Here is a 72,089-nt window from a genome sequence, read left to right on the forward strand (position 1 = left end):
AATGTGTGAGAGGGTGGATTTGCTAACCCTTTCTATGGTTGCCTTGGGCCTCCTTTTATAGACAACAGGGTCACCACAGTGGCAATTCAGTCAGTATGCACTGATAAGATAGCAAACAGTGCTATCATACCTAACTCTGTAGGCTGACAGAGCACATTAAATGCACCGCTCAACGTCACATCGTTCCTTGCCCGGCAGGCCCTGCCAGGCTGTTTTGCCAGCTTTGCGCCTGCTCACTCGACACGTCGCAGGACGGGCGTCGCCTGTAGGTATTTCCTGTAGAAAGTGGCTGCCATGTGGCTAATAGTAGCCACTTAGTCACTTTAGAGCTTGACACTGCACCGATCGACGACGTGTGTTGTGGTGAGGTGGTGTGGTGAGGTGGTACTGCCTCCGTGAGTCCCGGTAGGCCCTGCCGGGGCATCCTGGAGGTTTGCTACTGGGGGTGACCCTGTCCTTGCTAGTCTCACCTGACCGGCAAGGGAGGCTTTTCCCTTAATAATATCTTGCTCCTCTCGCTTGGTCTCGGCCTTCTTGTGCTGCACGCCGCTCTCTTGAAGAACTGATCTCTTGTGCTTTAGTCTGAGCTTGGTGTTGTAATCTTGTTCTGGTGCCTGTGCGCAGTCTGGGCAACGGACCCAGGGTTTGTTGCACCAACAAAGGGAGAAGAAGAGAACCGCATAGGGCTTCTCTATTATGAGGATTAGAGAGAACTAGAACTAGATCTAGTCTAGATCAAGCTAGACGAGAACTAGATCAAGAGAGAACTTGAGGAGGCTTCAAAACTTATGTTCTAGGGGCTAGCCCTGCCCCTCTATTTATATGTTCAGTTCTAAGGTTGTAACTTTGGGAGGGAGCTCCCCAAAGTCGGTTTGGAACAAAAGGAAGAGTCCTTCTCGGATTCCAGTATGAAACGCCGCGGACCTTGGCGTCTAGCCCAGACGCCAAGGACCCTGGTGTCTGGCCCAAGACCAGACGCTAAGGACCATGGCATTTGCCCCGTGCCCTTTGCAAAACTTCTTTTGCACTGACCTTATAACTCATGGGCCTTATCCTTTGGCCCAGCCAAACTGTCCTCGCACTAGAACATTTCTAGAAACATCCAAAACTCTTTCGCAATTCTCTAGAAACTATATCTCTCTCTTATATTCCGGGAACTATTCTGAGAATATTTTCTCATAACTCTTTCTTCACTAATTCTTAGCAGATCGTGATTCCCTTAAGCTTGTGACCCTGTAGGTTCGGTAAAACATAGACATGAATGAAACCCCTTCGTTCAATGACCAATAGCGGAACCGTGGACATCCATATCAGTCCTTGTGATTACACGAATGATATTCGAGTGAACCGTTGGTTATCATGTGTTGTTCCCTTTGCTTCATGATACTTTACAAAACCCGATGTGCATCGGTATCCTCCAAAGTCATCACCATGCTCACTATATCGTTGCTCTCGTTACCAGTTTTGTTCTTCTTTCTCATTGACGTGTTCCGGCATCCCCATGACATAATCACCTATGTCTGTCCAGACGATGATGGATGTCGTCACACCGAGAGGGCCCTAAGAATATCTCTTCATCGCCGGAGGAGCAAACCCCACTCTCGGGTTGTCCGGTCACTTGTCAAACTTTTCGGTGAGCCTGAAAGGTGTCGTTATGATCACCTTGTTACAGATCACGTTTGAGCAACCCCAAAGCCCACCGTCCAGTAGGAAGTGACCGATACACTCTCATGGTCTGAGGAACTAAAACACATGCTAACACTTTGTGTTATAACAGATGATTTTAGACGATGTAATCACATAGAATAACAGACAAGTATTGGGTCGATTCAATATGATCGTTCTTCTAACGTCATACCCTCAATGTTGTTTTACAACTATCGTTACACCTAACGATATTCTAAGATCCAGAAAACATGATCACCAACAACACTTGAGCCGGTCTTAGAGGCGAGACCGGGAACCTATTGTTTACCGTTTATCATTCCACACGTGCATATGAGTTTTCCACTGAATCGCATATTCCAGGATCATAATAGTTATAGCATGGAATATAAACTCCTAACTATGAATGATGGAAATATAATAATATAATATTACTGCCTCTAGGGCATATCTCCAACAATTTTCTAGTTCTTAGTTCCCCTCAAGATGACTTTTGTCCCATTATATTTTGGTAGACCTTTCTTGGACACTATTAATGCTAAGATAGATTGCGAGAAAGAAACTGTCAGTGTTAACTTTGGTGATGTGTCTCACGATTTTAATTTCTCAAAGTTTCATATGCAACCCCATGATAAAGAATTGCCTAGTAAGGATGAAATAATTGGTTTTACTTCTATTGTCGTACCTCCTACTGATCCACTAGAACAATATTTGCTCGACCATGAAAATGATATGCATTTGCATGAAAGAAATGAAATAGATAGGATGTTCTTTGAACAACAACCTATTCTCAAACATAATTTTCCTATTGAAACTCTAGGAGGTCCTTCTACACCTAAGGGTGATCCTGTGTTTGAATGGAAACAATTGCCTAAGACTTTGAAATATGCTTATCTTGACGAGAAAAATATATATTATGTTATTATTAGCGCTAACCTTGCAAAGCATGAAGAAAAGAGATTATTAAAAATTCCTAGGAAGCATCGTGCTGCTATTGGATATACTATTGATGACGTTAAGGGCATTAGTCCCACTCTCTGTCAGCACAAGATTAATATCGAACCTGATGTTAAACCCATCATTGATCATCAACGATGATTGAATCCTAAGGTGAAAGAAGTGGTAACAACTAAAATACTAAAGCTTCTGGAAGCAGGTATAATTTATCCCATAGTTGATAGTAGATGGGTAAGTCATGTTCATTGTGTTCCTAAGAAAGGAGGTATTACCATTGTTCCTAATGATAAAAATTAACTTATTCCACAAAGAATTGTTACCGGCTATAGAATGGTAATTGATTTCAGAAAATTAAACACAGCCACTAGAAAGGATCATTACCCTCTAGCTTTTATTGATCAAATGTTAGAAAGATTATCTAAGCACACACACTTTTGCTTTTTGGATGGATATTCTGGTTTCTCTCACATACCTGTATCACAACCTGATCAAGAGAAAACCACTTCTACTTGCCCTTTTGGAACTCATGCTTATAGACGTATGCCTTTTGGTTTTTGCAATGCACCTGCTACCTTTCAAAGATGTATGACTGTTATATTCTCTAACTTTTGTGAAAAGGTTGTTGAGGTTTTCATGGATGATTTTTCTGTTTATGGAACTTATTTTGATGATTGCTTAAGCAACCTTGATCGAGTTTTGCAGAGATGTGAACAAACTAATCTTGTCTTGAATTGGGAGAAGTGCCACTTTATGGTGAATGAAGGTATTGTCTTAGGGCACAAAATTGTTGAACAAGATGTTGAGGGGGATAAAGCTAAAGTTGATGCAATTGAGAAGATGTCGTGTCCTAAAGATATTAAAGGTATTCGAAGTTTCCTTGCATGCTGGTTTTTATAGGAGGTTTATTAAAGACTTCTCTAAAATTTCTAGGCCACTTACCAATCTCTTGCAAAAGGATATTCCATTTGTTTTTTATGATGATTGTGTAGAAGCCTTTGAAACACTTAAGAAAGCCTTAACTTCTACACCTATTGTTCAACCACCTGATTGGAACTTGCCTTTTGAAATTATGTGTGATGATAGTGATTATGCTGTTGGTGCTGTTCTAGGACAAAGAGTTGATAAAAATTAAATGTTATCCATTATGCTAGTAAGACTCTAGATAGTGCCCAAAGAAAGTATGCTACTGTTGAGAAAGAATTTATGGCAGTTGTGTTTGCTTGTGATAAATTCAGATCTTACATAGTTGATTCTAAAGTAATTGTTCACACCGATCATGCTGCTATTAAATATCTCATGGAAAAGAAAGATGATAAACCTAGACTCATTAGACGGGTTCTTTTGTTACAAGAGTTTGACTTACACATCACTCATAGGAAAGGAGCTGAGAACCTTGTAGCTAATAACTTGTCTAGGTTAGAAAACATTCTTGATGACCCACTACCTATTGATGATAGCTTCCTCGATGAACAATTAGCTGTCATAAATGCTTCTCATAACACTGCTTGGTATGTAGACTATGCTAACTATATTGTTGCTAAATTTATACCACCTAGCTTCACATACCAACAAAAGAAAAAATTCTTCTATGATTTAAGACATTACTTTTGGGATAACCCACATCTATATAAAGAAGGAGTAGATGGTATTATTAGACGTTGTATACCTGAGCATGAACATTAACAAATCCTATGGAAATGTAACTCCGAAGCCTACGGAGGGCATCATGCGGGAGATAGAACTGCACATAAGGTATTACAATCTTGTTTTTATTGGCCTACTCTTTTTAAGGATGCTTGTAAGTTTGTCTTATCTTGTGATGAATGTCAAACAATTGGTAATATTGGTAGACGTCAGGAAATGCCTATGAATTATTCACTTGTTATTGAACCATTTGATGTTTGGGGCTTTGATTATATGGGACATTTTCCTTCCTCTAATGGGTATACACATATTTTGGTTGTTGTTGATTATGTCACTAAGTGGGTAGAAGCTATTCCAACTAGCAGTGTTGATCATAACACCTCCATTAAAATCCTGAAAGAAGTTATTTCCGAGGTTTGGAGTCCCTACATATTTAATGACTCATGGTGGTTCACATTTTATCCATGGTGCTTTCCGTAAATTGCTTTATAAATATGATGTTAACCATATAATTAAATCGCCTTATCACCCACAATCTAGTGGTCAAGTTGAACTTAGCAATAGAGAAATAAAGTTAATATTACAAAATACTATTAACAGATCTAGGAAAAATTGGTCTAAGAAACTCGATGATGCACTATGGGCTTGTAGAACTGCTTATAAAAATCCTATGGGTATGTCTCCATGCAAAATGGTTTATGGAAAAGCTTCTCACTTGCCTCTTGAGTTAGAACATAAAGCATATTGGGCAATTAAGGAACTCAACTATGACTTCAAACTTGCCGGTGAGAAGAGGTTATTTGATATTAGCTCACTACATGAATGGAGAACCCAAGCCTATGAAAATGCCAAACTATTCAAAGAAAAAGTCAAAAGATGGCATGACAAAAGAATCCAAAAGCGAGAATTCAAAGTTGGTGAATATGTTCTATTGTACAATTCTCGTTTTAGTTTTTTTGTAGGAAAACTTCTCTCAAAGTGGGAAGGACCATATATCGTCGAAGAAGTTTATCGCTCTAGAGTTATAAAGATCAATAATGTCGAAGGCACTAATCTGAAGGTGGTCAATGGACAAAGAATGAAGCACTATATTTCAGGTATGCCTGTTAATGTTGAAACTAATATTATTCAAACCATGACACCAGAGGAATACATAAAAGAGACCTTCCAGAACATTGTACGTGATACGGTAAGTAAACCGACTCCAAAAATTCCGCAAAAATATTTTCTATCAATTTTGGAATATTAGAAAGAAATATTAAAAAAGAAACATGCGGGAAGGCAACCTAGGTGCCCACTAGGCACCAGGGCGTGCCTGCCCCACCTGGCGCGCCCTGGTGGGTAGTAGGCCCTCGGGCACCTTCTCGACTCCATTTTCCTGTGGTATACTTGTTTCCCAACATAAAAATTATTTATATATACCCCCGGACGATTTGAACATTGTATCGCAGAGAAATCCTCTGTTCTTGTTTCGTGTTGTTTTTCTAACAAATCTAGATCACCATGGCTGCACCAAGCTCTTCCAAGGATAAGTTCTTCGAGAAGGTCATCAACTCCTACCTACCAGAGGTGTTGAACCACCCTCAAGCCATTGAGATGCGTGAGGGGGTGCTCTACATCCGGGATGTTTAAGGGCCCAAGAAGATGGGAAGTGTGGAGGCCAGGCTCGAGGCAGTGGAGCAAGAGATCTTCAAGTGCCAAGGGATGGTGGAGCGTGGACTCGGTGCCAATCACTCCATGATTACGAAATTCACCCATGATCATAAGGTGGATGGCCGGTCTATCAAGGACATCGTCTTCACCTTCAACAAGCAAATAAATTTTCTGCAAAGCCAAATCTATGATCTTCAAAATCAAGTTTTTGAGTATGAAGCAAGATTTAAAGGTATGAGTTTAGCTGCCAGTTTCAAGACTTAGGAGACTCGTGCATCCTCTTATGATGGTGAACCCCTGCCATGAAAGCCGGAGGACAAGCTTACCACACCATCACCAAAGAAGGAGACCTAAGCACACGGGTATATGGGCACTCCCCTTGGCTTGTGCCAAGCTTGGGGGAGATGCCCCCGTATTGTATCACCAGCACTTTTATTATCTTTACTTATTTTAGTTCGATCCTTAGTTATTTCGTGACTTAGTTGAATAAAAGTTTAGTATGATCTATTTTCGAGTGCCAGTTTCATGTTCTATCTATCTATGTAATCGAGTGAGAGTTATATAATAAAGATTAGTTTGAGTTTTTGCTTCTTATTCTTTTTGTTTCAATCAAAATAAAGAAAAAATGAATATATCATATGCTAATCTTATGGAAAGTAATGACATTACATAAGGAAAAGTATAAGTGGTAAAATTTATTGAAAGTTGACAAACATAGCATTGGTCGATGATGCAATTCATGAAAGAATTAATAAGGGAAGAGAAGATTCGCATGCAAATACACTATCTTGGACACCTTTTATGATTGTGAGCCCCCATTAAATACTTTATGCCAAATTGTTGACATTGGACAAGGAAGACAATGTAATGATTTATGTTTATTCATATTCACATAGAAGTTATATTGTCATAGATGCTCCAACATGTGGTGCTTGCTCAATATCTTTGCTAGCCAAAAATCCACACTAAGTAGAGATACTATTTGTGCATCCAAAATCCTTAAACCCAATCTCAAGAGAGTCCACCATACCTACCTATGGATTGAATAAGATCCTTCAACTAAGTTGTCATCGGTGCATAAGACAATAAATTGCTTCTAAATGTGTATGACCTTTTAGTGTAAGGGAAAATAAGCGTTGTATGAACTTGTGATGGCAAAGTAATGAAAGAGACGGACTGCATAATAAAGGTTGCTATTATAAGGGGCAATATAATGTGATGTTCTTTTGCATTAAGAGCTTCTGCATTCAAAAACAAAACGTGCATGACAACCTCTGCTTCCCTCCGCGAAGGGCCTATCTTTTACTTTTATGTATTTACTTTTTATGCAAGAGTAAAAGTGTTCTCCTCTATTCCTTTTTATTTTTCTCTTTTGCAAGCATCATGTGGTGGGGAAAGATCTAGGCACATATATCCCATTGGATATGAGTAATCATGAGTTATTATTGTTGACATCAGCCTTGAGGTGAATAAGTTGGGAGGCGAAACTATAAGCCCATGTCTTTCTGTGTGTCTGGCTGAAACTTTTTGCACCATATAAATGTTATGAGTGTTAGCAATCATAGAAGATTAAATGATGGTTGAGTATGTGGACTTGTCGAAACGCTCCGATAAGAGACCCTTCCCGAAAATATGGTGAACTGCAATTGCAAAGTTGACTGAGAACATAGTTTATTGGTCTTCAATAAAGTTTATGCTTTATACTTCAGTGTTGTGATGAATTGTTACTTGCTCATGAGAAGTTTTGTGATAAAGTTTATTGATGTTATAATAATAAGCATGATGCTACTATGTCTGTATTTTGTTTTGTCGACACCTGAGGGAGTCCTGGATTAGGGGGTCTCCGGACAGCCGGACTATATCCTTTAGCCGGACTATTGGACTATGAAGATACAAGATTGAAGACTTCGTCCCGTGTCCGGATGGGACTCTCCTTGGCGTGGAAGGCAAGTTAGGCAATATGGATATGTAGATCTCCTCCCTTGTAACCGACTCTGTGTAACCCTAGCCCCCTCCGGTGTCTATATAAACCGGAGGGTTTAGTCCGTAGGACAACATACAATCAGACCATAGGATAGCTTCTAGGGTTTAGCCTCTACGATCTCATGGTAGATCAACTCTTGTAATACTCATATCATCAAGAACAATCAAGCAGGACATAGGGTATTACCTCCATCAAGAGGGCCCGAAACTGGGTAAACATCGTGTCCCCTGCCTCCTGTTACCATCCGCCTTAGACGCACAGTTCGGGACCCCCTACCCGAGATCCGCCGGTTTTGACACCGACATTGGTGCTTTCATTGAGCACTATGCTGTCACCATAAGGCTTGATGGCTCCTTTGATCATCGGTAGCGATGCGGTCCAGGGTGAGGTTTTCCTCCCTGGACAGATCTTTGTATTCAGCGGCTTCGCACTGCGGGCCAATTTGCTTGGCCATCTGGAGAAGATCGAGAGCTACGCCCCTGGCCATCAGGTCAGATTCGGAAACTTAAACTACACTGCCGACATCCGCGGAGACTTGATCTTTGACGAATTCAAGCCCATGTCAGGTGCGCCGCACAGTCATGACGAGCATGACGTAACTCTGCCGTCGGACAATATTCGGGAAATCGCATCTGCAACTACTTCGGCCGTCAATCTGGAACAAATTGCGCCATCCGAGAGCGGAGGGATAGACCCCGCCATGGAGGCCGTACTCTCAGTGGCGATAGAGCCGGATACTGACTTCACCCCTTACGAGAGCCGTGTCGCCGAACCACTGGATTCACCTCCTACCACGGACTCCGAGCCGCTTACATCTATGCCCGTCGAATCCGACTGGGCGCCGATCATGGAGTTCACCTCCGCGGATATCTTTCAGCACTCGCCCTTCGGCGATGTGCTAAATTCATTAAGGTCTCTCTCCCTGTCAGGAGAACCTTGGCCGAACTATGTCCGGCTAGAATGGGATGCAAACGACGAAGAAATTCGCTGCCCGCCCACCACCCACTTAGTAGCCACTGTCGATGATTTAACCGACATACTCGACTTTGACTCCGAAGACATCGACGGTATGGACGACGATGCAGGAGACGAGCAGGAACCACCGCCCACAGGGCGCTGGACCGCTACCTCATCATACAACATATACATGGTGGACACCCCTAAACAAGGCAATGGCGACGAGACAGCAGAGGATGACCCCTCCAAGAAGCAACCCAAGCGCCGACGTCAGCGGCGCCGCTCTAAGTCCCGGCACAGCAAAAGTAGTGATACCGGCACAGGAGATAATAACACTCCGGATAGTGCCGAAGACAACCACAATCCCCTCCAGCACGATGTAGAGCCGGAGGATGAACAAGCCAGCCCTCCAGAGCAGGCAGCAGATGGAGAACTGGAGGAGGACAATTACATGCCTCTCTCCGAAGACGAGGTGAGCCTCGGCGACGAAGAATTTGTCGTGCCTGAGGACCCCGTCGAGCAGGAGCGCTTCAAGCGCCGGCTTATGGCCACAGCAAATAGCCTGAAGAAAAAGCAACAACAGCTTCAAGCTGATCAAGACTTGCTAGCAGACAGATGGACCGAAGTCCTTGCGGCCGAGGAATACGAACTCGAGCGCCCCTCCAAGAGTTACCCAAAACGCAGGTTGCTACCTCACCTCGAGGAGGAAGCATTGAAACCTCATTCACCAGTGTACGATGCGGCTGACCAGCCACTGCGTGGCCAAGCCAGATAGGCGTTTCAGCCTGAAGTTCAGCCTGCACCCCGCTGCCACTCAATCAAAAATACCAAGGCCTGGGGCAATGCACGGGACCTGCGAGGCGTATTGGACAGTAAGGCAAAACTTGCAAGGTCAATATACGGGTCACGGGCACGCGCGCCAACACGGGACGATGATCGTCGCACCGGATACACCAAAAGCAAAAATCCGGCCGGGGCGAATACAGCAGACAAGACTCATATGAACTGCGTCGTGATATAGCCTGGCACAGAGGCGCCGCACACCCCCTATGCTTCACTGATGAAGTTATGGATCACGAATTCCCGAAGGGTTTCAAACCCGTAAATATCGAATCATATGATGGTACAACAGATCCTGCTGTATGTATTGAGGATTTCCTCCTTCACATCCACATGGCTCGCGGTGATGATCTACATGCCATCAAGTACCTCCCCCTAAAACTCAAAGGACCATCTCGGCATTGGCTGAATAGCTTGCCAGCAGACTCTGTCGGCAGCTGGGAGGATCTGGAAGACGCATTCCTTGACAACTTCCAGGGCACTTATGTGCGACCACCGGATGCTGATGACTTGAGCCATATAACTCAGCAGCCAGGGGAATCGGCCAGACAATTCTGGACTCGGTTCCTGACTAAGAAAAACCAAATTGTCGACTGTCCGGACGCAAAGGCCCTAGCGGCATTCAAGCACAACATCCGTGATGAGTGGCTTGCCCGCCACCTTGGCCAGGAGAAGCTGAACTCTATGGCAGCCCTCACGACACTCATGACTCGCTTTTGCGTGGGCGAGGATAGCTGGCTGGCTCGCAGCAATAACACATCGAGGAATCCGGGCACTTCGGATACCAAAGATGCCAATGGCAGACAACGTCGTAACATACCAAAGCGCCGCAATAACGGCAATAATACCGAGGATACGACAGTCAATGCCGGATTCAGAGGCTCTAGATCCGGTCAGCGGAAAAAGCCATTTAAAAGAAGTACTCCGACTCCGTCCAGTTTGGATCGCATACTGGATCGCTCGTGTCAAATCCACGGCACCCCCGACAAGCCAGCCAATCACACCAACAGAGAATGCTGGGTGTTCAAGCAGGCCGGCAAGTTAAATGCCGAAAACAAGGACAAGGGGCTGCATAGTGATGACGAGGAGGAGCCCCGGCCGCCGAACACGGGAGGACAGAAGGGGTTCCCCCCACAAGTGAAGATGGTGAACATGATATACGCAACCCACATTCCCAAGAGGGAGCAGAAGCGTGCACTAAGGGACGTCTATGCGATGGAGCCCGTCGCCCCAAAGTTCAACCCATGGTCTGCTTGCCCAATCACCTTTGATCGCAGGGACCATCCCACTAGTATCCGTCATGGCGGATCCGCCACACTGGTCCTAGACCCCATCATCGATGGATTTCACCTCACTCGAGTCCTTATGGACGGCAGCAGCAGCCTGAACCTGCTCTATCAGGATACAGTGCAAAAAATGGGCATCGATCCCTTGAGGATCAAATCCACCAAAACCACCTTCAAGGGCATCATCCCAGGTGTAGAGGCCCATTGCACGGGCTCAATCACACTGGAAGTGGTCTTCGGATCACCGGACAACTTCCGAAGCGAGGAGTTAATCTTCGACATCATCCTGTTTCGCAGTGGCTATCATGCACTGCTCGGACGAACTGCATTTGCAAAATTCAATGCAGTACCGCATTACGCATACCTCAAGCTAAAGATGCCAGGACCTCGGGGGGGCATAACAGTGAATGGAAACACAGAACGCTCGCTCCGCATGGAAGAGCACACTGCGGCCCTCGCAGCAGAACCACAAAGCAGTCTTTCAAGGCAAACCACTAATTTGGCGATACAACCCCCGAACACCTTCAAGCGTGTCCGGAGTAAACTGCACCAGGATCGCCTGGCACGTTCAGAGCTCGCCTAGCAATTCAGCCCCCGTCCCAGTCCCAGTCAAGCGATGAAATCCGTGCCGCGAGTACATAATTACGCACTGAAAATACCATGGACATAGGCGGGGGCACGATCAGGGCACGTCCTACAATGCGGCTTAACCGCCCTAGGGGCTATATATCTTTATCATTTCTTTTCTCTTTCAAGGCCTCACTCTCTGGAAGCCCTTTCTGGCAGTATGATTGCCGGACAAATTACGGGAAGGAACAACCAAGGCGGCAAGAAGCTAAGATGTACACGGGAACCCCCAAGTGGTCTCTAATAATAAGACCCGCTTTCTACTATCCATACGCAGCTTGCCCTTGGATAGGACATTTCGAATAGTCCTACTTTCTGCTTATTGCACTACCTGTACCAGTACACTTCGACGTATTATTTAAATAACAATGCATAGCATTAGTCTATTATTGCATTATTCATTCTTTTTTTCCTTTATGTCCATTTACGACAATCCGCACCCGTAAATTCGATACGGTCAGTATGCTAGGGGCTTTCGTTTACCCCATAATACGGCGCGAGAAGTCCGAACACTTTCGACAGTGCGGCACCCCGAACTTATAGCATTATATGCATCAGCTCCGAATCATGTCTTGGGTCAATAGTTGGGTTTGCCCGGCTCCCATGCTTTGGTACCTTACGTTCCGCTATATCGGCTAATGTAGCGGTGGGAGAACTACTGCGATTGTGCCCCGGTTCTTCCAGACGAGCACCTCAGTAGAGAAAGCCGAAAACTGACTGTCATGATAAGGCGAGAGACGGGTCGCTGTTCGAGAGGTCTCAAGTCCTTAAAGACTTTTTCTGCTTCGGGCGAGGAGTTGGCCTTGTCCGACTTAGGCGTGTATAGCGCCCCAAATTCGGCCTTCCGAATACCAGGGGCTTCGCCAAAATTTAAAATTGTAGACTTCTATGGCTAAGTGAGAGTGATAATGCATTATAGTCCGATTGCCTGGTTCGTTGCGCTGAACACCTCCCTTGAAGGACCCAAAATTGGGGTAAAGAGTGCTCAAGTTTATCCCAAACACCCCAGTACTAGTTACATGGGGGCAGAAGCCGACGACTGGCCAACTCTCAGATTTTGTAAACGGCCGCACAGAAGGTAATGTTTTAAATTAAAAAGGCGTTGCATAGCGCAGATGAACTTGTTTCATATTATAGGATCACACGAGCATGTTCATTCAAAAATTACATCCCTGGCACATTCATCTGCCACAAGGCGGGAACCCTTCAGGACACTCTCATAATACATCTCGGGGTAGCGATGCTCATTGCCCTCCGGCGGCCCCTCCTTCACCAGCTTCACGGCGTCCAGCTTCGCCCAGTGCACCTTCGCCCGGGCAAAAGCCCTACGCGCACCCTCGATGCAGACGGGCCACTTTATGACTTCAAGCCGTGGGCAGGCGTCGACGAGCCGCCTCACCAGACCGAAGTATCTGCCGTACAGGGGCTCGCTAGGCCACATCCGTACTATAAGGCCCCTCATGGCTTGTTCGGCCGCCTTGTGAAGCTTGACCAACTGCTTCAGCTGGTCGCTCAAGGGCACGGGGTGTTCCGTCCCAGTATACTGAGACCAGATCAACTTCTCTGTTGAGCTCCCCTCCTCAGCTCGGTAAAACTCCGCGGCATCCAGTACACTGCGGGGAAGATCTGCAAACGCTCCTGGAGAGCTCCGAACTCGGGTAAGAAAAAGAAAAGTTTCCTTCACATGCTTGCTTTGCATAATGAATGCCTTGCCCGCCTCTATCTTCTTCACTGCATCAATCTCCTGGAGGGCCTTGTGGGCTTCAGCCTTGGCGCTCCGGGCGCTTTCGAGCGCCTTCTCAAGCTCGGACTCTCGCGTCTTAGAGTCAAGCTCCAAGGACTCGTGTTTCTTGGTGAGAGCCTCGAGCACTTGCTGCACCTCGCCCACTCGGGCTTCTTGTTTCTCCCGCTCAATGCGCTCCTTGGTCGCTTTGTCTTCCACCTCGGACACCGCCTTCTTCAGGGTCGCCACTTCGGTCGTGGCCCCTGGAAAATGCATGATGATCCTGTTACTTTACACCCAAACTTCTTTTATTTTATATAGACAAGGTATTGCTTACCTTTGCTCTCCTCGAGCTGCCTCTTGGTAAGGCCAAGCTCGTTCTTGGACCGCTCCAGGTCCTGCTTCAGCGCAGAGACCTCCGCAGTACGTGCGGCAGCGGCCAGCAGCGAAGCCTGCACATACACATAGATATATTCTGATTAGACTCCTGAGTCATCATTTGATCCTCTATTCAGCCTTTCTACTCGGAGGCTGGCTCAAGCTTCAGTCAGTCCGTTTTTGGCGGAGTGAACTTTCTCGATCACCGCACTCATGATAGTACGGTGCTCTTCGTCGATGGAAGCGCCGCGAAGCGCTTCCAACAAGTTGTTTGGTGCCTCTGGATAGATAGAGGACACCGGCACGGGCGGCTTGCCCCCCTTAACGGAGGGTCGCCCGCCGGAGTCCGGAACCACCGAAGATTCCGGTGCAGTGTTTGGCTGGGGGGCGAACCTGGAGCCCACGGGAGTCCGGCTCCCTTTGCACCTAGGGTCTGGAAGGTCGCCTCGAGGCACCCCTAGGACTGCCTCCCCTTGGCCCAGTGCCTGTCGAGACAACACCTCGATGTTGTCCGTAGGGCAAGGGGTGGAGGCGGTCGGAAGAGAACCGTTGTTCATATCCGACAAGTCCAACGAACCGCTCGACGAAGATACGTCGAGATGAGCTCGAGACGGACTGCATAATCATGTTCGGCATGAGGAGAAGCAGTGTAGTAAAACATACCATGAATTACTATGGTGTCCGGATACTTACGACTTCGCCAGGGGCTTGACCCTGGGTAGCCACTCATTGCCGCTGTAGGCGGCCGTCGTGGAGCAGTCCGGAGGGAGGGTCCTGCCCTTCTTGGACCCTTCAGCCTCCCCGCTTGGGTCAGCCTTCCTTTTCTTGTCTCCCCCGACTGGGGGAGAACTTTCTTCTTCCTCCTCCTCGTTTTCGTGGGAGGAGGGCGCGTCGGAGTTATCGAACGATGAGTCCGATACAACCTTGCATCGGAGACCCTTTCGGGTCCCCGCGGCCTTCTTCTTGGCCTTCTTCACCGGCACCTCGTAAGGTGCCGGAACCAGCATCTCCGTCAGGAGAGCATCTGCAGGATCTTCCGACAGGGGGGCGGGGCAATCGATCTGCTCCGTTGTCTTCACCCAGTCCTGTTAAAGGCATGGAAGGCTTAGATCCCGCACATGATTAAACTGGGGCAAATGGATACCCTGTGAAATATAAAAACTTACCGGATTGGCGCGGCGCTTTGCGCTGAGTCCGCGGTCCTCGGTGAGGGAAGGAGGTACCTCGGCGCCCTTGAACAGCACCCTCCAGACGTCCTCGTGCGTCGTGTCATAGAGCTCTCGTAGCGTCTGGTGCTTGGTCGGGTCGAACTCCCACAAGTTGAATACCCGTTGTTCACACGGGAGAATCCGGTGGAAGAGCATGACCTGGACCACGTTGACGAGCTTGATTTTCTTGCTCATCATGTTCTTGATGCAGGTCTGGAGTCCGGTCAGCTCTACCGAGGAACCCCAGGACAGGCCCTTCTCTTTCCAGGAGGTGAGCCGTGTGGGGATTCCGGATCAGAATTTGGGGGCCGCCACCCAGTTGGTATCGCGCGGCTCGGTGATGTAGAACCACCCCGATTGCCACCCCTTTATGGTCTCCACATAGGAGCCTTCAAGCCAGGTGACATTAGGCATCTTGCCCACCATGGCGCCTTCGCACTCCGCTTGCTGGCCGACCACCACCTTCGGTTTGACATTGAAGGTCTCTAGCCACAGGCCAAAATGGGGCTTGATGCGGAGGAAGGCATCGCACATGACGATAAACGCCGAGATGTTGAGGATGAAATTGGGGGCCAGATCATGAAAATCCAGCCCGTAGTAGAACATGAGCCCGCGGACAAACGGGTGGAGAGGAAATCCCAGTCCGCGGACAAAGTGGGTAAGAAAAACTACCCTCTCATGGGATTCGAGCGTTGGGATGATCTGCCCCGCATCTGGCAGCCGGTGCGCGATATCCACGGCCAGATATCTGGCTTCCCATAACTTTTTGATGTTCTCCTCCATGATGGAGACCATCCACTTGCCTCCTGCTACGGACATGCTTGGAGTGGTTTGAGAAGAAGAACGCGAGCTTGGGCGCTAGAGCTCGAGTGTGCGGGAATGGGTAAGCAAGGAGGAAGAAGGCGTGGGTGAAAAGAGTGAATCTTTGTCCCTTTATAAGGGCGGAGGAGGCGATGCGCCTCCCCACTTGCCTGGTAAAATCGCTTATTCCCCAAGCATCGTAATTGATGGTGCGGTTGGGTTACCCACGTCCGTATTGATGAGAATCCCGTAATAACGGGAACACGATCTCTGCTTTGACAAGACGTGCCAAGAAAACCGCCTCGCGATATGTGCGGTGCTGGTTGAGAAAAATGGTTCAAATAATGACCAGGCCATGGTGTGATGTCATGCTGTCAAAACGTGTCAGCAGATTAGATTTGTGGAAATATAATTCTCTCTACGGTGGTATGTGGAACTTGTTTTGCAGAGACGGACACTATCCTTGTGTTCAAAATCTTCCATGGAGTATTTGGAGGAGGAAGCCGCCTTGCAATGCCGAAGACAATACTGCGCGCCGGACTCATCGTCATTGAAGCCTGGTTCAGGGGCTACTGAGGGAGTCCTGGATTAGAGGGTCTCTGGATAGCCGGACTATATCCTTTGGTCGGATTGTTGGACTATGAAGATACAAGATTGAAGACTTCGTCCCGTGTCCGGATGGGACTCTCCTTGGCGTGGAAGGCAAGCTAGGCAATACGGATATGTAGATCTCCTCCCTTGTAACCGACTATGTGTAACCCTAGCCCCCTCCGGTGTCTATATAAACCGAAGGGTTTAGTCCGTAGGAGAACATACAATCAGACCATAGTCTAGGTTCTAGGGTTTAGCCTCTACGATCTCGTGGTAGATCAACTCTTGTAATACTCATACCATCAAGAGCAATCAAGCAGGACGTAGGGTATTACCTCCATCAAGAGGGCCCGAACCTGGGTAAACATCGTGTCCCCTGCCTCCTGTTACCATTTGCCTTAGACGCATAGTTCGGGACCCCCTACCCGAGATCCGCCGGTTTTGACACCGACAACACCTCTCTTTCTCTCTCACTCACTCACTCACTCACTCTCTCTCTCTCTCTCTAAACATGTGGACATGATTTTCGATATCGGCTTTCACTTGAGGACAAGCGAGGTCTAAGCTTCGGGGAGTTGATACGTCCATTTTAGATCATGTTTTCCTACTGTTATTTATAGTGTTTTTATTCAATATGACACGTTATGGAGTAATTATAATGACTTTTCTCACATAATATGCAAGGTTTACACAAAGAGGGAGAATACCAGTAGCTGGAATTATGGACCTGAAAAAGCTACGTCAGAGATACCTATTCTGCACATCTCCAAATGAGCTGAAACTTTACGGAGAATTGTTTTGGAGTATATAAAAATACTGGAGAAAAGAAATACCGGAGGAAGCCACCCAGGTGCCTGCTAGGGACCAGGGCGCGCCTACCCCCCAAGTGCGCCCTGGTGGGTAGTGGGCTCTCTGGCCCACCTCTGGTGCCCATCTTCTAGTACATAAGGTCTTTTGTCCTAGAAAAAATAAGGAGAGGACTTTCGGGATGGAGCGCCACCGTCTCGAGGCGGAACTTGAGCAGGACGACTTTTGCTCTCTGGCGGAGCGATTCCGCCGGGGATACTTCCCTCCCGGAGGGGGAAATCGAAGTTATCGTCATCACCAACAACCCTCTCATCGTGGGAGGCCTAATCTCCATCAACATCTTCAACAACACCATCTCATCCCTAAACCCTAGTTGATCTCTTGTGTTCAATCTTTGTATCAAAACCTAATATTGGTACCTCTGGGTGACAAATAGTGTTGATTACATATTGTAGTTGATGCTAGCTGGTTTATTTGGTGGAAGATATATGTTCAGATCCATTATGATATTTATTACTCCTCTGATCTTGAGCATGAATATGTTGTGTGAGCAATTACTTTTGTTCTTGAGGACACATGAGAAGTCATGTTGCAAGTAATCATGTGAATTTGATATTTGTTCGATATTTTGATTATGTGTATGTTGTGATTCCCTTAGTGGTGTTATGTCAACGTCGACTATATGACACTTCACCATATTTGGCCTAAGGGAATGCATTGTGAAGTAGTTATTAGATGATGGGTTGCTAGAGTGACAGAAACTTAAACCCTAGTTTATGCGCTATTTTGTAAGGGGCCGATTTGGATCCATATGTTTAATGCTATGGCTAGATTCTATCTTAATTCTTCTTTTATAGTTGCGGATGCTTGCGAGAGGGGTTAATCATAAGCGGGAGGCTTGTTCAAGTAAGAACAGCACCCAAGCACCGGTCCACCCACATATCAAATTATCAAAGTAGCGAACGTGAATCAAACCAACATGATGAAAGTGACTAGATGAAATTTCCGTGTGTCCTCAAGAACGCTTTGCTTACTATAAGAGATTGTATTGGCCTATCCTTTGCTACAAAAAGGATTGGGCTACCTTTCCACACCTATTGTTACTATTGCTACTTGTCAGTTGTTACAAATTATCTTGCTATCAAATTACTTGTTACGATAATTTCAGTGCTTGCATAAATTACCTTACTGAAAACCGCTTGTCATTCCTTCTGCTCCTTTTTGGGTTCGGCACTCTTACTTATCGAAAAGACTATGATTGATCCCCTATACTTGTGGGTCATCAGTGAACCCTGGTCCTTGGTGACATAAGGGGTCTTGCTCTGTTCGTTTAGAGCATCTATAGCCGGACTCTGCAAATTCGGCCCCTCAAACGCCCGCGGACGCGTCCGCGAGCACTAACTGGTCACGCCTCAAATAATAAAATCCACATCCGGACACCTCAATTTGTTGGGGAACGTTGCAGAAAACAAAAAATTTCCTACGGTTTCACCAAGATCCATCTAGGAGTTCATCTAGCAACGAGTGATTAGATGCATCTATGTACCTTGTAGATCGCGAGCGGAAGCGTTCAAAGAACGGGGATGAGGGAGTCGTACTCGACGTGATTCGAATCACCGAAGATCCTAGCACCGAACGGACGGCACCTCCGCGTTCAACACACGTACGGAACAGCCACGTCTCCTCCTTCTTGATCCAGCAAGGGGGGAGGAGAGGTTGAGAGAGATGGCTCCAGCAGCAGCATGACGGCGTGGTGGTGATGGAGCTGCAGTACTCCGGCAGGGCTTCGCCAAGCACTATGGAGGAGGAGGGGGTATTGGAGAGGGAGAGGGAGGCACCAAAGGAAAAGGTAAGAAGTCCTCCATCTCCCCCACTATATATAGGAGGGCCAAGGGGGGGGCGCCGGCCCTAGGAGATCCAATCTCCTAGGGGGGTGCAGCCAAGGGGAGGAATCCCTCCTCCCCAAGGCACCTAGGAGGTGCCTTCCCCTCCTAGGACTCTTCCTTTAGGGTTTCCCCCACCCTAGGCGCATGGGCCCTAGGGGGAAGTGGCGCCCCAGCCCACTTTGGGCTGGATCCCTTCCCACTTCAGCCCATGGAACCCTCCGGGATAGGTGGCCCCACCCGATGGACCCCCGGGACCCTTCCGGTGGTCCCGGTACAATACCGGTGACCCCGAAACTTGTCCCGATGCCCGAAATAGCACTTCCTATATATAATTCTTTACCTCTGGACCATTCCGGAACTCCTCGTGACGTCCGGGATCTCATCCAGGACTCCGAACAACATTCGGGTTACTGCATATACATATCCCTACAACCCTAGCGTCACCGAACCTTAAGTGTGCAGACCCTACGGGTTCGGGAGACATGTAGACATGACCGAGACGACTCTCTGGCCAATAACCAACAGTGGGATCTGGATACCCATGTTGGCTCCCACATGCTCCTCGATGATCTCATCGGATGAACCATGATGTCGAGTATTCAAGCAACCCCGCATACAATTCCCTTCGTCAATCGGTATGTTACTTGCCCGAGATCCGATCGTCGGTATCCCAATACCTCGTTCAATCTCGTTACCGGCAAGTCACTTTACTCGTACCGTAATGCATGATCCCGTGACCAGACACTTGGTCACTTTGAGCTCATTATGATGATGCATTACCGAGTGGGCCCAGTGATACCTCTCTGTCATACGGAGTGACAAATCCCAGTCTTGATCCGTGTCAACCCAACAGACACTTTCGGAGATACCCGTAGTATACCTTTATAGTCACCCAGTTACGTTGTGACGTTTGGTACACCCAAAGCACTCCTACGGTATCCGGGAGTTACACGATCTCATGGTCTAAGGAAAGGATACTTGACATTGGAAAACTCTAGCAAACGAACTATACGATCTTGTGCTATGTTTAGGATTGGGTCTTGTCCATCACATCATTCTCCTAATGATGTGATCTCGTTATCAATGACATCCAATGTCCATAGTCAGGAAACCATGACTATCTGTTGATCAACGAGCTAGTCAACTAGAGGCTTACTAGGGACATGTTGGTGTCTATTATTCACACATGTATTACGATTTCCGGATAACACAATTATAGCATGAATAAAGACAATTATCATGAACAAGGAAATATAATAATAATGCTTTTATTATTGCCTCTAGGGCATATTTCCAACAGTCTCCCACTTGCACTAGAGTCAATAATCTAGTTACATTGTGATGAATCGAACACCCATGGAATTCTGGTGTTGATCATGTTTTGCTCTAGGGAGAGGTTTAGTCAACGGATCTGCTACATTCAGGTCCGTATGTACTTTACAAATATCTATGTCTCCATCTTGAACATTTTCACGAATGGAGTTGAAGCGACTCTTGATGTGCCTTGTCTTCTTGTGAAACCTGGGCTCCTTGGCAAGTGCAATAGCTCCAGTGTTGTCACAGAAGAGCTTGATCGGCCCCGACGCATTGGGTATGACTCCTAGGTTGGTGATGAACTCCTTCACCCAAATTGCTTCATGTGCTGCCTCCGAGGCTGCCATGTACTCCGCTTCACGTGTAGATCCTGCCACGACGCTTTGCTTGCAACTGCACCAGCTTACTGCCCCACCATTCAAAATATACACCTATCCGGTTTGTGACTTAGAGTCATCCAGATCTGTGTCGAAGCTAGCCTCGACGTAACCCTTTACGACGAGCTCTTCGTCACCTCCATAAACGAGAAACATTTCCTTAGTCCTTTTCAGGTACTTCAGGATATTCTTGACCGCTGTCCAGTGTTCCTTGCCGGGATTACTTTGGTACCTTCCTACCAAACTCACGGCAAGGTTTACATCAGGTCTGGTACACAGCATGGCATACATAATAGAACCTATGGCTGAGGCATAGGGGATGACACTCATCTCTTCTATATCTTCTGCCGTGGTCGGACATTGAGCTGAGCTCAATTTCACACCTTGTAACACAGGCACGAACCCCTTCTTAGACTGATCCATATTGAACTTCTTCAATATCTTATCAAGGTATGTGCTTTGTGAAAGACCTATGAGGCATCTTGATCTATCTCTGTAGATCTTGATGCCTAATATATAAGCAGCTTCTCCAAGGTCCTTCATTGAAAAACTCTTATTCAAGTAGGCCTTTATGCTGTCCAAGAGTTCTATATCATTTCCCATCAAAAGTATGTCATCTACATATAATATGAGAAATGCTACAGAGCTCCCACTCACTTTCTTGTAAACGCAGGCTTCTCCATAAGTCTGCGTAAACCCAAACGCTTTGATCATCTCATCAAAGCGAATGTTCCAACTCCAAGATGCTTGCACCAGCCCATAAATCGAGCATTGGAGCTTGCACACCTTGTCAGCATGCTTAGGATCGACAAAACCTTCCGGCTGCATCATATACAATTCTTCCTTAAGGAAACCATTAAGGAATGCCGTTTTGACGTCCATTTGCCATATTTCATAATCATAGAATGCGGCAATCGCTAACATGATTCGGACGGACTTCAGCTTCGCTACCGGTGAGAAAGTCTCATCGTAGTCAACCCCTTGAACTTGTCGATAACCCTTAGCGACAAGCCAAGCTTTATAGATGGTCACATTACCATCCGCGTCTGTCTTCTTCTTAAAGATCCATTTATTTTCTATGGCTCGCCGCTCAACGGGCAAGTCAGTCAAAGTCCATACTTCGTTTTCATACATGGATCCTATCTCGGATTTCATAGCTTCTAGCCATTTGTCGGAATCCGGGCCCGCCATCGCTTCTTCATAGTTCGAAGGTTCACCGTTGTCTAACAACATGATTTCCAAGACAGGGTTGCCGTACCACTCTAGTGCGGAACGTGTCCTTGTGGACCTTCGAATTTCAGTAGGAGCTTGATCAGAAGTATCTTGATCATCATCATTAACTTCCTCTCTAGTCGGTGCAGGCACCTCAGGAACATTTTCTTGAGTTGCGCCATTTTCCGGTTCAAGAGGTAATACTTCATCAAGTTCTACTTTCCTCCCACTTACTTCTTTCGAGAGAAACTCTTTCTCTAGAAAGGACCCATTCTTGGCAACAAAGATCTAGCCTTCGGATCTGAGGTAGAAGGTATACCCAATAGTTTCTTTAGGGTATCCTATGAAGACGCATTTTTCCGATTTGGGTTCGAGCTTTTCAGGTTGAAGTTTCTTGACATAAGCATCGCATCCCCAAACTTTTAGAAACGACAGCTTAGGTTTCTTCCCAAACCATAATTCAAACGGTGTCGTCTCAACGGATTTCGACTGAGCCCTATTTAAAGTGAATGCGGCAGTCTCTAAAGCATAGCCCCAAAAAGAAAGCGGTAAATCGGCAAGAGACATCATAGATCGCACCATATCTAATAGAGTGCGATTACGACGTTCGGACACACCATTACGCTGAGGTGTTCCAGGCGGCGTGAGCTGTGAAACTATTCCACATTTTCTTAAGTGTGTGCCAAACTCGTGACTCAAGTATTCTCCTCCACGATCTGATTGCAGGAACTTGATTTTCCTGTCACATTGATTCTCAACCTCACTCTGAAATTCTTTGAACTTTTCAAAGGTCTCAGACTTGTGTTTCATTAAGTAGACATACCCATATCTACTCAAGTCATCAGTGAGGGTGAGAACATAACGATAGCCACCGCGAGCCTCAACACTCATTGGACCGCACACATCAATATGTATGATTTCCAATAAGTTGGTTGCTCGCTCCATTGTTCCTGAGAATGGAGTCTTGGTCATTTTACCCATGAGGCATGGTTCGCACGTGTCAAATGATTCGTAATCAAGAAACTCTAAAAGTCCATCAGCATGGAGCTTCTTCATGCGTTTGACACCTATGTGACCAAGGCGGCAGTGCCACAAGTATGTGGGACTATCATTATCAACCTTACATCTTTTGGTACTCACACTATGAATATGTGTAGCATTACGCTCGAGATTCATTAAGAATAAACCATTCACCATCGGAGCATGACCATAAAACATATCTCTCATATAAATAGAACAACCATTATTCTCGGATTTAAATGAGTAGCCATCTCGTATTAAACGAGATCCTGATACAATGTTCATGCTCAAACTTGGCACTAAATAACAATTATTGAGGTTCAAAACTAATCCCGTACGTAAATGTAGAGGTAGCGTGCCGACGGCGATCACATCGACCATGGAACCATTCCCGACGCGCATCGTCACCTCGTCCTTCGCCAGTCTCCGCTTATTCCGCAGCTCCTGCTTTGAGTTACAAATGTGAGCAACTGCACCGGTATCAAATACCCAGGAGCTACTACGAGTACTGGTAAGGTACACATAAATTACATGTATATCACATATACCTTTCGTTTTGCCAGCCTTCTTGTCTGCTAAGTATTTGGGGCAGTTCCGCTTCCAGTGACCACTTCCCTTGCAATAAAAGCACCCAGTCTCGGGCTTGGGTCCATTCTTTGGCTTCTTCCCGGCAGCTTGCTTGCCGGGCGCGGCAACTCCCTTGCCGTCCTTCTTGAAATTCTTTTTACCCTTGCCCTTCTTGAACTTAGTGGTTTTATTCACCATCAACACTTGATGTTCCTTTTTGACTTCTACCTCTGCTGATTTCAGCATTGCAAATAATTCGGGAATGGTCTTTTCCATCCCCTGCATATTGAAGTTCATCACAAAGCTCTTGTAGCTTGGTGGAAGCAACTGGAGGATTCTGTCAATGACCGCGTCATCCGGGAGATTAACTCCCAGCTGAGTCAAGCGGTTATGTAACCCAGACATTGTGAGTATGTGCTCACTGACAGAACTATTTTCCTCCATCTTACAGCTAAAGAACTTGTCGGAGACTTCATATCTCTCGATCCGGGCATGAGCTTGAAAAACCATTTTCAGCTCTTCGAACATCTCGTATGCTCCGTGTCTCTCAAAACGTTTTTGGAGCCCCGGTTCTAAGCTGTAAAGCATGCCGCACTGAACGAGGGAGTAATCATCAGCACGTGTCTGCCAAGCGTTCATAACGTCTTGGTTCTGTGGGACGGGAGGGTCACCTAGCGGTGCTTGTAGGACATAATCGTTCTTGGCAGCTATGAGGATCATCCTCAGGTTCCGGACCCAGTCCGTGTAGTTGCTGCCATCGCCTTTCAGCTTGGTTTTCTCTAGGAACGCGTTGAAGTTGAGGACTACGTTGGCCATTTGATCTACAAGACATATTGTAAAGATTTTAGACTAAGTTCATGATAATTAAGTTCATCTAATCAAATTATTCAATGAACTCCCACTTAGATAGACATCCCTCTTCTAGTCATCTAAGTATAACATGATCCGAGTTAACTAGGCCGTGTCCGATCATCGCGTGAGACGGACTAGTCAATGTCGGTGAACATCTTCATGTTGATCGTATCTTCTATACGACTCATGCTCGACCTTTCGGTCTTCTGTGTTCCGAGGCCATGTCTGTACACATGCTAGGCTCGTCAAGTCAACCTAAGTGTTTTGCATGTGTAAATCTGTCTTACACCCGTTGTATGTGAACGTTAGAATCTATCACACTCGATCGTCATGTGGTGCTTCGAAACAACGAACTGTCGCAACGGTGCACAGTTAGGGGGAACACTTTCTTGAAATTATTATGAGGGATCATCTTATTTACCACCGTCGTTCTAAGCAAACAAGATGAAAAACATGATAAACATCACATGCAATCAAATAATAATAGTGACATGATATGGCCAATATCACATAGCTCCTTTGATCTCCATCTTGGGGCTCCATGATCATCTTGTCACCGGCATGACACCATGATCTCCATCATCATGATCTCCATCATTGTGTCTCCATGAAGTTGCTCGCCAACTATTACTTCTACTACTATGGCTAACGCGTTTAGCAATAAAGTAAAGTAATTTACATGGCGTTTCTCAATGACACGCAGGTCATACAAAAAATAAAGACAACTCCTATGGCTCCTGCCGGTTGTCATACTCATCGACATGCAAGTCGTGATTCCTATTACAATAGCATGAACATCTCATACATCACATATAGATCATTCATCATTCATCACAACTTTGGCCATATCATATCACAAAGCACTTGCTGCAAAAACAAGTTAGACGTCGTCTAATTGTTGTTGCATGTTTTACGTGGCTGAAGTAGGGTTCTAGCAAGAACGTTTTCTTACCTACGTGAAAGCCACAACGTGATTTGTCAACTTCTATTTACCCTTCATAAGGACCCTTTTCATCGAATCCGCTCCAACTAAAGTGGGAGAGACAGACACCCGCCAGCCACCTTATGCAACTTGTGCATGTTAGTCGGTGGAACCGGTCTCACGTAAGCGTACGTGTAAGGTTGGTCCGGGCCGCTTCATCCCACAATACCGTTGAAGCAAGATAAGACTAGTAGCGGCAAGAAAGTTGACAACATCGACGCCCACAACAAATTGTGTTATACTCGTGCAAGAGAACTACGCATAGACCTAGCTCATGATGCCACTGTTGGGGAACGTTGCAGAAAACAAAAATTTTCCTATGGTTTCACCAAGATCCATCTAGGAGTTCATCTAGCAACGAGTGATTAGATGCATCTACGTACCTTGTAGATCGCGAGCGGCAGCGTTCAAAGAACGGGGATGAGGGAGCCGTACTCGACGTGATTCGAATCACCGAAGATCCTAGCACCGAACGGACGGCACCTCCGCGTTCAACACACGTATGGAACAGCCACGTCTCCTCCTTGATCCAGCAAGGGGGGAGGAGAGGTTGAGGGAGATGGCTCCAGCAGCAGCACGACGGCGTGGTGGTGATGGAGCTGCAGTACTCCGGTAGGGCTTCGCCAAGCACTATGGAGGAGGAGGGGGTGTTGGAGAGGGAGAGGGAGGCACCAAAGGAAAAGGTAAGAAGTCCTCCATCTCCCCCACTATATATAGGAGGGCCAAGGGGGGGGCTCCGGCCCTAGGAGATCCAATCTCCTAGGGGGGTGCGGCCAAGGGGAGGAATCCCTCCTCCCCAAGGCACCTAGGAGGTGCCTTCCCCTCCTAGGACTCTTCCTTTAGGGTTTCCCCCACCCTAGGCACATGGGCCCTAGGGGGAAGTGGCGCCCCAGCCCACTTTGGGCTGGACCCCTTCCCACTTCAGCCCATGGAACCCTCCGGGATAGGTGGCCCCACCCGGTGGACCCCCGGGACCCTTCCGGTGGTCCCGGTACAATACCGGTGACCCCGAAACTTGTCCCGATGCCCGAAATAGCACTTCCTATATATAATTCTTTACCTCCGGACCATTCCGGAACTCCTCGTGACGTCCGGGATCTCATCCGGGACTCCGAACAACATTCGGGTTACTGCATATACATATCCCTACAACCCTAGCGTCACCGAACCTTAAGTGTGTAGACCCTACGGGTTCGGGAGACATGTAGACATGACCGAGACGACTCTCCGGCCAATAACCAACAGCGGGATCTGGATACCCATGTTGGCTCCCACATGCTCCTCGATGATCTCATCGGATGAACCACGATGTCGAGGATTCAAGCAACCCCGCATACAATTCCCTTCGTCAATCGGTATGTTACTTGCCCGAGATCCGATCGTCGGTATCCCAATACCTCGTTCAATCTCGTTACCGGCAAGTCACTTTACTCGTACCGTAATGCATGATCCCGTGACCAGACACTTGGTCACTTTGAGCTCATTATGATGATGCATTACCGAGTGGGCCCAGTGATACCTCTCCGTCATACGGAGTGACAAATCCCAGTCTTGATCCGTGTCAACCCAACAGACACTTTCGGAGATACCCGTAGTATACCTTTATAGTCACCCAGTTACGTTGTGACGTTTGGTACACCCAAAGCACTCCTACGGTATCCGGGAGTTACACGATCTCATGGTCTAAGGAAAGGATACTTGACATTGGAAAACTCTAGCAAACGAACTATACGATCTTGTGCTATGTTTAGGATTGGGTCTTGTCCATCACATCATTCTCCTAATGATGTGATCTCGTTATCAATGACATCCAATGTCCATAGTCAGGAAACCATGACTATCTGTTGATCAACGAGCTAGTCAACTAGAGGCTTACTAGGGACATGTTGGTGTCTATTATTCACACATGTATTACGATTTTCGGATAACACAATTATAGCATGAATAAAGACAATTATCATGAACAAGGAAATATAATAATGATGCTTTTATTATTGCCTCTAGGGCATATTTCCAACACAATTATCATATCTCAAATCCATACAAACTCATGCTACTACATCGATGCACACATTGTCCGACTAGTCCACCACACTACACTAAACATCCATCGGACCACCAAAATTTGCCATGTTTGGCTATGGTGGAGATCATCCACGGCTGCCCTTGCCCTTCCCGGTGCCCTTGCCGTCCTTCTTGCGGAAGTACCGGTCGAAGACGTGGTAAGGATCGAGCCGGATCTACTCGTCGTCGGAGCTGTCCTCATCGTCGTTATCCTCCTTATCCTCCTTCGTTGGCAGTCCGACCATGGCACGGACCGCCCGATTCTGCTCTCGGGGCGAGGGCGCGTGTGTTCCTCCGCTGTCATTTCTTCATAATGCGGGCGCGGATGGCTCCCTCCTCTGCGACAGCCCGCGCCGCCGCATCAGCCGTCTCCGCCATTTACGCCGCGATATGGTCCTCGACGTCCCTTATCCTCTCCTTCCCATGGCGGGCTTCCCATTCTGGGTGGGACTCATAGTCTGCCCAACCGGTGATGGGGAAGAAGAGATTTTCCGGCTATCGGGACCGCGATGATCCAGCCCCAGAGGACCAGAGCGCCCGTTGATCCTACTCAATGGAGTCATGCCAGACAAATCCGTCCGTCGGCCGGGCGCTGTCCTCCCTGGAGCGACGGAGTGCAATGCGGACCGCCATTGCCTCCTCCAACCCACACGAGATGACACCCCAGTTCACGGATTCGGACAGGTCGGAGTCAGACCCGCTGCTTGCCATGTCGAAGGGAGTGGAGGGAGAGAAGTGTGAAGTGGCTAGGGTTTGATCCGGCGAGCGGATGGGGACGAATATATGTGGGGTTGGGTGGGCCTGCTTGGGCCGGGTCCGACGTGGCAGACGCGCCCGGGGCCCCCATATCCGCCCCATTTTTGGGTTGAATATGAGGTGTGTCAGTCAGCCCGGGCGTTTAAGGTGTCCGTCTGGGTCGAAAAATCATGACCGGTCAGTGACCGGGCGGGCCGCCCTGGCATTTGAGGAGGGTTTGGGGCGCTCGGTTCTAGATGCTCTTAGAATCTATGCCCTGCTCATGAAGACGAGGCAGGGGGCAGCTTCCTGAAAATGGAATAAGGTTCACCCTGCCTAGCCTCCGTTCTGATGATGCGTCTAGAGTCATCCAAGAGCGTGTGGAGGTGTGTCTCCGGCGGATCTCACAGGATTTGCTCAGTGTTGGTCTTCAGTGGAGTGTTGGTCTTTAGTGGATCTATTTGGATCCACTCTTTCCTCGCCTTCGTTCATGTGTTTGCATGTTGAATCCTTTCGATCTATTATTCTCTCCATCGACGATGGTTGCTATTTCTCGTGCAATGGTCCTCTAGGGCCTTAACACGACGGCTTTTTTTATTTTCTACAGCAACAAGTTTGGCCCGGCTCCGGTTAGGGGCGGGCGATGAAGGTGGCATGCCTTCAGCTCACTCCAGTACTTGTAGTCATCGCTAGGTGATCTATAGGCATAAATGTAATTTTAGCTCACATGTTTTCATTGCAATCTCTCTTTATTATAAGACTGACTCCTCACATGTTTTCATTGCAATCTCTCTTTATTCTAAGACTGGCTCCTACTGGAGCATCTATGTTAAGCATGGCAAAGTCATCCACTCAATCTCAAGTTAGCTTAGACGGTAGATGCCTATTATGGGTTTATCATCACGCGCAAGGGGGCGTCAGATACATTTGGCCATGGCCGCAATGTAGTAATTTCATCGACAATGTAGTTCCCGAGGATGCATGTTGTAAGTTTCATAACAGAAAAAAAAAGGAAGGCGGATGATAGCTCGCCGTCATCCGTCTCAAACTGTCAAATGCACATCATCACAGCCGTTGCTCGTCCCGATCCACATCCACGCCTTCCCTCCCGTAACACCCGCAGTTCCATCCGCAAACACCCGTTCGCAGCATGATGGTGCCTGCGCGACTCACAGCACCATGTCAGGATGTCGCCTACGTACATCCTATTACCCGCCCTCGCAACATGTCGGTGAGCAGTTTCATAGCAGGTCGAGGAAGTGGCTGGACTTCCAAGATCTGTCTCACAGCACCGCCGAGGAAGTGGCCGGCCTTTCAAGATCAGATTGCAATAATGGCTGTTGTTTATGACCACGCCGTGCAGCACCGTAGCTTGGGCGCCATCGAGGTCCTGCATAGACAAACAGATCTTCTGGTCCATATAAAGCCCTCGTTGTTGGCTTGCAGCAGCCTGGCTGTTGGAACGAGGGAGTCACTCGACTAAGACATCTATGGAGACGACTTGAACAGCGGACAAGAACTACAAAGGTTTAGGTCTTCTTTGATTCATAGAATAAAAATTTTATAGGAATAGAAAAATCATAGAAAGTGAGACGACATAGGAATTCCTACAAAAATCATAGGAATTCCTACAAAAATCCTACAAACAAAGAGGCCTTAAATACACAGCACGGTTCGTAAGAATCTGTTTTGTTCGTCGAGGACACCGCAAAGGTCATTTAAAATCATGGTTTGGGCGATTTTTTATAAGCAATTTATGCGTTCCCTCAACTAAGTTATACAATGATGCAGGATAGCATAACGTAGGGATCATTTGAGGGATCAAACAGGAAAAACTCATACGATGAAAAATATTCCAAAACACAACAATATTGAATCCAGTACATGAGACGATCATGGGTTTCACAAAGTATGAGCTAGCAGTATTTAGACGACACAGATAACAGGCCAAAAATTTCCACTCAGCCAAACCAGATGCTACAAACTGCTCTAACGAATAGGCGGATAGGTTATGTAGAGCTTCCTTCTCTAGGCCTTCCTGGCGATCTGGGACTCAGCCTGCGCGAATAAAGATCAAAACACCTATTAGGAGAGCTCAAAACAGCATATACAACAAGAGCATCGCATAGCATGAGCAGCTGAGCAAGGATAAATGGAAAGAATACGCACCTCCTTCTTCACCGGCTCTTCCTTCTCCGACAAGATCAGCTCAATGTGGCATGGGTTGGACATGTAGGCTGCAACAAGATAGAGGGAGCCATGAGCAATTTTCAAAGATTGCCTGAAACATTACTACTAAGATGAAGCAGGTGTTTCAACAAACTTACGGTTGATGCGTCCATGGGCACGGTAGGTCCGGCGCCGCTGCTTCTGGGCCTGGTTCACTTGGATGTGTGAAATGTAGAGAGCATCAACATCAAGACCTTTCACCTGTAGAGCAGATACTGGAGTTATAAAAAGCTGACAAGTTATCATGGACACATAAACTAAGGCAGTCATGGTAAGATAACGGACCTCAGCATTGCTCTCAGCGTTCTTTAGAAGATCCAGAACGAACTTAGCAGACTTGGCAGGCCAGCGTCCCTGACCATTGGGCTGACGGTTCTTCACCTGGGCTGTGCGTCCAACACCACGGCAGTACCTCCGGAAGGGGATGGCTTGCTTGTGTGCCAACACATCCTCAAGGTACCTCTTGGCCTTGTTGAGCGACATCTTCCTCAGGGCAAGCGCTGTTTCCCTAGTGTTCTGCAATTTCAAACATCCAGGTCAGGAAATCAACACTGGTAGCTTTACAACAACAGTTAGGCAGATCAGATAATACACCAAACATCAATATGAACAGACAGAGTTCTATCATTTAAGGTTCAAAAAAAGAGCCAAGTATAACTGCAAGCTCAACTTAACTAACAAGGACACCATGCATTGTATGGGCAAGAACACAAAAAATCAGCAATCAGACATTGGAACACAGATCAATAAAAGTCTGAATAACAAAATGTGTCATCGTTTATTGAACCAAAAGACATAAAACACATAGTACTGTGTCCAATGGTTCACCCAAGAACAATGATCATAATGTTCCTAAAGCTTATGGGGACACTGCTTATAAAGAGCAAAGCATCCTGCTTTTTTTTCTTTAGGGTCACAACAAAAGAAGCAGCTCCAGACATAGCAGGTAACTCATTACCTCAAAATAGTGAGGTTACCAGTCAACCACAAAAAATTGACATTACCAAGGAATGTGTCTTCGTTTACTGAACCAATAGACATAAAACACAAAGTACTGTGTCCATCGGTTCACCCAATAACAATGACAATGTGATCTTCCTAAAGTTTACGGGGACACTGCTTATAGAGAGCAAAGCATCCTGCTTTTTTACTTTAGGGTGATAGCAAAAGAAGATCAAGAACAATAGCTAACTAACAACAAGGAGTGAACTGTATCCATAGCTTGGTGAGAGTAGGCATTTGTTGTGGCATATTGAACAACAAACCCAACATTTAACGGTGAAGTGCATATAATTGACATAAAATGTGCCATCATTTACTGAACCAATAGACATAGAACACAAAGTACTGTGTCCACTGGTTCACCCAAAAACAATGAAAATAATATTCCTAGAGATTACGGGGACACTGCTTATAGAAAGCAAAGCATCCTGCTTTTTTTCTTTAGGATGCAAATGAAAATGCGAACTGCCACAGAAGCTGCACTTGTTTTCAAGTTTCAGAGGATTGCATTTTCCTGAGTCTAGAGGATACTGTATAACTTATAAACCACACCCTGCTTACGAGACTTGTCACTTAAAACTGTCTCAGGTGGTACATAGAGGAACTAATGCACTAAATCACTAGCTGGTTCATCACATGCCAAACAATGGGATTATGGGAATTTGTGGCTGCAGCCAAATCGGTTAGTATACTATTCGAACTAAACTATAACTACCAGCCTTATCAAAGATAAATGCACACCACACATCGAGACCAGCTAATCCTTCTAACGATAGGCTTCCAAACTTAAGTTGACAAGCCATTCAGTGAAAGATCCGTTGAAAAGCGTTATCGGGATTAGACTCGGGAGCTCACCTTGAAATGAACACGCAGGTCCCGGCCCATGGCCTTGGCGGCTGCAAGAATCAAGGGAAAATGCACACATGAGTAATCAGCAGATCTGCGGAAATCATCATACGACACGGCGAAAACAAATCCATCCGTCTCCTCGAGCAGGGGAACTTACACTTGGTGGGATTGGCGGGATCCGTCGAGTACTTCACCTGGAAACCAAGAACGAGAAACGAAACACACGGAGTCAGAGCAAAACAAAGGAACATAGACGCTGGGCAAACGGGCGTGAGAGGGGGAGAGAGAACGAACCATGGCTGCGGCGGCGCGGGAGAGAAGGCAGCGGCGGCGGCGAGAGCGAGGGGATGGGAAGGTTGGGAGAAGCGGTCATTTATATAGGAGCATCGAGACCTAGAAGCAAAACCCTATCGGGCTTCGAATGGGCCAATCTGTGGTCGCGGGGTCGAGTATGAAGCCCAGTTACAAACAGTAGGCTGAAGCCCAGCCCAGTGACCAGACCAGCAGACCCGATATCGGTTGTCCTCTTCTTCTTCTGTTTTACCTTTTTTCGTGTGCAATTTAGAGGGCTTTATTCAGAAAATGCATCTATATCTGTACTAATATAAAAATACTTTAAAAGGCAGATCCTACTAATCTCGTCCATTAAATCAGGTCGATCCACCGACTAAACTGCTCCAACGACGAGCGCACAACATGTTTAGCGTGTAATTAATATCATACCAAATATAGCACGAATCACGTTGATAGGTTTTGACGAACTTTATTTTTCGCAAAATAACAAAGGAAAAAACCCAAATAGGGAAGACATGTTTCTCTTTCCGAGAGACATGACCGTGCCACTCACGAAAGCAAATTCACGTCTCCACGAGAAGTAAATCCATGTCTATTGCGAAAGGAAAAAAATACGGTTTTTTTTCCAAGAGGCATGGTCATGCCTCGCAGAAGCAAATTTGTGTCTCTCATGGCAGGAAAAAACGCCTTTTTTACCTTTCTACGAGAGGCACGACTGTGCCTACGCGTAAGCAAATTCGTGCATCTCATGGTAGGAAAAAACATGTTTTTTTTTCTTTTATGAGAGGAAGGGTTGTGCCTCTCGTGTAAGAAAATCTGTGCCATAAGTAAATTTATGTCTCTCGTGGAAGAAGAAAAAATGCATTTTTTCTTTTTCGAGAGGCAAGATCCACGGAAGCAAATCCTTGCCTCCACCAGAAGTAAATCTATGCCTTTCACTAAAGCAAATCCATGTCTTCATGGGAAGTAAATCCATGTCTATTGCGAAAGGAAAAAAATACATTTTTTTCCAAGAGGCATGGTCATGCCTCGAGGAAGCAAATTTGTGTCTCTCATGGCAGGAAAAAACGTCTTTTTTTACATTTCTGCAAGAGGCACGACTGTGCCTACGCGTAAGCAGATTCGTGCATCTCATGGTAGGAGAAAACATGTTTTTTTGTGAGAGCAAGGGTTGTGCCTCTCGTGTAAGAAAATCTGTGCCAGAAGTAAATTTGTGTCTCTCGTGGAAGAAGAAAAAATGCATTTTTTTCTTTTTTGAGAGGCACGGTCTGCAGAAGCAATTCCGTGCCTCCACCAGAAATAAATATGTGTCTCACGTGATCATTTAGATGACTCGATGGATGTCTATCTAACTGGGAGTTTTTAAGTATTATGATTAACTGAACTTAATTTATCATGAACTTACTCCTGATAGTATTTGCATTTTTATGTTGTAGATCAATAGCTCGCGTATAGCTCTTCTGTTTTATTTTTGATATGTTCCTAGAGAAAAACTATGTTGAAAGATGATAGTATCAATGGTACGGACTGGGTCTGTGATCTGAGGATTATACTCATTGTTGCACAGAAGAATTATGTCCTTGATGCACCGCTAGGTGACATACCTATCGCAGGAGCAGATGCAGACGTTATGAACGTTTGACAAGCTCGATATGATGACTACTTGATAGTTTAGTGCACCATGCTTTACGGTTTAGAACCGGGACTTCAAAAATATTTTGAACGTCATGGAGCATATGAGATGTTTCAAGAGCTGAAAATGATATTTTAAACTCATACCCGTGTTAAGAGGTATGAGACCTCTGACAAGTACTTTGCCTACAAGATGGAGAAGAATAGCTCAGCTAGTGAGCATGTGCTCAGAATGTCTGGGTACTACAATCGCTTGAATCAAGTGGGAGTTAATCTTTCAGATAAGATAGTGATTGGCAGAGTTCTCTGATACGTCCATTTTGCACCATGCTTTTATATCGATATTTATTGCATTATGGGTTGTTATTACACATTATGTCACAATACTTACGCATATTCTATCTTATTTTACAAGGTTTGCACGAAGAGGGAGAATGCCGACAGCCGGAATTCTAGACTAGAAAAGGAGCAAATATTAGAAACCTATTCTGCACAACTCCAAAAGTCTCGAAACTCCACAAAAGTCAGTTTTGGAATATATAAAAAATATTGGACGAAGAAAGCACCGGAGGGGGGCCACCCACCATCCACGAGGGTGGGGGCGCGCCCCCTGCCTCATTGCTCCCCCTGGCAGGCCTCCGGTGCCCATCTTTGGCTATATGAAGTCTTTCGCCCTGGAAAAAATCATAAGCAAGCTTTCAGGACGAAACTCCGCCGTCACGAGGCGGAACCTTAGCGGAACCAATCTAGGGCTCCGGCGGAGCTGTTCTGCCAGGGAACATCCCTCCAGGAGGGCGAAATCATCACCATCGATCCTCTCATCGGGAAGGGGTCAATCTCCATCAACATCTTCACCAGCACCATCTTATCTCAAACCCTAGTTCATCTCTTGTATCCAATCTTTGTCTCAAAACCTCAGATTGGTGCGTGTGGGTTGCTAGTAGTGTTGATTACTCCTTGTAGTTGATGCTAGTTGGTTTACTTGGTGGAAGATCATATGTTCAGATCCTTTATGCATATTAATACCCCTCTGATTATGAACATGAATATGATTTGTGGGTAGTTATGTTTGTTCATGAGGACATGGGAGAAGTCTTGCTATAAGTAGTCATGTGAATTTGGTATTCGTTCGATATTTTGATGAGATGTATTTTGTCTTTCCTCTAGTGCTGACATGTGAACGTTGACTACATGACACTTCACCATTGTTTGGGCCTAGGGTAAGGCATTGGGAAGTAATAAGTAGATGATGGGTTGCTAGAGTGACAGAAGCTTAAACCCTAGTTTGTGCGTTGCTTCGTAAAGGGCTGATTTGAATCCATATGTTTCATGCTATGGTTAGGTTTACCTTAATACTTCTTTTGTAGTTGTGGATGCTTGTAAGAGGGGTTAATCATAAGTGGGATACTTGTCCAAGGAAGGGCAGTACCCAAGCACCGGTCCACCCACATATCAAATTATCAAAGTACCGAACTCGAATCATATGAACGTGATGAAAACTAGCTTGGCGATAATTCCCATGTGTCCTCGGGAGCGCTTTCCTTTACATAAGAGTTTGTCCAGGCTTGTCCTTTGCTACAAAAAGGATTGGGCCATCTTGTTGCACATTATTTACTTTTATTACTTGTTACCCGTTATAAATAACCTTTTCACAAAACTATCTGTTACCGATAATTTCAGTGCTTGTAGAGAATACCTTACTGAAAACTGCTTATCATTTCCTTCTGCTCCTCGTTGGGTTCGACACTCTTACTTATCTAAAGGACTACTATAGACCCCCTATACTTGCAGGTCATCAAGACTCTTTTCTGGCGCCGTTGCCGGGGAGTGAAGCGCCTTTGGTAGGTGGAATTTGATAAGGAAAAATGTATATAGTGTGCTGAAATTTACTGTCACTTGTTACTATGGAAAGTAATCCTTTGAGAGGCTTGTTCGGGGTATCTTCACCCCGATCAATAGAGCAAAGAGTTGCTCCTCAACCTACTGAACCTACTGAAAATGTTACTTTGAAATTCCTTGGGGTATGATAGAGAAACTGCTAACTAATCCTTTTACAGGAGATGAAACATTGCATCCCGATTTGCACCTAATCTGTGTGGATGAAGTTTGTGGACTATTTAAGCTTGCAGGTATGCCCGAGGATGTTATCAAGAAGAAGGTCTTCCCTTTATCTTTGAAGGGAAAGGCATTGACATGGTTTAGGCTATGTGATGATATGGGATCATGGAACTACAAACGATTGAAATTGAAATTTCATCAGAAGTTTTATCCTATGCATCTGGTTCATCGTGATCGTAATTATATATATAATTTTTGGCCTCGTGAAGGAGAAAGCATCGCTCAAGCTTGGGGAAGGCTTAAGTCAATGTTACATTCATGCCCCAATCATGAGCTCTCGAGAGAAATTATTATTCAAAAAATTTAAGCTCGGCTTTCTCTCAATAATCGCTCCATGCTCGACACTTCTTGTAATGGTTCTTTTACGATGAAGACTATTGAATTCACATGGGATTTATTGGAAAGAATTAAATGCAACTCTGAAGATTGGGAACTCGACGAAGGTAAGGAGTCGGGTAGAACACCTAAATTTGATTGTGTTAAATCTTTTATGGATACCGATGCTTTTCGTGAATTTAGCACTAAATATGGACTTGACTATGAGATAGTAGCTTCTTTTTCTGAATCCTTTGCTACTCGTGTTGATCTCCTTAAGGAGAAGTGGCTTAAATATCATCCTCCCATTGAAGTAAAAATAGTTGAACCTATTAAAGTTGAAGAAAATACTATCACTTATAATGTTGATCATATTGTTCCTACCACTTATATTGAGAAACCACCTTTCCCTGATAGAATGAAGGATCATGCTAAAGCTTCAACTGTGGTTCGTAAGAGTAATACTAGAACACCTACACCCTCTGAGCAAATTAAAGTTGAACCAAGTATTGCTATGGTTAAAGATCTCTTGTCTGATAATATTGATGGGCGTGTTATTTACTTTTGTGATGAAGCTGCTAGAATTGCTAGACCTGATACTAAAAATAAACATAGACCTGCTGTAGGCATGCCTGTTATTTCTGTTAAAATAGGAGATCATTGCTATCATGGCTTATGTGATATGGGTGCTAGCGCGAGTGCAATACCTCATTCTTTATATGAAGAAATTATGCATGATATTGCACCTGCTGAGATAGAAGGTATTGATGTTACAATTAAGCTTGCCGATAGAGATACTATTTCACCGATTGGGATTGTTAGAGATGTTGAAGTCTTGTGTGGGAAAGTTAAATATCCTGCTGATTTTCTTGTTCTTGGTTCCCCACAAGATGACTTTTGTCCCATTATATTTGGTAGACCCTTCTTGAATACTGTTAATGCTAAGATATATTGCAAAAAGTATATTGTTTCTGTTGGTTTAGGGGATATGTCTCATGATTTTAATTTTTCTAAATTTCGTAGACAACCCCATGATAAAGAATTGCCTAGTAAAAATGAAATTATTGGCCTTGCTTCCATTGTCGTGCCTCCTAATGATCCTTTAGAACAATATTTGCTAGACCATGAAAATGATATGTTTATGAATGAAAGAAGGGAAATAGATGAAGTATTCTTTAAACATGGACCTATTTTGAAACACAACTTGCCTGTCAAAATTCTAGGGGATCCTCCTCCACCCGAAGGTGATCCCATGTTTAAGCTTAGACCATTGTCTGATACTCTTAAATATGCTTATCTTGATGAAAAGAAGGCATATCCTATTATTATTAGTGCTAACCTTTCAGAATAGGAAGAAGAGAAATTATTGAAAACTCTGAAGAAGCACCGTGCTGCTTGATACGTCTCCAACGTATCTATAAGTTTTGATTGTTCCATGCTATTATATTATCTATTTTGGATGTTAATGGGTTTTATTTTACACTTTTATATTATTTTTGGGACTAACCTATTAACCCAAGGCCCAGCGCAAATTGTTGTTTTTTTTCCTATTTCAGTGTTTAGCAGACAAGGAATATCAAACGGAGTCCAAACAGAATGAAACCTTCGGGAGCGTGATTTTGGAACAAACGTGATCCAGAGGACTTGGAGTGGACGTCAAGCAACCAACGAGGAGTCCATGAGGCAGGGGGCGCGCCTACCCCCCTAGGCGCACCCTCCCCCCTCGTGGGCCCCTCGTGGCTCAACCGACCTACTTCTTCCTCCTATATATGTTCACATACCTCGAAAACATCCATAAGCACCACGAAACCCTATTTCCACCGCCGCAACCTTCTGTACCCAAGAGATCCCATCTTGGGGCCTTTTTCGGAGCTTCACCGGAGGGGGCATTGAACATGGAGGGCCTCTACATCAACTCCATGGCCCCTCCGATGATGTGTGAGTAGTTTACTTCAGACCTTCGGGTCCATAGCTAGTAGCTAGATGGCTTCTTCTCTCTCTTTGGATCTCAATACAAAGTTCTCCTCGATCTTCTTGGAGATCTATTCGATGTAACTCTTTTTGCGGTGTGTTTGTCGAGATCCGATGAATTGTGCGTTTATGATCAAGTCTATCTATGAACAATATTTGATTCTTCTCTAAAATCTTTTATATGATTGGCTATCTTTGCAAGTCTCTTCGAATTATCAGTTTGGTTTGGCCTACTAGATTGATCTTTCTTGCAACGGGAGAAGTGCTTAGCTTTGGGTTCAATCTTGCGGTGCTCGATCCCAATGACAGAAAGGGAAACGACACGTATTGTATTGTTGCCATCGAGGATAAAAAGATGGGGCTTATATCATATTGCTTGAGTTTACCCCTCTACATCATGTCATCTTACCTAAGGCATTGCTCTGTTCTTATGAACTTAATACTCTAGATGCATGCTGGATAGCGGTCGATGTGTGGAGTAATAGTAGTAGATGCATGCAGGAGTCGGTCTACTTGTCACGGACGTGATGCCTATATACATGATCATGCCTAGTTATTCTCATATTTTCTCGCTTTTCTATCAATTGCTTGATAGTAATTTGTTCACCCACCGTAATACTTATGCTATCTTGAGAGAAGCCACTAGTGAAACCTATGGCCCCCGGATCTATTCTCCATCTTATAAGTTTCCAATCTATTTTATTTTGCAATCTTTACTTTCAATCTATATCATAAAAATACCAAAAATATTTATCTTATCATATTGTCTCTATCAGATCTCACTCTCGTAAGTGACCGTGAAGGGATTGACAACCCATTTATCGCGTTGGTTGCGAGGTTCTTATTTGTTTGTTTAGGTACGAGGGACTTGCATGTGACCTCCTACTAGATTGATACCTTGGTTCTCAAAAACCGGGGGAAATACTTACGCTACTTTGCTGCGTCACCCTTTCCTCTTCAAGGGAAAACCAACGCAGTGCTCAAGAGGTACCAAGAAGGATTTCTGGCGCCGTTGCTGGGGAGTCTATGCACAAGTCAAGACATACCAAGTACCCATCAAAAACTCTTATCCCTCGCATTACATTATTTGCCATTTGCCTTTCATTTTCCTCTCCCACTTCACCCTTGCCGTTTTATTCGCCCTATTTTTCCGTTCCCCTTCTCTTTCTAGTTTGCCTCTTTTGCTTGTTTCTTGTTTGCTTGTGTGTTGGATTGCTTGCTCGTCATGATGGCTCAAGATAATACTAAATTATGTGACTTTTCCAATACCAATAATAATGATTTTATTAGCACTCCGATTGCTCCTCTTACCGATGTTGAATCTTGTGAAATTAATGCTGCTTTGCTGAATCTTGTCATGAAAGATCCGTTTTCCGGCCTTCCTAGTGAAGATGCTACTACCCATCTAAACAACTTTGTTGATTTGTGTGATATGCAAAAGAAGAAAGATGTGGATAATGATATTGTTAAACTGAAGCTATTCTCGTTTTCTCTTAGAGATCGTGCTAAAACTTTGTTTTCGTCTTTGCCTAAAAATAGTATTGATTCATGGAATAAGTGCAAAGATCCTTTTATCTCTAAGTATTTTCCTCCCGCTAAGAACATCACTCTTAGAAATGATATTATGAATTTTAAGCAACTTGATCATGAACATGTTGCACAAGCTTGGGAGATGATGAAATTAATGATACGTAATTGCCCTACACATCGTTTAAATCTTTGGATGATTATACAAAAAAATTATGCCGGATTGAATTTTGCTTCTAGAAGTCTTTTAGATTCGGCCACGGGAGGCACTTTTATGGAAATCACTTTAGGAGAAGCTACTAAACTCCTAGATAATATTATGGTTAATTATTCTCAATGGCATACTGAAAGATCTACTAATAAAAAGGTGCATGCTATAGAAGAAATCAATGTTTTGAGTGGAAATATGGATGAACTTATGAAATTGTTTGCTAATAAAAGTGTTTCTTCTGATCCTAATGATATGCCTTTGTCTATTTTGATTGAGAATAATAATGAATCTATGGATGTGAATTTTGTTGGTAGGAACAATTTTGGTAATAACGCGTATAGAGGTAATTTTAATCCTAGGTCGTTTCCTAGTAATTCCTCTAATAATTATGGTAATTCCTACAACAATTATTATGGAAATTATTATAAGATGCCCTCTGATTTTGAATCTGATATTAAATAATTTATTAGTTCGCAAAAAAGTTTCAATGCTTTGATTGAAGAAAAATTGTCTAAGATTGATGAGTTGGCTCGGAACGTGGATAGAATTTCTCTTGATGTTGATTCTTTGAAACTTAGATCTATTCCACCTAAGCATGATATCAATGAGTCTCTTAAAGCTATGAGAATTTTCATTGATGAGTGCAAATAAAGAACCGCTAGGATGCGTGCTAAAAAGGATTGCTTTGTGAAAGCATGTTCTTCTAGTTTCCATGATAATAAATATGAAGATCTAAAAATGATTAATGTGTCCCCTATTAAATATTTGTTTTGCAATATGAATCTTGATAATGATGGGACTGGAGATGAATCAACTTTAGTTAGAAGGCGGCCCAATGATTCAGAGTTTTTAGATCTTGATGCAAAAAATTGATAAAAGTGGGATTGGAGAGGTCAAAAATTTAAATAGCAATGAACCCACTATCTTAGATTTCAAGGAATTTAATTATGATAATTGTTATTTAATAGATTGTATTTCCTTGTTGCAATCCGTGCTAAATTTTCCGCATGCTTATTGTCAAAATAAAACTTTCACTAAACATATCGTTGATGCTTTAATGCAATCTTATGAAGAAAAGCTTGAATTGGAAGTTTCTATCCCTAGGAAACTTCATGATGAGTGGGAACCTACTATTAAAATTAAGATTAAAGATCATGAATGCTTTGCTTTATGTGATTTGGGTGCTAGTGTTTCCACGATTCCTAAAAGTTTATGTGATTTGCTAGGTTTCCGTGAATTTGATGATTGTTCTTTAAACTTGCATCTTGCGGATTCCACCATTAAGAAACCCATGGGAAGAATTAATGATGTTCTTATTGTTGCAAATAGGAATTATGTGCCCGTAGATTTCATTGTTCTTGATATAGATTGCAATCCTACATGTCCTATTATTTTTGGTAGACCTTTCCTTAGAACGATTGGTGCAACTATTGATATGAAGGAAGGGAATATTAGATTCCAATTTCCGTTAAGGAAGGGCATGGAACACTTTCCTAAAAAAATTACCTTATGAATCTATTATGAGAGCCACTTATGGATTGCATACCAAAGATGATAATACTTAGATCTATCCTTGCTTTTATGCCTAGTTAGGGGCGTTAAACGATAGCGCTTGTTGGGAGGCAACCCAATTTTATTTTTGTTTATTGCTTTTTGATTCTGTTTAGTAATAAATAATTTATCTATCCTTTGTTTAGATGTGGTTTTATGCTTTAAATTAGTGTTTGTGCCAAATAGAACCTTTGGGAAGACTTGGGGAAAGTCTTTGCGATCTTGCTGTAAAAAGCAGAAACTTTAGCGCTCACGAGATTTGCTGTCATTTTTTATTGGAGAGTGCTATTTAGTTAATTCTTTTTTCAGATGATTAATAGATAAATTACTCACGTCCAGCAATTTATTTTAGAATTTTTGGGGTTCCAGAATTATTCGAAACCTACAGATTACTACAGATTGTTCTGTTTTTGACAGATTCTGTTTTTCGTGTGTTGTTTGCTTATTTTGATGAATCTACAGATAGTAATAGAGTTTATAGGCCATAGAAAAGTTGGAATACAGTAGGTTTAACACAAATATAATTAAATAATGGGTTCATTACAGTACCTTAAAGTGGTGGTTTGTTTTCTTTTACTAATGGAGCTCACGAAGATTTTCTTTTAAGTTTTGTGTTGTGAAGTTTTCAAGTTTTGGGTAAAGATTTGATGGATTATGGAACAAGGAGTGGCAAGAGCCTAAGATTGGGGATGCCCAAGGCACCCCAAGGTAAAATTCAAGGACAACCAAAAGCCTAAGCTTGGGGATGCCCCGGAAGGCATCCCCTCTTTCGTCTTCGTCTTGGAGCTATATTTTTATTCGCCACATGATATGTGTTTTGCTTGGAGCGTCTTATATGATTTGAGTCTTTGCTTTTTAGTGTACCGCAATCATCCTTGCTTGAATTGGAATTTATTAGAATACTCTATGTGCTTCACTTATATCTTTTAGAGCACAGCGATGATTTTATTTTATAGAAATAATTGATCTCTCATGCCTCACTTACATCATTTTGAGAGTCCTTTAGAACAACATGGTAATTCACTTTGATTATAAAATTTAAATGCTAAGAGAAGTTGGATGCTTGATAGATTGTTTTGAGATATAAAGGTGGTAGTATTAGAGGCATGCTAGTTGAGTAATTGTGAAATTAATGAATACTTGTGTTGAAGTTGGCAAGTCCCGTAGCATGCACGTATGGTGTAACATCCCAAAATTTTCAATTTGGAATGTTATACATAGGTCATTCATGCATATCATATTTTATGGCATTTCGTTTCGCGATCCTCGAAATTCTAAGCAACTTAAGGACCCTCGGAGAGAGTTGGGGATTTCACCGTGTTCATATTTGAATTTTATCAAATATTGGAACGAGGATCACTTTGGTTTGATTTTATTTTCTCTCCAAAAATATTTCATATTAAAAATATATGAGAGGAGATAATATGACTTCTCCAAAATAAATGAAATATGGGAGGAAATATATTAAAATCAATATTTGATTTTTATTCAGATTTTATTGCAATTTTATTTGAATTAGGAAAAATACACATTTTTCAAAATTACATTATAGGCCCAAATAAATGTTCACCCTGCCCGGCATTTTTTAGAGGACGGGGAAAATTTATTTCAGGATTTTTGGAGTATGTTTAGTATTTATTTTCTTTATTTTTTTGCATGTCAGAATATTAAAAAAAAGGAAACCGACTCCGGGCCGTAACCGACCGGGACTCCGCCCGGCCGGCCTTTTTAAGCCGAGGCCGCCAGCCCCGCAGCCCACCCCGACGCGCGCCTCCCCAAATCCTAGCGCGCCGCCACCGCCGCTCGCTAGCCGCCGCCCCGCTTTGCCGCGCCGCCACCTCGCCGCGCCGCCCCACCACCTCGCCGCCGCCGCCTTGCCCCGCCGGAGCCACGCCGCCGCCCGTCGACCCACCGGATTTCGAGGTAGCCGTTGTTTTTTTAAAACCGTTCGGTTTTATTTTGAAAAACCCTAGTTTTGTTTTTTTTGAATAGATCGGTTTTTCCGTCGGTTTCATTCGTTTAAACGAACGCCGTTCACCCGTTAGTCACAGACAGCGAACGTTCGCTCGTTAGTCTGTTTGTTAGTTTTTCTTTTTCCAGGGTTTTTCGCGATTATTTTCGATCGCGATTTCTAATCCGATTTTCGTTTTAGTTTAACTTTTCGCTCGTTTATCAGAATCACGCGATTCAAGCGCCTGGATCTTCGTCTCGAAACCCTCTTTCCATTTAACCAACTTGAACAAGATTTTGGTACTGTAAAATTTGACTTTAGTCCAGATTAGTAATTAGATCTTGTTTCTTTCGCAGTTTGAGTTTCGTTGCTCCGTTTGAATTAATTCTTTTTGCAAACCGGAGTTCTTAAGTTGAACTTTCTGGTTATTTCTTCTTATTTGAGTTTTACCCGTGCATCTTTGCTTGATTGCTTATGTATGCTATTGTTTTTTTGTGATAGAACACCCGGAGTGCGAAGCGTGCTACTACGAGTCTCTAGGTTTTGCGGATCATTAGCAAGGCAAGTAACACATTGATCATATTCTTTTCATACCCAGTTTTTATGCATTAGTACCAATCCTCAAACATTGCATGACTAGGGTATGATTTAACTTGTGGGTTTTTGTGAAGTAGATGATGAGTTAGAACCTATTACCTGTTTTACTATCAAACCCTGGGAGTTACATCTACGTTGTGCTTATATTGCTATGCTATGCTCGTAGATGTGGTTTGGTTTGAGAGATCCATGACAGATGTAAGGTTGTTAATTAATGGTTCAACTTAAGGTGGCAACTTTAATACACATCTGGGTGGATTGCTTGTTTGGGCACCTGGGGATATACCAGTGTTGTCAAGGAGATCCCGGGGTTATACTGTGTGATCCTCCTACGGTCCGCCACCCAAGCTCAAAGGGATCATGAGATTTTTCATGCTGGAAACTTTCGTGTGCAGCCACAAGCCATTATGGCTCTGGCATAGTTGAGTATGTTGTGTGACCTCTTTCAGTGGTGGGCTAGCAAATGTAGAGGGAAAGTAGGTGTAACTGTCCACCCGGAGTAAAGAGTTAATGCTTCTGAAAGACTGTGTCTCGGTCATCCGTTTCTCAAACACCATGTAGTGCGAGAAATCCAACGTAGGAGATCGAGTCTTGTGGGGAAAAGTGCGCAAACCTCTGTAGAGTGTACAAACTAATCATGGTTAGCCGTGTCCCCGATTATGGACATCTTGAGTATCTAGTACTTGGATTTTCCTATTGTATCACATCACTTAAATCTAATTTGTTGGGTTGGTAATTACTTTTAATTGGGATTGAGATGGGGGTACCATTCTCAATGTTTCAACTACCATGATAGTTAAAAATTAAATGTATTCCTTTGTTGTAGGGAAAAATTGGCTTTTCGCAAAAACATATAACAGTAGAGCCTCCACGAGCCATATATCCATATTGTGATAGCATTTATCTGTTCATTGCTCTACTGTGTTATATTGCCAGCATATTCCATGTGCTGACCCATTTTCGGGCTGCAACGTATTATGTTGCACACTTTTCAGACGACGAGTAAAGGTGTGATAGGTCGTTGTCATGCACTCAGCTATGCCGTTGGAGTTGATGGACTCACTTTATCTTCCAAGCCTTCCGCTGTTATCGTATTAGATGGCCTTAAGCCATATTTATTGTTATAAGTTCTCTTTTGAGACATTCAGTGTAATAAGTGTGTGATTGCTACTCTGTTATAAATCCTTCGAGTATTGTGTGTGTCAGCATTACCGATACAGGGATGACACTGAAACACAGAGGCTTGAACGTTTGAGGTCAGGTCGCTACAAGATGGTATCAGAGCACACGCTGAATGTAGGACACAATCACTAAGAAACAGCCATAGGTCACTCTTCTCTACTCATTTATGACTCCTCTCCATTTTCTACTCTTTAGGATGGCGGACACAAGGAACAAGTTTGCACAACCGGATAAAGACACCCCCTTTAGACGACACTTGAAGGAAGTCACTAGATACCTGAACATTGGAATACCAAGCTTCACCGGGACCTACAATGCCACTTTACCAGAAGAGAAGCGTTGGATGATCCAAGTTCAATTTCCAGGAAGGACGTTCATGCCAGTCACTGAGTCCATAGAGTTTTCCTTTGATGCACCCACCTAGAGTCTAGGCAAGAGCATGGCAGCCCACATCGCCATGGGGCGCATTGGCGAAGTTTACCATAAGGATCTCAAGGATACTATCTACCAGATATGTGGGCGCCGGGATGAGCAATGGGAGATGATCAGCACCAGGAAGGACAATTCCATTGCAGCATTCATCCAGGAGCTAAACCAGCACATTCGTTGCCAGGAGAACCAGATGTGCACAGGCATGATTGATTTGAAGAAGGCGTTGACAAGGATCACCGAGCTAGAAGAGGAACTCAAGGCTACACGCGACGATTATGAGGAGGAAATCGTTGTACTAGTGGAGAAGAATGACGACCTAACAAGGTAGCTAGGAGTTTTCATGGGAGACCCCGCACCATGAGGAGAAGATGACGAACCTAAGGAGATTCGTTCTAAAGACTAAAGCATCATCAACGACACCGACTCCGACCCCGACGATAGTGATGATGACTATGAAGACGAAGTTGGAGCGGATATCATGGAGTCTTCCACCAGACTATATTTCTAGATGACCACCATATGATTAGTAGTATTTCCCCATGTAAATAGTATAGTCCGAGCACATTAACGATAGTTCTAGACTGTTTGTATGCCCTTGCTTGATTGATTGAGTGATATGATTGTGTTTGTCTCATGTGCATATGGGTAGTTCTTTCTCACTAGACCTAAATTCTATTCTACTCTCTTCCCTCTAAACCCTCAGATGCCTCCGAGACGTGACCCCGAATTTACCTTTCCACCGGAGCTCACTCAGTTGATCCAGCAGCAGAATGCCTTGATGCAGTTGTTAGTTCAGAACCAAGGCAACAACAACAACCCACCGCCACCACCTCCAGTTGATAACTTAGCCCGCTTTCTGAGGTTGCAACCGCCGGTGTTTTCTAGTAGCACCGAGCCCATAGTTGCGGATGATTGGCTCCACGGGATTGGAAGGGAGTTGACCACTGCAGGATGTATAGATGCTGAGAAGGTGTGTTTTGCCGTGCACCAATTGGATCGACCAGCATCCTCATGGTGGGAGAATTACACAGCCACTTTTCCTATAGCCAGCGTTATATGGGACCAGTTTCAGCAGGTCTTTCGCACTGCCCATGTATCAGTAGGAGCTATGGCCATGAAGAAGCGTGAGTTTCGCAACTTATGCCAAGGAGGACGCACCGTTGACCAGTATGTGGATGACTTTAGTAAGCTAGCACGTTATGCCCCAGATGACGTTACTACAGATGCAGCTAAGCAAGAGAAGTTTCTGGAAGGACTAAATGATGAGCTAAGCATGCAGTTGATGGTAGCAACTTTCACTAACTACCAGGAGTTGGTAGATAGAGCTCTCATGATTGAAGGGAAGCAGCAGCAGATTGAGAATTGCAAGAGTAAGTATGGACAGGGGAAGTACAATTCTGGAGCACAGCAAAAGCCCCGTCTCACCCCGAACTCGGGAGGACTTGTCCATAACCATGGAGGCCACACTCACCATGGAGGAAGTTCGCATAATCATAATGGCCCAAGGAATGGGAATGGGAACGGAGCAAGTAGCAATCAGAACCGCTCGAACCCAGCCACACCCGCCAAGAAGGATTAAAGTCATGTTACTTGTTTCAAGTGCGGGAAGACTGGACACTACGCCAACAATTGTCTGGAATTGAAGAACGGCAATGGTAATGGAAGCGCTGGGAAGAAGCCCAACCCTTTCGATAGGGGACAAGTGAACCATGTGAACGTGGAGGAAGTTGAGGAGCAGCATGATGTAGTTATGGGTAAGTTTTTGGTTAACTCTTTTACTGCACTCGTTCTTTTTGATACTGGTGCATCGCATTCATACATATCAAGGGGATTCATGGATAAGTATAAGTTGCCCCATAAGATACTTAGGACACCCATGTTAGTAAGTTCACCAGGAGCTGAGTATATGGCAAGTCAAGGATGTTTTTAGATGCCATTGACCATTGGAAGACATGTTTTCCCCTCAGACCTGATAATTTTGGAGTCACAAGGATTGGATGTGATACTAGGAATGGATTGGCTATCGATGTATGAGGGAACATCGATTGCGCGAGTAAGTCAATTTTACTCACCACCCCTGAGGGAAAAAGGATCAAGTATGTATCTAGGCATGTGCCTAGGAGGAGCCAAGTAAATTCTCTCAGGGAGTTGTCCAGGAGGAAGTGCCGGTAGTGCAGGATTACCCGGATGTATTTCCAGAAGAGCTACCAGGCATGCCGCCAGATCGAGACATCGAGTTTTTGATAGAGTTGTTGCCAGGCACCGGGCCAATATCAAAGAGGCCACACCGGATGCCCGCAAATGATCTAGAAGAGATCAAGAAGCAGATTAAGGAGTTATTGGAGAAAGGTTACATTCGATGGAGCTCATCCCCATGGGGAGCCCCAGTGTTGTTGGTTGATACGTCCATTTTGCATCATGATTTTATATTAATATTTATTGCATTATGGGTTGTTCTTACACATTATGTCACAATACTTATGCCTATTCTCTCTTATTTACAAGGTTTACATAAAGAAGGAGAATGTCAGCAGCTGGGATTCTGGGCTGGAAAAGGAGCAAATATTAGAGACCTATTCTGCACAGCTCCAAAAGTCCTGAAACTTCACGGAAGACGTTTTCAGAATATATAAAAAATACTCAGCGGAAGAAGTTCACCGGGGGGCCACACCCTGCCCACGAGGGTGGGGGGCGCGCCCCTACCTCGGGGGCCCCCTGGTGGCCATACGGTGGCCATCATCTGCTATATGAAGTCTTTCAATGAGAAAAAAGATCATAAGCCATCTTCTCGGATGAAACTCCGCCGCCACGAGGCGGAACCTTGGAGGAACCAATCTAGGGCTCTGGCGGAGCTGTTCTGCCGGGGAAACTTCCCTCCGGAAGGGGGAAATCATTGCCATCGTCATCACCAACGCTCCTCTCATCGGGAGAGGGCAATCTCCATCAACATCTTCATCAGCACCATCTCCTCTCAAAACCCTAGTTCATCTCTTGTATCCAATTCTTGTCTTCAAGTCTGGGATTGGTGCTAGTAGGTTGCTAGTAGTGTTAATTACTCCTTGTAGTTGATGCTAGTTGGTTTATTTGGTGGAAGATCATATGTTCAGATCCTATATGCATATTAATACCCCTCTGATTATGAACATGATTATGCTTTGTGAGTAGTTACGTTTGTTCCTGAGGACATGGGAGAAGTCTTGCTATTAGTAGTCATGTGAATTTGGTATTCGTTCGATATTTTGATGAGATGTATGTTGTCTCTCCTCTAGTGGTGTTATGTGAACGTCGACTACTTGACACTTCACCATTATTTGGGCCTAGAGGAAGGCATTGGGAAGTAATAAGTAGATGATGGGTTGCTAGAGTGACAGAAGCTTAAACCCTAGTTTATGCGTTGCTTCGTAAGGGTTTGATTTGGATCCATATGTTTCATGCTATGGTTAGGTTTACCTTAATACTTTTGTTGTAGTTGCGGATGCTTGCAATAGAGGTTAATCATAAGTGGGATGCTTGTCCAAGCAAGGACAGTACCCAAGCACTGGTCCACCCACATACCAAATTATCAAAGTATCGAACGCGAATCATACGAACGTGATGAAAACTGGCTTGATGATATTCCCATGTGTCCTCGGGAGCGCTTTTCTCTATATAAGAGTTTGTCCAGGCTTGTCCTTTTCTACAAAAAGGATTGGGCCACCTTGCTGCACTTTATTTACTTTTGTTACTTGTTGCTCGTTACAAATTATCCTATCACAAAACTATCTGTTACCACTTATTTCAGTACTTGCAGAGAATACCTTGCTGGAAATCGCTTATCATTTCCTTCTGCTCCTCGTCGGGTTCGACAATCTTTCTTATCAAAAGGACTACGATAGATCCCCTATACTTGTGGGTCATCACGACTCTTTTCTGGCGCCATTGCCGGGGAGTGAAGCGCCTTTGGTAGGTGGAATTTGGTAAGGAAAAATTTATATAGTGTGCTGAAATGTATTGTCACTTGTTGCTATGAAAAGTAATCCTCTGAGGGGCTTGTTCGGGGTATCTTCACCCCGACCAGTAGAGCAAAGAGTTGCTCCTCAACCTACTTAAAATGAAAATGTCTGCTTTGAAATTCCTTCAGGTATGATAGAAAAACTGCTAGCTAATCCTTTTTGTAGGAGATGGAACAAAGCATCCTGATGAGCATCTAATATATGTGGATGAAGTTTGTGGATTATTTAAGCTTGCAGGTGTACCCGGAGATGTTGTTAAGAAGAAGGTCTTCCCTTTATCTTTGAAGGGAGATGCATGGACATGGTATAGGCTATGTGATCATATGGGGTCATGGAACTACAGACGATTGAAATTGGAATTTCATCAGAAGTTTTATCCTATGCATCTTGTTCATCGTGATCGCAATTATATATATAATTTTTGGCCTCGCGAAGGAGAAAGCATCGCTCAAGCTTGGGGGAGGCTTAAATCAATGTTATATTCATGCCCCAATCATGAGCTCTCAGGAGAAATGATTATTCAAAAAATTTATGCTCAACTTTCTGATAGCAATCGCACCATGCTTGATACTTCGTGTGATGGCTCTTTTATGATGAAGACTATTGAATTCAAATGGGATTTATTGGAAATAATTAAACGCAACTCTGAAGATTGGGACCTCGACAAAGGTAAGGAGTCAGGTATGACACCTAGGTTTGATTGTGTTAAATCTTTTATGGATACCGACGTTTTCCATAAATTTAGCACTAAATATGGACTTGACTCTGAGATAGTAGCTTCTTTCTGTGAATGTTTTGCTACTTATGTTGATCTCCCCAAGGAGAAGTGGTTTAAATATCATCCTCCCATAGAAGTAAAAGTAGCTGCACCTATTAAAGTTGAAGAAAACATTGTCACTTATAATGATCCAATTGTTCCTACTTCTTATGTTGAGAAACCACCTTTCCCTGTCAGGATAAAGGATCATGCTAAAGCTTCAACTGTGGTTCGTAAAAGCAATATTAAAATTATACACCTTCTGAGCAAATTAAAGTTGAACCTGATATTGCTATTGTTAAAGATCTCTTGGCTGATAATATTGATGGGCATGTTAGTTATTTCTATGATGAAACTGCTAGAATTGCTAAACCTTGTGCTAAAGATAAACCTAGACCTGTGGTAGGCATGCCTGTTATTTCTATTAAAATAGAAGATCATTGTTATCATGGCTTATGTGATATGGGTGCTAGTGCTAGTGCAATACCTATTAGCCTATATAGAGAAATTATGCATGATATTGCACCAGTTGAGTTAGAAGATATTGATGTCACAATTAAACTTGCCAATAGAGATACTATATCACCAATGGGAATTGTTAGAGATGTTGAAGTATTGTGTGGGAAAACTAAATATCCTGCTGATTTTCTTGTTCTTAGTTCCCCACAAGATAGCTTTCGTCCCATTATATTTGGTAGACCCTTCTTAAACACTATTAATGCTACCATAGATTGCAAGAGGAATCTTGTTACTATCGGTTTAGATGATATGCCTCATGAATTTAATTTCTCTAAATTTAGTAGACAACACCGTGAAGAAGAATTACCTAGTAAGGATGAAATTATTGGTCTTGCTTCTATTGCCGTACCTCCTAGTGATCCTTTAGAACAATATTTGCTAGACCATGAAAATGATATGTTTATGAATGAAAGAAGGGAAATAGATGAAGTATTCTTTAAACAGGAACCTATTCTGAAACACAATTTGCTTGTTGAAATCCTAGGGGATCCTCCTCCACCCAAGGGTGATCCCATGTTTGAGCTTAAACTGTTGCCTGATACTCTTAAATATGCTTATCTTGATGAGAAAAAGATATATCCTGTTATTATCAGTGCTAACCTTTCAAAGCACGAGGAAGAGAGATTATTGAAAACTCTGAAGAAGCACCGTGCTGCTATTGGGTATACTCTTGATGATCTTAATGGCATTAGTCCCATTCTATGTCAACATAAAATAAATTTGGAAGAAGATGCTTAACCAGTTCGTGATCATCAACGGCGGCTGAATCCTAAAATGAAGGAAGTGGTAAGAAAAGAAATACTAAAGCTCCTTGAGGCAGGTATAATTTATCCCGTTGCTGACATTCAGTGGGTAAGCCCTGTCCATTGTGTCCCTAAGAAGGGAGGTATTACTGTCGTTCCTAATGATAAAGATGAATTGATTCCTCAAAGAATTATTACAGGTTATAGGATGGTAATTGATTTCCGCAAATTAAATAAGGCCACTAAAAAGGATCATTACCCCTTACCTTTTATCGATCAAATGCTAGAAAGATTATCCAAACATACACATTTTTGCTTTCTAGATGGTTACTCTGGTTTCTCTCAAATACCTGTGTCAGCCAAAGATCAATCAAAGAATACTTTTACTTGCCCTTTCGGTACCTTTGCTTATAGACGTATGCCTTTTGGTTTATGTAATGCACCTGCTACATTTCAAAGATGCATCATGGCTATATTCTCTGACTTTTGTGAAAAGAATTGTGAGGTTTTCATGGACGATTTCTCCGTCTATGGGTCTTCTTTTGATGATTGCTTGAGCAACCTTGATCGAGTTTTGCAGAGATGTGAAGAAACTAATCTTGTCTTGAATTGGGAAAAGTGCCACTTTATGGTTAATGAAGGTATTGTCTTGGGGCATAAAGTTTCCGAAAGAGGTATTGAAGTTGATAAAGCCAAGGTTGATGCTATTGAGAAGATGCCATGTCCCAAGGACATCAATGGTATAAGAAGTTTCCTTGGTCATGCCGGATTTTATAGGAGGTTCATTAAGGACTTCTCAAAAATTTCTCGGCCACTAACTAATTTATTACAAAAATATATACCATTTGTCTTTGATGATGATTGTGTAGAAGCATTTGAAATAGTTAAGAAAGCATTGATCTCTGCACCTATTGTTCAGCCACCTGATTGGAATTTACCCTTTGAAGTTATGTGTGATGCTAGTGATTATGCTGTAGGTGCTGTTCTAGGACAAAAAGTTGATAAGAAATTAAACATTATTCAATATGTTAGTAAAACCCTAGACAATGCCCAAAGAAATTATGCTACTACTGAAAAAGAATTCTTAGCAGTTGTATTTGCTTGTGATAAGTTCATACCTTATATTGTTGATTCTAAGGTAACTATTCACACGGATCATGCTGCTATTAACTATCTCATGGAAAAGAAAGATGCTAAACCTAGACTTATTAGATGGGTTCTCTTGCTACAAGAATTTGACTTACATATTGTTGATAGAAAGGGAGCTTAGAACCCCATTGCAGACAACTTGTCTAGGTTATGTGCTTGATGACCCACTACCTATTAATGATAGCTTTCCTGATGAGCAATTAAATGTCATAAATGCCTCTCATATTGCTCCATGGTATGCTGATTATGCTAATTACATTGTTGCTAAGTTTATACCACCTAGTTTCACATACCAGCAAAAGAAAAAGTTCTTCTATGATTTGAGGCATTACTTTTGGGATGACCCACATCTTTATAAAGAAGGAGTAGATGGTGGTATTAGACGTTGTGTGCCTGAGCATGAACAGGAACAAATCCTACGCAAGTCTCACTCCGAAGCTTATGGAGGACACCATGCTGGAGATAGAACTGCACATAAGGTATTGCAATCTGGTTTTTATTGGCCTACTCTCTTCAAGGATGCCCGTAAGTTTGTCTTATGTTGTGATGAATGTCAAAGAATTGGTAATATTAGTAGACGTCAAGAAATGCCTATGAACTATTCACTCGTTATTGAACCATTTGATGTTTGGGGCTTTGACTATATGGGACCCTTTCCTTCCTCTAATGGATATACACATATTTTAGTTGCTGTTGATTACATTAATAAGTGGGTAGAAGCTATTCCAACTAGTAGTGCTGATCATAACACTTCTATTAAAATGCTTAATGAAGTTATTTTTCCAAGATTTGGAGCCCTAGATATTTAATGACTGATGGTGGTTCACATTTTATTCATGGTGCTTTCTATAAAATGCTTGCTAAATATGATGTTAATCATAGAATTGTATCCCCTTATCACCCTTAGTCTAGTGGTCAAGTACAATTGAGTAATAGAGAGCTCAAATTAATTTTGCAAAATACTGTTAATAGATTTAGAAAGAATTGGTCCAAGAAACTTGATGATGCATTATGGGCCTATAGAACTGCATATAAAAATCCTATGGGTATGTCTCCGTATAAAATGGTTTATGGAAAAGCATGTCACTTACCTCTCGAACTAGAACACAAGGCATATTGGGCTATTAAAGAGCTCAACTATGATTTTAAACTTGCCGGTGAGAAGAGGTTATTTGATATATATTAGCTCACTCAATGAATGGAGAACCCAAGCCTACAAAAATGCCAAGTTGTTTAAAGAAAAAGTTAAAAGATGGCATGATAAAAGGATACAAAAGCATGGGTTTAATGTAGGTGATTATGTATTGCTATACAACTCTCGTTTAAGATTTTTTGCAAGAAAACTTCTCTCTAAATGGGAAGGTCCTGACGTTATCGAGGAGGTCTATCATTCCGGTTCCATAAAAATCAACAACTTCGAAGGCACAAATCCGAAGGTGGTGAACGGTCAAAGAATCAAACATTATATCTCAGGTAACCCCATAAATGTTGAAACCAATGTTATTGAAACTGTAACCCCGGAGGAATACATAAGGGACACTTTCCGGAATGTTCTAGGCTCCGAAAAGGAATAGGTATGTGGTACGGTAAGTAACCGACTCCAAAACAGTTTTTAAGGCAATATTTCTCTGTTTTGGAATATTTAGAAAAATAAGAAGCAGTCCGGGAAGGACACGAGGCCTCCACGAGGGTGGAGGGCGCGCCCTACCCTACTGGGCGCGCCCCCTACCTCGTGGGCACATCGTGTGCTCTCCGGACTCCGTTTTCGTACACATTACGTATTTTGGTCGGTAAAAATTCATTATATAACCTCTCGGGGGTTTTTGACTCCCGTATCACGCAAATATCTATTGTCTTTGTTTTGAGCTGTCCTACTGCAGATAGAGCAACATGTCGTCCCAGGATTCGGAAGGAGAAAGCTATGTGGCTGATTACCTTGCAGATCCTAAGGTCTATGGGGATGTGGAGCATTGTGGTTGGACTACGGAAGAAGAAGAGGACTATGAACCCAAGGGAAAGGAGGAGACGAGCTCAGATGAAGATGAAGTCCCACTACCTCAACCTGGGGACATGCATGTGGAGTTCAAAAAGTCAAGCCTCCCGGATAGAGTAAAGAAACCTAAGATTAGGTTTATCCCTTTTCGCCTCTTGCAGGAAAACAAGCAGGAACTATGCAAAAAGATACTGAGCCTGGAACAGGAGATCGAGGACCTAAGGGACCAAAATTCTGTCCTCAAGTGCAAATTAAGGAAGAAGCCTATGCCATCAACAAAACCATCACCTTCTCCACCAACCAAGAAGAATTGAGTATCTGGTATGGGCACTCCCCTTGGCAACTGCCAAGCTTGGGGGAGTGCCCCGGTATCGTATCACCATCACTTTTATCTTTACCATTTTTCTTAGTTTGATCCTTTTGGTAATATCTTGATCTAGTAGAATAAAAGTTCTTAGTACAATCTAGTTGTGAGTTTTGCTTTATAATTCCTCTATGTAATCGAGTCAGTGAGCTATATAATAAAGATTAGTGTTAAGTCAAGTGCTTGATTATTTTTCCATGATCCTAAGGGAATAAAAGAAAAGAGAAAGAAATAAAAAGAAACAAAGAGATCATGTGAATCTTATGGAGAGTAGTGAGCTCACATAGAAAAAGTAGGATAAATAAAAGTTGTTGAGAGTTGACAAACATAGTTTTGGTCATCATTGCAATTAATAGGAAGTAATAAAGAAAGAGAGGTCTTCACATATAAATGTACTATCTTGGACATCTTTTATGATTGTGAGCACTCATTAAAATATGATATGCTAAAGAGTTGACGTTGGACAAGGAAGACAACGTAATGGGTTATGTTTTCTTACATATGAGATAAATTATATTGTCATGGATCATCCAACATGGTTGAGCTTGCCTTTCCCCCTCATGCTAGCCAAATTCATCGCACCAAGTAGAGATACTACTTGTGCTTCCAAATACCCTTAAACCAGTCTTGCCATGAGAGTCCACCATACCTACCTATGGATTGAGTAAGATCCTCCAAGTAAGTTGTCATCGGTGCAAGCAATAAAAATTGCTCTCTAAATATGTATGACTTATCAGTGTGGGAGAAAATAAGCTTTATACGATCGTGTGATATGGAAGAAATAAAAGCGACATACTGCATAATAAAGGTCCATATCACAAGTGGCAATATAAAGTGACGTTCTTTCGCATTAAGATTATGTGCATCCAACTATAAAAGCACATGACAACCTCTGCTTCCCTCTGCAAAGGGCCTATCTTTTACTTTTATCTCCTACCTTGCATAAGAGTCATGGTTATATCCACCCTTCCTTTTTTTACATTTTATCCTTTGGCAAGCACAGTATGTTGGAAAGATCCTGGTATATATGGCTAATTGGATGTGAGTTTTCATGAACTATTATTGTTGACATTACCCTTGAGGTAAAACGTTGGGAGGCAAAACTATAAGCCCCTATCTTTCTCTGTGTCCGATTAAAACTCCATACCCATAAGTATTGCGTGAGTGTCAGCAATTGTGAAAGACTATATGATAGTTGAGTATGTGGACTTGCTGAAAAGCTCTTATACACTGACCCTTTCCTATGTTATGATAAATTGCAATTGCTCCAATGACTGAGATTATAGTTTGTTAGTTTTCAATGAAGTTTATGATTCATACTTGAAATTGTGATTGAATTATTACTCTAGCATAAGAAATCATATGACAAGAATTATATAAGTTGCTGTTCTAAGAATGATCATGATGCCCTCATGTCCGTATTTTATTTTTATCGACACCTCTATCTCTAAACATGTGGACATATTTTTCGATTTCGGCTTTCGCTTGAGGACAAGCGAGGTCTAAGCTCAGGGGAGTTGATACATCCATTTTGCATCATTCTTTTATATTAATATTTATTGCATTATGGGCTGTTGTTACACATTATGTCACAATACTTATGCCTATTCTCTCTTGTTTTACAAGGTTTACATAAAGAGGGAGAATGCCGGCAGCTGGTATTCTAGGCTGGAAAAGGAGCAAATATTAGAGACCTATTCTGCACAGCTCCAAAAGTCCTGAAACTTCACGGAAGACGTTTTCAGAATATAAAAAAATACTCAACGGAAGAAGTTCACCAGGGAGCCCACACCCAGGCCACGAGGGTGGGGGGCGCGCCCTACCCCCTGGGCGTGCCCCCTACCTCGTGGGCCCCCTGGTGGCCCTCCGGTTGCCATCTTCTGCTATATGAAGTCTTTCGATGAGAAAAAAACCATAAGCCATCTTCTCGGACGAAACTCTACCGCCACGAGGCGGAACCTTGGCGGAACCAATCTAGGGCTCTGGCGGAGCTGTTCTGCCGGGGAAACTTCCCTCCGGGAGGGGGAAATCATTGCCATCGTCATCACCAACGCTCCTCTCATCGGGAGAGGGCAATCTCCATCAACATCTTCATCAGCACCATCTCCTCTCAAAACCCTACTTCATCTCTTCTATCCAGTTCTTGTCTTCAAGTCCTGGATTGGTGCTAGTAGGTTGCTGGTAGTGTTAATTACTCCTTGTAGTTGATGCTAGTTGGTTTATTTGGTGGAAGATCATATGTTCAGATCCTATATGCATATTAATACCCCTCTGATTATGAACACGATTATGCTTTGTGAGTAGTTACGTTTGTTCCAGAGGACATGGGAGAAGTCTTGCTATTAGTAGTCATGTGAATTTGGTATTCGTTCGATATTTTGATGAGATGTATGTTGTCTCTCCTCTAGTGGTGTTATGTGAACGTCGACTACATGACACTTCACTATTATTTGGGCCCAGAGGAAGGCATTGGGAAGTAATAAGTAGATGATGGGTTGCTAGAGTGACAGAAGCTTAAACCCTAGTTTATGCGTTTCTTCGTAAGGGGCTGATTTGGATCCATATGTTTCATGCTATGGTTAGGTTTACCTTAATACTTTTGTTGTAGTTGCGGATGATTGCAATAGAGGTTAATCATAAGTGGGATGCTTGTCCAAGTAAGGACAGTACCCAAGCACCGGTCCACCCACATACCAAATTATCAAAGTACCGAACGCGAATCATACGGACGTGATGAAAACTAGCTTGATGATATTCCCATGTGTCCTCGGGAGCGCTTTTCTCTATATAAGAGTTTGTCCAGGCTTATCCTTTGCTACAAAAAGGATTGGGCCACCTTGCTGCACTTTATTTACTTTTGTTACTTGTTGCTCGTTACAAATTATCCTATCACAAAACTATATGTTACCACTTATTTCAGTACTTGCAGAGAATACCTTGCTGGAAACCACTTATGATTTCCTTCTGCTCCTCTATGGGTTCGACACTCTTACTTATCGAAAGGACTATGATAGATCCCCTATACTTGTGGGTCATCATTGGTTGAGAAGAAGGATAAGTCCCTAAGAATGGTGGTTGATTATCGGGCATTGAATGAAGTGATGATCAAGAACAAGTACCCACTGCCGATGATCAATGATCTATTTGACCAGTTGACAGGAGCTAAAGTGTTCTCGAAGATCGATCTGCGATCGTGATATCACCAATTGAAGATCCGGGAGAAGGATATACCTAAGACAACGTTCACCACAAGGTACAGGCTGTATGAGTATACGGTTATGTCATTTGGATTGACTAACGCCCCTGCCTATTTCATGATTATGATGAACAAGGTGTTCATTGAGTTCTTAGATAAGTTTGTTGTGGTTTTCATTGATGATATTTTGGTATACTCGAAGAATGAAGAGAAACATAAGGAGCATTTGCGTCTAGTTCTCGAGAAGCTCAGGGAACATCAGTTGTATGCCAAGTTCAGCAAATGCGAGTTCTGGTTGAAGGAAGTTGGATTTCTTGGACATGTTATATTAGGAGAAGGTATAGTAGTGGATTCCAGCAAGGTTCAGTCAGTCACGGAGTGGTTGGCACCCACCTCAGTCGAAGAAATCCGCAGTTTTATTGGACTCGCAGGATACTATCGGAGATTTATTGAGAATTTCTCTAAGATTGCAAAACCTATGACGACATTGTTGAAGAAGGACACTAAGTTCCATTGGACTAATGAATGTGAAGCAAGTTTCCAGGAGTTGAAGAAACATTTGACTACAGCCCCAGTGCTGATTCCGCCGGATATACGCAAGGATTTCCAAGTGTATTGCGACGCTTCTCGCTTAGGACTTGGAGGAGTACTGATGCAAGACAGGAAAGTTGTTTCGTATGCCTCACGACAACTTAAACCGCACGAATTAAACTATGCCACCCATGATTTGGAGTTAGCAGCTGTGGTGCACGCGCTCAAGACCTGGAGACACTTTCTCATTGGAAATCGTTGTGATGTATACACGGATCACAAGAGTTTGAAGTACATATTCAATCAGAAGGAGCTTAACCTTAGGCAGAGGAGATGGCTGGAGCTTATAAAGGATTATGACATGAAGCTGCATTATCACCCAGGAAAGGCCAATGTCGTAGCAGACGCTTTGAGCCGTAAGAGTTATCTTAACACCCTCGTAAGCGGAGGGATGCCAAAGGAGTTAGCCGGGGATCTCAGGGAGCTACGTTTGGAGATTGTTCCTAGAGGTTTTGTTGTAGCAATGGATGTTCAGTCTACATTGTTAGGAAATATTCGTGAAGCTCAGGAGGATGACAAGGCGATTGCCGAGATAAAGGAGAAGATGAGTGAAGGAAAGCCAAAGGTTTCCGTGAGGATGAGCACGACACCTTGTGGTTTGAAGACTGTATATATGTGCCCAATAATGCAGAGATCAGGAAGTTGATACTACATGAAGCTCATGACTTGCCATACTCGATACACCCCGGAAACACCAAGATGTATTTAGATTTGAAGGAGCGTTTCTGGTGGACGGGTATGAAGAAGGATATTGCCGAGTATGTAGCCGTATGTGATGTATGTCAGAGAGTAAAGGCAGAACATCAGGAGCCAGCAGGATTACTACAGCCTATGCCGATACCCGAATGGAAGTGGGATAAACTTGGCATGGATTTCATCACCGGATTGCCCAGGACCAAATCAGGATATGATTCAATATGGGTAGTCGTTGATCGCTTGACCAAAGTAGACCACTTTATCCTAGTGAAAACCACCTATACAAGTGCGAAGTTGGCCAAGATATATATGAAGAGGATCATATGTCTGCATGGAGTTCCGAGGACCATCGTACCGGATAGAGGAACACAATTTACCTCAAAGTTTTGGCACCAGCTGCACCAGACCTTGGGTACCAGGCTAGAGTTCAGTACAGCTTTTCACCCGCAGACAGATGGACAGACAGACAGAGTCAATCAGATTCTGGAGGACATGTTGAGAGCTTGTGCGCTAGACTACGGGTCTAGTTGGGATGATAATTTGCCCTACGCGGAGTTCTCATACAACAACAACTACCAGGCCAGTTTGAAGATGGCACCTTTCAAAGCCCTATATGGAAGAAGATGCCGAACACCGTTGATGTGGGATGAAGTTGGAGACCGTCAGTTGTTTGGACCAGATTTGATTAAGGAGTCCGAAGAGAAGGTTAAGCTGATTCGAGATAGACTAAAGGTAGCCCAGTCCCGACAGAAAAGTTATGCAGATTCAAAACGTAAGGAGGTGGTTTATGAAATCGGAGACAGAGCGTATCTGCGAGTATCACCACTTCGAGGAGTTAAGCGTTTTGGAGTTAAAGGAAAGTTAGCCCCGAGATTTGTGGGGCCGTACCGTGTTTTGGAACGCATGGGAGAGGTTGCCTACAAGTTGGAATTACCCAAAGAACTGTCGGGAGTACATGATGTGTTTCACGTGTCCCAGTTGAAGAAGTGCCATGCAGAGATGGCCGATATCCCTCTGAGGGATACAGTACCATTGGAAACGATTCAGTTGGACAATGATTTGACATATGAAGAGAAGCCTGTTAAGATCCTAGAGTTTGCCAGCCGGGTTACTCGCAGCAAGGTTATCAAGTTTTGCAAAGTTTAGTGGAGCCACCATACCGAGGATGAAGCCACCTGGGAACAAGAGGATGATCTTCGCAAAGACCACCCGCACCTATTTTCTAGCCAACCCGAATCTCGAGGGCGAGATTCATCTTAAGGGGGGGGGTAGGTTTGTAACATCCCAAAATTTTCAATTTGGAATGTTATACATAGGTCATTCATGCATATCATATCTTATGGCATTTCGTTTAGCGATCCTCGAAATTCTAAGCAACTCAAGGACCCTCGGAGAGAGTTGGGGATTTCACCGTGTTCATATTTGAATTTTATCAAATATTGGAACGAGGATCACTTTGGTTTAATTTTATTTTCTATCCGAAAATATTTCATATTAAAAATATATGAGAGGAGATAATATGACTTCTCCAAAATAAATGAAATATGGGAGGAAATATATTAAAATCAATATTTGATTTTTCATTCGGATTTTATTGCAATTTTATTTGAATTAGGAAAAATACGCTTTTTTCAAAATTGCATTATATGCCCAAATAAATGTTCACCTTGTCCGACATATTTTTAGAGGACGGTGAAAATTTATTTCGGGATTTTTGGAGTACGTTTAGTATTTCTTTTCTTTCTTTTTCTGCACGTCGGAATTTTTTTTAAAGGAAACCGACTCCGGGCCATAACCGACAGGGACTCCGCCCGGCCGGCCTTTTTAAGCCGAGGCCGCCAGCCCCGCAGCCCACCCCGACGCCCGCACCTCCCTAAACCCTAGCACCCCGCCGCCACCGCCGCCCCGCCGCGCTGCGCCGCCGCCTCGCCGCGCCGCCACCTCGCCGTGCCGCCACCGCCTTGCCCTGTCGGAGCCGCGCCGCCGCCCGTCGACCCGCCGGATTTTGAGGTAGCCGTCGGTTTTTTTAAAACCGTTCGGTTTTATGTCGAAAAACCCTAGTTTCGTTTTTTAATAGATCGGTTTTCCCGTCGGTTTGTTTATTTTGGCAGATGTTCGTCTGTTCATTCGTTTAAACGAACTCCGTTCACCCGTTAGTCACAGGCAACAAACATTCGTTCGTTAGTCCGTTTGTTAGTTTTTCTTTTTCAGGGTTTTTCGCGATTATTTTCGATCGCGATTTCTGATCCGATTTTCGTTTTAGTTTATCTTTTCGCTCGTTTATCAGAATCAGGCGATTCAAGCGCCTGGATCTTCGTCTCGAAACCCTCTTTCTGTTTAACCAACTTGAACAAGATTTTGGTACTGTAAAATTTGACTTTAGTCCAGATTAGTAATCGGGTCTTGTTTCTTTCGCAGTTTGAGTTTCGTTGCTCCATTTGAATAAATTCTTTTTGCAAACCGGAGTTCTTAAGTTGAAATTTCTAGTTAGATCTTCTTATTTGAGTTTTACCCATGCATCTTTCCTTGATTGCTTATGTATGCTATTGTTTGTTTGCGATAGAACACCCAGAGTGCGAAGCGTGCTACTACGAGTCTCTAGGTTTTGCGGATCATATTATTTTCATACCCAGTTTTATGCATTAGTACCAATCCTCAAACATTGCATGACTAGGGTATGATTTAACTTGTGGGTTTTGGGGAAGTAGATGATGAGTTAGAACCTATTACCTGTTTTACTATCAAACCCTGGGAGTTACATCTACGTTATGCTTATATTGCTATGCTATGCTCGTAGACATGGTTTGGTTTGAGAGATCCATGACAGATGTGAGGTTGTTAATTAATGGTTCAACTTAAGGTGGCAACTTTAATACACATCTGGATGGATTGCTTGTTTGGGCACCTGGGGATATACCAGTGTTGTCCGGGAGATCCCGGGGTTATACCGTGTGATCCTCCTATGGTCCGCCACCCAGGCTCAAAGGGATCGTGAGATTTTTCATGCTGGAAACTTTCATATGCAGCCATAAGCCATTATGGGCTCTGGCATAGTTGAGTATGTTGTGTGACCTCTTTCAGTGGTGGGCTAGCAGATGTAGAGGGAAAGTAGGTGTAACTCTCCACCCGGAGTAAAGAGTTAATACTTCTGAAAGACCGTGTCTCGGTCATTCGTTTCTCAAACACCATGTAGTGTGAGAAATCCAACGGAGGAGATCGAGTCTTGTGGGGAAAAGTGCGCAAACCTCTGCAGAGTGTACAAACTAATCATGGTTAGCTGTGTCCCCGGTTATGGACATCTTGAGTATCTAGTACTTGGATTTTCCTATTGTATCACATCACTTAAATCTAATTTGTTGGGTTGATAATTACTTTTAATTGGGATTGAGATGGGGGCACCATTCTCAATGTTTCAACTACCATGATAGTTAAAAATTAAATTTATTCCTTTGTTGTAGGAAAAAATTGGCTTTTCGCAAAAACATATAACAATAGAGCCTCCACCAGCCATATATGCATATAGTGATAGCATTTATCTGTTCATTGCTCTACTGTGTTATATTGCCAGCATATTCCATGTGTTGACCCATTTTCAGGCTGCAACGTATTATGTTGCAGACTTTTCAGACGACGAGTAAAGGTGCGATAGGTCATTGTCATGCACTCAGCTATGCCGTTGGAGTTGATGGACTCACTTTATCTTCCAAGCCTTCCGCTGTTATCGTATTAGATGGCCTTAAGCCATATTTATTGTTATAAGTTCTCTTTTGAGACATTCGATGTAATAAGTGTGTGATTGCTACTCTGTTATAAATCCTTTGAGTACTGTGTGTGTTAACATTACTGATCCAGGGATGACACTGAAACACAGAGGCTTGACCGTTTGAGGTCAGGTCGCTACATATGGTAAATGTTATGTGACAAATTTGAAGCATGGGGTGTTCTTTGATTACTTTCCCTATGAGTGGCGGTCGGGGTCGAGCGATGGTCTTTTCCTACCAATCTATCCCCCTAGGAGCATGCGCGTAGTGATTGGTTTTGATGACTTGTAGATTTTTGCAATAAGTATGTGAGTTCTTTAAGACTAATGTTGAGTCCATGGATTATACGCACTCTCACCCTTCCATCATTGCTAGCCTCTTCGGTACCGTGCATTGCCCTTTCTCACCTTGAGAGTTGGTGCAAACTTCGCCGGTGCATCCAAACCCCGTGATATGATACGCTCTATCACACATAAGCCTCCTTATATCTTCCTCAAAACAGCCATCGTACCTACCTATTATGGCATTTCCATAGCCATTCCGAGATATATTGCCATGCAACTTTCCACCGTTCCATTTATTATGACACGCATCATCAGTGTCATATTGCTTTGCATGATCATGTAGTTGACATCGTATTTGTGGCAAAGCCACCATGCTTAATTTTTCATACATGTCACTCTTGATTCATCGCAATCCCGGTACACCACCGGAGGCATTCACATAGAGTCATATTTTGTTCTAAGCGAGTTGTAATTCTTGAGTTGTAAGAAAATAAAAGTGTGATGATCATCATTAGAGCATGTCCCATGTGAGGAAAGGATGATGGAGACTACGATTGCCCCACGAGTCGGGATGAGACTCCAGACAAAAAAAAAGAGGCCATAAAAAAGAGAAATAAGGCCCAAATAAAAAAAAGAGAAAAAGAGAGAAGGGACAATGTTACTATCCTTTTTCCACACTTGTGCTTCAAAGTAGCACCATGATCTTCATGATAGAGAGTCTCTTATTTTGTCACTTTCATATACTAGTGGGAATTTTTCATTATAGAACTTGGCTTGTATATTCCAATGATGGGCTTCCTCAAATGCCCTAGCTCTTTGTGAGCAAGCGAGTTGGATGCACACCCACTTAGTTTCTTTAATGAGCTTTCATATATTTATAGCTCTAGTGCATCCGTTGCATGACAATCCCTACTCCTTGCATTGACATCAATCGGTGGGCATCTCCATAGCCATTGATTAGCCGCGTCAATGTGAGACCTTCTCCCTTTTTGTCTTCTCACACAACCTAAATCATCATATTCTATTCCACCCATAGTGCTATGTCCATGGCTCGCGCTCATATATTGCGTGAAAGTTGAAAGAGTTTGAAAAGGCTAAGTATGAAACAATTGCTTGGCTTGTCATCGGGGTTGTGCATGATGGGAGCATTTTGTGTGACGAAAATAAAGCACTGCCAAACTATATGACTTTGTATGGATAAGTTTTCTTTGGCTATGGTATTTTGATAAGACATAATTTCTTGATTAGCATACTTGGAGTATTACTATTTTTATGTCAATAATAAACTTTTATCTTGAATATTTCGGATCTGAACATTCATGCCACAATAGAGAAAAATACATTGAAGAACATGCTAGAAAGCATTCCACATCAAAAATTCTGTTTTTATCATTTACCTACTCGAGGACGAGCAGGAATTAAGCTTGGGGATGCTGATATACGTCTCCAACGTATCTATAATTTTTTATTGTTCCATGCTATTATATTATCTGTTTTGGATGTTAATGGGCTTTATTTTACACTTATATATTATTTTTGGGACTAACCTATTAACCCAAGGCCCAGTGCAAATTGCTGTTTTTTGCCTATTTCAGTGTTTCACAGAAAAGGAATATCAAACGGAGTCCAAACGGAATGAAACCTTCGGGAGCGTGATTTTTGGAACAAACATGATCCAGAGGACTTGGAGTGGACGTCAAGCAACCAACGAGGAGTCCACGAGGCAGGGGGGTGCGCCTACCCCCTAGGCGCGCCCCCCCCCTCGCGGGACCCTCGTGGCTCAACCGACCTACTTCTTCCTCCTATATATGTTCACATACCCCGAAAACATCCAGGAGCACCACGAAACCCTATTTCCACCGCCACAACCTTCTATACCCAAGAGATCCCATCTTGGGGCCTTTTCCGAAGCTCCGCCGGAGGGGGCATTGATCATGGAGGGCCTCTACATCAACTCCATAGCCCCTCCGATGATGTGTGAGTAGTTTACTTCAGACCTTCGGGTCCATAGCTAGTAGCTAGATGGCTTCTTCTCTCTCTTTGGATCTCAATACAAAGTTCTCCTCGATCTTCTTGGAGATCTATTCGATGTAACTCTTTTTGCAGTGTGTTTGTCGAGATTCGATGAATTGTGGGTTTATGATCAAGTCTATCTATGAACAATATTTGATTCTTCTATGAAATCTTTTATATGATTGGTTATCTTTGCAAGTCTCTTCGAATTATCAGTTTGGTTTGGCCTACTAGATTGATCTTTCTTGCAATGGGAGAAGTGCTTAGCTTTGGGTTCAATCTTGCGGTGCTCGATCCCAGTGATAGAAAGGGAAACAACACGTATTGTATTGTTGCCATCGAGGATAAAAAGATGGGGTTTATATCATATTGCTTGAGTTTATCCATCTACATCATGTCATCTTACCTAAGGCGTTACTCTGTTCTTATGAACTTAATACTCTAGATGCATGATGGATAGCGGTCGATGTGTGGAGTAATAGTAGTAGATGCAGGCAGGAGTCAGTCTACTTGTCACGGACGTGATGCCTATATACATGATCATGCCTAGATATTCTCATAATAATTCGCTTTTCTATCAATTGCTCAACAGTAATTCGTTCACCCACCGTAATACTTATGCTATCTTGAGAGAAGCCACTAGTGAAACCTATGGCCCCTGGGTCTATTCTCCATCATATAAGTTTCCAATCTATTTTATTTTGCAATCTTTACTTTCAATCTATATCATAAAAATACCAAAAATATTTATCTTATCATTATTATCTCTATCAGATCTTACTCTCGTAAGTGACCGTGAAGGGATTGACAACCCCTTTTATCGCATTGGTTGCGAGCTTCTTATTTGTTTGTGTAGGTACGAGGGACTTGCACGTGGTCTCCTACTGGATTGATACCTTGGTTCTCAAAAACTGAGGGAAATACTTATGCTACTTTGCTGCATCACCTTTCCTCTTCAAGGGAAAACCAACGCAGTGCTCAAGAGGTAGCACTGCTATTGGATATACTGTTGATGATCTTAAGGGCATTAGTCCCACTCTATGCGAGCACAAAATAAAATTGGAGAAAGACTCTAAACTGGTTGTTGATCACCAACGACGGTTAAATCCTAAAATGAAAGAAGTGGTAAGAAAAGAAATACTGAAGCTTCTTGAGGGAGGTATAATTTATCCCGTTGCTGATAGTCAGTGGTAAGTCATGTCCATTGTGTCCCTAAGAAGGGAGGTATTACTGTTGTTCCTAATGATAAAGATGAATTGATCCCACAAAGAATTATTACAGGTTATAGAATGGTAATTGATTTCTGCAAATTAAATAAAGCTACTAAAAAGATCATCACCCCTTACCTTTTATTGATCAAATGCTAGAAAGATTATCTAAACATACACATTTTTGCTTTCTAGATGGTTATTCTGGTTTCTCTCAAATACATGTGTCAAAAGAGGATCAGGAAAATACCACTTTCACTTGCCCTTTTGGTACCTTTGCTTATAGACGCATGCCTTTTGGTTTATGTAATGCACCTACTACCTTTCAAAGATGTATGACTGCTATATTCTCTGACTTTTGTGAAAAGATTGTTGAGGTTTTCATGGATGATTTTTCTGTATATGAAACTTCTTTTGATGATTGCTTAAGCAACCTTGATCGAGTTTTGCAGAGATGTGAAGAAACTAATCTTGTCTTGAATTGGGAGAAGTGCCACTTTATGGTTAATGAAGGTATTGTCTTGGGGCATAAAATTTCTAAAAGAGGTATTGAAGTTGATAAAGCTAAAGTTGATGCTATTGAAAAGATGCCGCGTCCTAAAGACATTAAAGGTATAAGAAGTTTCCTTGGTCATGCTGGTTTTTATAGGAGGTTCATTAAATAATTCTAAAAAATTCCAGGCCTCTGACTAGTCTCTTACAAAAAGATGTTCCTTTTGTCTTTGATGATGATTGTATAGAAGCATTTGAAATACTTAAGAAAGCTTTGATTTTTGCACCCATTGTTCAGCCACCTGATTGGAATTTACCTTTTTAAATTATGTGCGATGCTAGTGATTATGTTGTAGGTGCTGTTCTAAGACAAAGAGTTGATAAGAAATTAAATGTTATCCAATATGCTAGTAAAACTCTAGATAGTGCCCAAAGAAATTATGCTACTACTGAAAAAGAATTTTTAGCAGTTGTATTTGTTTGTGATAAGTTCAGACCTTATATGTTGATTCTAAAGTAACTGTTCACACTGATCATGCTGCTATTAAATACCTTATGGAAAAGAAAGATGCTAAACCTAGACTTATTAGATGGGTTCTCCTACTACAAGAATTTGATTTGCATATTCTTGATAGAAAAGGAGTTGAGAACCCCATTGTAGACAACTTGTCTAGGTTAGAGAATGTTCTTGATGACCCACTACCTATTGATGATAGCTTTCCTGATGAACCATTAGCTGTCATAAATGCTTCTCGTACTGCTCCATGGTATGCTGATTATGCTAATTACATTGTTGCTAAATTTATACCACCTAGTTTCACATATCAGCAAAAGAAAAAGTTTTTCTATGATTTAAGACATTACTTCTGGGATGACCCACACCTTTATAAAGAAGGAGTAGATGGTGTTATTAGACGTTGTGTACCTGAGCATGAACAAGAATAGATCCTACGCGAGTGTCACTCTGAGGCTTATGGAGGACACCATGCTGGAGATAGAAATGCACATAAGGTATTGCAATCCGGTTTTTATTGGCCTACTCTCTTCAAGGATGCCCGTAAGTTTGTCTTGTCTTGTGATGAATGTCAAAGAATTGGTAATATTAGTAGACGTCAAGAAATGCCTATGAATTATTCACTTGTTATTGAACCATTTGATGTTTGGGGCTTTGATTATATGGTACCGTTTCCTTCCTCTAATGGGTATACACATATTTTAGTTGCTGTTGATTACGTTAATAAGTGCGTAGAAGCTATTCCAATTAGTAGTGTTGATCATAACACCTCTATTAAGATGCTTAAAGAAGTTATTTTTCCGAGGTTTGGAGTCCCTAGATACTTAATGACTGATGGTGGTTCACATTTTATTCATGGTGCTTTTCGTAAAATGCTTGCTAAGTATGATGTTAATCATAGAATTGCATCCCCATATCACCCACAGTCTAGTGGTTAAGTAGAACTGAGCAATAGAGAGCTTAAATTAATTTTGCAAAATACTGTTAATAGATCTAGAAAGAAGTGGTCCAAGAAACTTGATGATGCATTATGGGCCTATAGAACTGCATATAAAAATCCTATGGGTATGTCTCTGTATAAGATGGTTTATGGAAAAGCATGTCACTTACCTCTCGAACTAGAACATAAGGCATATTGGGCCATTAAAGAGCTCAATTATGATTTCAAACTTGCCAGTGAGAAGAGACTATTTGACATTAGCTCACTTGATGAGTGGAGAACCCAGGCCTATGAGAATGCCAAACTGTTTAAAGAAAAAGTTAAAAGATGGCATGACAAAAGGATACAAAAATGTGAGTTTAATGTAGGTGATTATGTATTGTTATACAACTCTCGTTTAAGATTTTTTGCAGGAAAACTCCTCTCTAAATGGGAAGGTCCTTATGTTATCGAGGAGGTCTATCGTTCCGGTGCCATAAAAATCAACAACTTCGAAGACACAAATCCGAGGGTGGTGAACGGTCAAAGAATCAAACATTATATCTCAGGTAATCCTATAAATTTTGAAACTAATGTTATTGAAACCATAACCCCGGAGGAGTATATAAGGGACACCTTCTAGAACATTTCAGCCTCCCGAAAGGAAGAGGTATGTGGTACGGTAAGTAAACCGACTCCAAAACAGTTCTAATAGCAGTTTTTCTCCGTTTTGGAACATTTAAGAAAACAGGAAAATAAGAAGCAGTCCGGAAAGGACACGAGGCGTCCACGAGGGTGGAGGGGCCCCCTGCCTCGTGTGCCCTCCGGACTCCGTTTTCTTGCACGATACTTCTTTTGGTCGGTAAAAATTCACTATATAATCTCCCGAAGGTTTTGACCACCGTACCATGCAAATATCCTCTAATTTTGTTTTGAGTTGTTTTCTGCCAGAGTTGTCAAGGCCAGGCATCATTTCGTCCCCCTCCCTCAACAATGAGGGCGACCATGCTTGGCTAATGAAGATAGAGCTGAAGAGAGAAGAACCTAGGGAGATCAACAAGATGATATGATCAAGAAGGCCACGGAGATTGAAGCTTTCAAGATGATTGAGTTTGCTCGCATACAAAACAAGTATCTCACACATGAAAATATTTTGTTGAAGGAGCATATCACCGCACTCAAGGGCATTATTCGGAAATTAGAGGATCTCCTATGCTCGATGTGCGACACTACATCATCAACAACTCCATCATCACCACCTCCGAAGAAAGAGTCATAAACACATGGGTATGGGCACTCCCCTTGGCAACTGCCAAGCTTGGGGGAGTGCCCCGGTATTGTATCACCATCACACTTTTATATTTACCGTTTTTCTTAATTCGATCCTTCCTTTTGGTAATATCTTGATCTAGTAGAATAAAGTTTTAGTATGATCTAGTTTTGAGTTTTGCTTTATGATCCTTCTATGTAATCAAGTCTGTGAGCTATATGTAATAAAGATTAGTGTTGAGTCAAGGGCTTTGTTATCTTGCTATGATCTTGAGGGTATAAAGATAATAGAAAAGAGAAAGAATAAAAAGAAATAAAGATATCGTATTGATCTTATGGAGAGTAATGACTTCACATATAAAGAGTATGATGAATAAAGGTTGTTGAGAGTTGAAAAACATAGTTTTGGTCATCGTTGCAATTAATAGGAAGTAATAAAGAAAGAGAGGTTTTCACATATAAATATACTATCTTGGACATCTTTTATGATTGTGAGGACTCATTAAAATATGACATGCAAAAAAGTTGACGCTGGACAAGGAAGACAACGTAATGGTTTATGTTTTCTTACATCCGAAATAAATTATATTGTCATGGATCATCCAACATGTTGAGCTTGCCTTTCCCCCTCATGCTAGCCAAATTCTTTGCACCAAGTAGAGATACTACTTGTGCTTCCAAATATCCTTAAACCCAGTTTTGCCATGAGAGTCCACCATATCTACCTATGGATTGAGTAAGATCCTTCAAGTAAGTTGTCATTTTTGCAAGCAATAAAAATTGCTCTCAAAATATGTATGATTTATTAGTGTGGATAAAATAAGCTTTATACGATCTTGTGATGTGGAAGAAATAAAAGCGATGGACTGCATAATAAAGGTCCATATCACAAGTGGCAATATAAAGTGACATTCTTTTGCATTAAGATTTCGTGCATCCAACCATAAAAACACATGACAACCTCTGCTTCCCTCTGTGAAGGGCCTATCTTTTATTCTCGTCTTATACTTTATACAAGAGTCATGGTGATCTTCACCTTTCCTTTTTACATTTTATCCTTTGGCAAGCACTGTGTGTTGGAAAGATCCTGATATATATAGCTAATTGGATGTGAGTTTTCATGAACTATTATTGTTGACATTACCCTTGAGGCAAAAGGTTGGGAGGCAAAACTATAAGCCCCTATCTTTCTCTGTGTCCGATTAAAACTTCATACCAATAAATATTGCGTGAGTGTTAGCAATTGTGAAATACTAAATGATACTTGAGTATGTGGCCTTGCTGAAAAGCTCTTATATTGACTCTTCCTGATGTTATGATAAATTGCAATTGCTTCAATGACTGAGATTATAGTTTGTTAGTTTTCAATGAAGTTTCTGATTCATACTTGAATTGTGAATGAATTGTTACTTTATCATAAGAAATCATATGACTATATATATATATGTTGTTGTTCTAAGAATGATCATGATGCCCTCATGTACGTATTCTATTTTATTGACACCTCTATCTCTAAACATGTGGACATATTTTTCGATATCGGTTTCCGCTTCAGGACAAGCGAGGTCTAAGCTTGAGGGAGTTGATACGTCCATTTTGCATCATGCTTTTATATCGATATTTATTGCATTATGGGCT

At 43.1% G+C, this 72,089-nt stretch overlaps 1 protein-coding gene and 3 non-coding genes across 4 annotated transcripts; all 4 read right to left on the reverse strand.

Annotated features, from left to right (window-relative positions):
* Positions 1–29,969: 29,969 nt before the first annotated feature.
* On the reverse strand, positions 29,970–32,588 carry LOC123103375 (60S ribosomal protein L17-1). The gene is made up of 7 exons (XM_044524931.1): positions 32,505–32,588; positions 32,368–32,404; positions 32,217–32,257; positions 30,645–30,875; positions 30,458–30,560; positions 30,300–30,367; positions 29,970–30,188 (listed from the first exon to the last, which is right to left on the reverse strand). The coding sequence occupies exons 1-7, from the start codon at positions 32,505–32,507 to the stop codon at positions 30,159–30,161; spliced, it is 513 nt and encodes a 170-aa protein (XP_044380866.1). The 5' UTR covers positions 32,508–32,588; the 3' UTR covers positions 29,970–30,158.
* Positions 31,124–31,262, reverse strand: LOC123109373 (small nucleolar RNA snoR74). The gene has a single exon (XR_006452607.1). It is a non-coding gene; the product is annotated as a small nucleolar RNA snoR74 (small nucleolar RNA).
* Positions 31,368–31,508, reverse strand: LOC123109372 (small nucleolar RNA snoR74). Its single transcript, XR_006452606.1, has one exon. It is a non-coding gene; the product is annotated as a small nucleolar RNA snoR74 (small nucleolar RNA).
* On the reverse strand, positions 31,661–31,799 carry LOC123109374 (small nucleolar RNA snoR74). The gene has a single exon (XR_006452608.1). It is a non-coding gene; the product is annotated as a small nucleolar RNA snoR74 (small nucleolar RNA).
* Positions 32,589–72,089: the final 39,501 nt, after the last annotated feature.

Source organism: Triticum aestivum, chromosome 5A, assembly GCF_018294505.1.
Source record: "Triticum aestivum cultivar Chinese Spring chromosome 5A, IWGSC CS RefSeq v2.1, whole genome shotgun sequence".
Lineage (NCBI taxonomy): Eukaryota > Viridiplantae > Streptophyta > Magnoliopsida > Poales > Poaceae > Triticum > Triticum aestivum.

What these genes read in the sequence shown, in the direction of transcription:
- LOC123103375 (XM_044524931.1), bottom strand. An exon ending in ACGCTGAGAGCAATGCTGAG is followed by an intron (nt 30,561 to 30,644) that starts GTCCGTTATCTT and finishes TCTGCTCTACAG; the next exon opens with GTGAAAGGTCTTGATGTTGA. An exon ending in TGCCCATGGACGCATCAACC is followed by an intron (nt 30,368 to 30,457) that starts GTAAGTTTGTTG and finishes ATCTTGTTGCAG; the next exon opens with CCTACATGTCCAACCCATGC.